This window comes from Dasypus novemcinctus, chromosome X, assembly GCF_030445035.2.
Source record: "Dasypus novemcinctus isolate mDasNov1 chromosome X, mDasNov1.1.hap2, whole genome shotgun sequence".
Lineage (NCBI taxonomy): Eukaryota > Metazoa > Chordata > Mammalia > Cingulata > Dasypodidae > Dasypus > Dasypus novemcinctus.
Window position 1 is genome coordinate 26964970 of NC_080704.1, and position 72089 is coordinate 27037058.

General features: G+C 40.8%; 2 protein-coding genes and 1 non-coding gene across 7 annotated transcripts in view; 2 read left to right on the forward strand and 1 right to left on the reverse strand.

Annotated features, from left to right (window-relative positions):
* The window catches only part of PRDX4 (peroxiredoxin 4), a 17930-nt gene extending 14467 nt beyond the window's left edge, over positions 1-3463 (forward strand). For 2 of the 3 annotated variants that reach the window (XM_058291995.2, XM_004449821.3), the window contains exon 7: positions 3347-3463. In XM_058291995.2, coding sequence (XP_058147978.1) covers positions 3347-3397 — 51 coding nt within the window. In that variant the 3' untranslated portion in view covers positions 3398-3463. Of the gene's footprint in view, positions 1-3094; positions 3142-3346 lie in introns of all 3 variants that reach the window. The other variant, XM_004449822.4, reaches the window with a different exon arrangement.
* A 7052-nt stretch (positions 3464-10515) lies between these two features.
* On the reverse strand, positions 10516-53682 carry ACOT9 (acyl-CoA thioesterase 9). 3 transcript variants are annotated; one of them, XM_058291996.2, is made up of 15 exons: positions 53498-53676; positions 42335-42420; positions 40601-40646; positions 38028-38198; positions 37834-37871; positions 30963-31046; positions 30471-30574; positions 25308-25381; positions 18534-18601; positions 17550-17661; positions 17297-17387; positions 17038-17123; positions 16324-16411; positions 16028-16178; positions 10516-15578 (listed from the first exon to the last, which is right to left on the reverse strand). In XM_058291996.2, the coding sequence occupies exons 1-15, from the start codon at positions 53515-53517 to the stop codon at positions 15487-15489; spliced, it is 1311 nt and encodes a 436-aa protein (XP_058147979.1). In that variant the 5' UTR covers positions 53518-53676; the 3' UTR covers positions 10516-15486. The 3 variants fall into 3 exon arrangements, with proteins under 3 accessions (XP_058147979.1, XP_058147980.1, XP_004449880.2); XM_058291997.2 differs by lacking the exon at positions 16028-16178 and having other exon boundaries at positions 53498-53682; XM_004449823.5 differs by lacking the exons at positions 42335-42420; positions 53498-53676 and having other exon boundaries at positions 15287-15578; positions 38028-38137.
* Positions 53683-58385: 4703 nt separating this feature from the next.
* On the forward strand, positions 58386-58494 carry LOC111761255 (U6 spliceosomal RNA). The gene has a single exon (XR_002794668.2). It is a non-coding gene; the product is annotated as a U6 spliceosomal RNA (small nuclear RNA).
* The last annotated feature ends 13595 nt before the right edge of the window (positions 58495-72089 follow it).

The following is a 72089-nucleotide window of genomic DNA, read 5'->3' on the forward strand; positions in this document are numbered from 1 at the left end:
CAGCCTTAGAATGATCTTACAATAACACTATCTTGATTTTGTAAATTAAGTAAATATCAGTAGGCAGAAATTGTAGAGTACAGGCATACTTTGGACTGTAGACTGTAGGGAGAGTAGCTAAAACTGTGAAAAGCAGAATAATGGGGCTAAATGCTGTGAATTTTAAAGCCAAGTATCCAGAGAAGTGTATCATTTTTTAAAATAATTAAGGGAACCATGGAAACTTGGTTGAATAAATTCTGAGGTCTTAGAAGTCATATGTGGAATCCCTTCCTATAGAATAGGCAAAAAAAGTCACAAGCAAAACCTTTCTTTGTGTGGTGAAAAACTTTTGAGAAAATCTGGCTTAATTAACACTGAAGCAAATGATTCTCTCCTTGTCATGTATCTCCTTTGAAGGAAGTAAATATTGAAACAGGTACATTCTTTCATTTAAGGAGGTTGTATAATTTGTAGATAATGCCTGAAATAGTCTCTGGCCAATTTGAAAATTCACTATGAACCTTTTTTTAAATACTGTTTATCTTCTAAAAATCAAGAGTTTTACACCAACTGTAATGAGGGAATTGACAAATACTAGAGTACTGGAGGAAGAAATCAGTATCTTAACAAAAAAATATAGAATTGTAAGACTTTCCCTCCTTATTTTTTAGTATGTCAACAAAAGAATCATGCCATAGACAAAAAGAGGTTGAAATTTACTCTGATTTTGGGTTAGGTAAAGTAACACTTCACTGATTTCGAACCAATTTCTGGTGAGTTTGCAAAGCAGCTTTGCCTCTGAGGGTCAAAGTATTGTAATACAAACATCTATACATAGATCTGATAAACCTCAAAGGGGATTTGAAAGGTACTTTGAACACTAGATACCATAAGTTATAAATTAGTCATTTGGTTGATTTACATTTACTAATTGTGAGGCTTACAGATAGAAGTATAAATCAGAAGATGCTAGCATCACCTGAGAAGTCTTAAAAAGCATTTTGGGTAGGGATTTGAGTTAGTGGGTACTTCCCCCAGGAGCTGTAGCAAAACCAACTGTTACTGATTAATCACAACATTATCAATCAAAAGCATGTGCTAATTAAATAGCCACACCCTGAGAGGTCAGCAAAAGCTCCCAAGAAGTACAGATTAACTGTGAAAGGTATTATTATAGGATGAGTATTTTACATTTCAGAAAATCTGCTGGCTATTCACTTGATTAACTTTTGGAGGCCCATAAACCCCTTTGAGAAACATTAAAACCATGGATTCCCCTTGCCAAAACAATGCACGTGTTGTCACATACTATGGTCATTTTTTTTCAACACTTACTGAGCACCTGCTGTATGGCAACTATTCACAATATTACTATAGCCAGATAGTATTTATTAGTGACCAGCACAGCCGAGGTCCCTGCCCTCAGTTACATTCTCATTCTAATTTTTGGTTGTGGTAATTGTTTTTAAAAACAGGTTGGGTGGAGCAGGTGGAGCTCAGTGATTGATCCCCTGCTTCACATGTACAAGGTCCCAGGTTCAATCCCCAGTACCTCCTTAAGAAACAATAAAATATAAACAGGTTGGTGGGAACTGATGGAATAGTGCAGTGCCCGGGGTGGGAATAAAGTAGTCAGGAAAGCCTTCTAAGATGATATTTGAACTGAAACCTGAGTGAAGAGATGGAGCCAGTCCTGCAAAGAGCAGTACAGAAAGAACAGCAAGGACAGAGGTCCTGAGGCAGGAATGAACTTAGGCATGTTCAAAGAACAGAAAGGGGCCAGTGTAGCAGAAATACAGGGATGGGAATAGGAAGAGTGTCATGTGGTATGGAGAGTTTGAGAACAATGAGAACTGATTCAGTGACATGGAGTTCATTGGTGACCATATTGAACTTAGTGTCCAGAGAATAGTGAGGGCAAAAGCCAATTTGGGGTGGAGGCAGGGTGAGGAAAATGAGACAAAGTATGTACAACTAGTTCAAGAAATGTAGCCATGAAGGGGAGAAGAAAATTAAGAAAATAGGTGGAAATGGGAATGTAGAATCAAAAAAGGCTTTATGGTGGCCTTTCCTTTTAGATAGATGAATTTTTTCATCTCCATCTCCCTCATTTCTCTCCTGGATGTTGCCTAGCCCTCCTGGTTGGCCTTCCCATTCCTTGTGTCCACCAGCCTCTCCCAGCCTCATCTCCCCTATGATTCCTGCACTCATGCATGCATGCATGCTATGCTTCCACCAAATCACGATTCATTATTCTCTAAAATAAGCCCTGCTTTTTCACACTTTCGTGCCTTTGCTCAGGTATTTCTACAGCCTAGAAAGCCTGTCTTCTTCTCTAAATTCTATTCTTCTTTCAAGACCAACTTAAATGCCTCCTGTCCTCTAAAGCCTTGCCTTTTTCACCATCTCAGCTTCCATCAAGTCATACAACCCATATTAGAACATGATTGCATTGTGCACTGTATCAAAAACAGTTGTGTACATGTACATCTTCCCTACGTGCTTATAAAAGCCTCAAAGGCAGGAACTTGGGTAGCTATTCTTGTATCCCCCTGCTGCTCAGGGCCCTGTTGGCACTTAGTAGTTATTCAGTAAGTACTTGTGAATTGAATGTGAATTTAATGAGATTATAAACTGGCAAAGGCAGGATACTCCTTGAAGTGATACTGAAAAATCAGGTAAAATTTATTTTATGCTGAAGAAAAATTCTGAAGAAAATGCATATAAGAACTATTATAAGCCAATTATGCAATAGTTTTTTTAAAATGTTAAGTAGTAAGTAACATAGTTAATGAGAGATCAAATTATATTTGAAGTTAAAAAATCTAGAAAGTTTCTGTGATGCTCTTGGAATAGGCACTTTTATTTAGAGTATTACTTCATTCAGTAAATAGTTATTTAACAATACTTGATGTTGTATTTGAGGTTTGTTTTACTTTGCAACTTCACATTACAAGGCTGCATTCTGAACCTCCAAAACCATTTGATAAATGCTTAGTGAACCCATTGATCCCCTTTCCCAGTATGGTATACCACCATTTAGTCAATAAATTCTTTTAAAAACACATTAACATCTGTAGCCATGCTCTCTCGATGTGTTTGATTTAATTAGATCAAACCTGAAGATGCCATGAAAGCCTGGTGGCCAAGAGAAGAGCTGTAAGTAAAATTTGGGGTGCTTGAGTACAGATGTTAATTTACTAACAAATAATAAATTTGCCTTTGGGGATATCTGAAGTTAATAGGTAGGACAGACTCAGTTTTTCCTAAATATCTGGCACACAATCATCTTTAGTTATGATCTAGCCAACTAATGTAAGACTACTAATGATGTACTTTAAATTTAAAAATGTTTTTTTTACAGATAATACCAGATCCAGCTGGAAAACTGAAGTATTTTGACAAACTAAATTGAAAAATACTTCCCTCAGGTTATGATGCTTGAAAGCTGTCAACAATAAAGTTCAGTGTTTTATTACCACATTGTGTTGCAGTAGTGGTTTCTTAGAGAATACAGAAATCCATGTCATGCTTCCAGGGATGAGCCTCCTGGCACTGAAGGATTATTACCAAGAACCAACTAGCAGTGCATCTGGAAAAAGACCTTAACCAAAAGGGGGAAATGGTAAATAGAAGTCAGTTTTTGAGTATGGGCCATGATGTGGACCATTGACCATGGGGTGCAGAGATTCCCAGAGGTGTACTTACCAGGTGCAATGGATGTGTCATGATGATGGGAGTGAGGGTTGCTGGGGGGGGGAGTGGTGGAGTGGGGGTGGTATGGTTGAATGGGACCTCATATTTTTTTAATGTAATATTTTTACAAAATCAATTAAAAAAAATAAAATTAAAATAAAAAAAGATTTCAAAGTGAGTGGGGAGGTCATTCCAGAGATTGCGTTTATGCACATCTCAGCAGGATCTCACTGACTGCCACAATAACAGTGCCTCAAATAGTGGGGCTCCTGATGGCTGTAGAGACATCCAGAAACTATAAGCAGGGCAGACAGCTCGGCAATTTGGCACCCTGTCAGTGGGCATTACTTTGGAATTTATGCTCTCCAGTGTAACAGACTCATTTACAGGTTCTCTATACATGGCTCTTCTGCCCCTTTTATTTGAACCTATAATTAACACTATACTTGAAAAATATATGTCCCAGAGACTTAAATCTTTGGTCCATCCATGTGCCAAGTGAGCCCTGAATCTCAGCAGAGTTGCAACACCTACTCTCCAGTTCATTGGACTCGCCCAGGACAACTAACAAGGAGATGATGGACAACACCCATCTCAAGGAACAGAGTGTCTGCAACTCCAAGCATGACAGTTCGATCTGCCCCATGGGATCTAAGCTCCCTCCCAATTCATGCACAACTGAGCAGAGTCAGAGAGACAGATAAAGCAGATACAACCCCCAGATATTGGTTCCTATGAAGGCTAAAGAGACCCATGAGAGTTATGGTCATGGCCGATGGGGTTTACTACCAGGGCAGATGGCCCCTCTCTGGAAATGGTGTTTATGTGTGATGAATCTGGACTCAGATGGGATCTCCCTTCATAAGACTTTCATACTAATCTGCTGGAGGTGCAGTTAACGTTGGGGTTTAAGATATAGTTAGGGGATTTGAATCTCTGGACTGATAATGTGATAGCCAGGTCCTGAGCCTCAACAGACTCCAGCACCTACAATCTGATTTATTGGACTTACCACACTCAGCTAAGATGGAGTTGAAGAAGGACAATCACCACACCATGGAGCCTAGAGTGATTACAACTGGAAATGGGAGGATGGCAGCCAGCATCCATGTGGAATCTGAGCCTCCTCTTGACATAGAGGTGCAATGGACACAACCAATCCAATGTCCACATAGAAGAGGTGGCATTGGATTGGGAAAAGTGGACATGGTGGACGATGGGTATGGGGAAGGGCAGGAAGAGATGAGAGGTGGGGGCGTATTTGGGACGTGGAGCTGCCCTGGATGGCGCCTCGGGGGTGATCACCGGACATCGTGGATCCTCACAGGGCCCACTGGATGGAATGGAGGAGAGTATGGGCCATGATGTGGACCATTGTCTATGAGGTGCAGAGGTGCCCAAAAATGTACTTACCAAATCCAATGGATGTGTCATGATGATGGGAACGAGTGTTGTTGGGGGGGGAGAGGGGGGGTGGGGGGGGGGAGAGGGGGGGTGGGGGGGTGGGGTTGAATGGGACCTCACATATATATTTTTAATGTAATATTATTACAAAGTCAATAAAAAATAAATAAATAAATAAAGGCAAAAAAAAAAAGGAAGCAGAGTAGGCATCACCATCCCTAAGACTGGGGAATGAACAATGGACTAAAGTAGACTTACTATTGTTCTACTATAGACTTAATTATTCTAGCAATGGAAGAACTTGGTATCATTGATATAAAGGCAGTGGCCACCAGAGATTGAGGGATGGGAGAGGGAAGAATAGGTGTAATATGGGGGCATTCTGAGGACACTGGATTTGTCCTACATGACATTGCAGTGATGGATACAGGCCATTGTATATTTTGTCATAACTTTAAAAATTGCATGGGAAAGAGTAAACTATAATGTAAACTAGTCCATGGTTAGTAGCAGTGCTTCAATATGGGTTCATCAACTGTAACAAATGTACCACACTAACGAAGAATGTTAATGTGGGAAAGTGCGGGCAGGGGGCGGGGTAGGAAGTGGGCCATATGGGAATCCCTTCTATTTTTTATGTAACATTTTTGTCATCTAAAGCGTCTTTAAAAATAAAAAGTCCATGTCATGGTCCAAAGATAGTGTTCAAATTTTAGACACTGCTAGTAAGAAATGTCAGATTGAATTAAACCAGTTATAACAACTAACATTTATGGAAAACATGTATATGTCAGGCATTATTAAGCAGGTTAGGTGAATTATTTTAATTATTTTAACTCAGAGCAACTCCGAGTTCTTTACAGATGAGGAAACTAAACCACAGATAAATTACTTATCCAAAGTTACATAGCTAGCTAGTAAAAGGCAGAACCAGAATTTGAACCCAGACAGACTTAATTCTAGTTTCTGGACTCTTGACACTCCATTGTGGCTCACCTCTACTTTTTAAGGGAAGCAGTAAAAAACAGGTAATGAGCAGTCGCCTTGCATGAGAACTTACAGGAATAGTGGATCCCTCATAGCAAACCTCTCTAAATAAACCCTTTTGGCCCCCCATTTTCTCTGTATTCATTTTCAACTTGTACCAAATTTATATGTAACATGTTAGATTTAGTCAATAAAAGTTGAATCCCTAACTATACATACATAGTACACTTTTAACAAATTACCATATATAAAACTCCAGTGCTGCTGGTTCACCCCATTTGCCACTCCAAGAGGTAGCTGCTTCATTGTAAGTAAAGTGCCACATAGTTAAAGGGACCTGATAGCCAGAAGAATTCATCTCATTCTCTTTTCCATGATAATCCTCTCCACACTCCCAAAAAGCCACAAAAAGTTCTGTTTTACTCATGGAACAATCCTCTATCTGCTTAAGTTTCTATTCTCTGGAGCTTTTCTAGGCCTACTTGTCCATTTAGGTATGGTCACAAGGACAACTATTTTTAGAACCATTTTGGGAAAAGCCAGCCATTACTATTTCATTCAGTAACTACTGATTACCTATGCTAAACACTTGGCACACATCAGTGACCACATGACAGATTTCTGCCTCAAGGAGTTTAGCAGTTGATTACTGAAGCAGGTGCTGATAGTGTAGTAATTTCTGGGTATGTACAAATAAGTGAAAATACACCCAGGCTCACTGCTCATACAGGGTGACAAATAGCCTATGAATAAAATAACATTAAATGTACCCCTTCTCAGTGCCTTTTACAAATTATCCCTTCAAACAGCTGACTTCTGGGAGTCTGTAGGTCCAAAATGATATCCTAAAAATTTTCTCTCAGCCATTAACAGAAGACTAGAGCGTGTTCAGAGAGGCTAGTCCCATGCCCTACTGGAGAGGATGGGCCCCAGGCCTGAACTGGATGCAGCTATCCCACCTAGAGCAGTGATATTCAACCAGGGACGGTTTTGGCCCCTAGGGGACATGGCGATACCTGGAGACATCTTTTGGTTGTCACAACTGTGGGAGTGCTACTAGCATCTAGGGGTTAGATGTCAGGGATGCTGCAAACACAACGCACAGGACAGTCCCCACAACAAAGAATTAGCTGACTCAAAATGCCAACAGTGTCAAGGCTGAGAAATGCTGCTCTAGAAATAGCTTCCCACAGATTAAGGAAGCAGGCAACCAGTATGGTTTAATATCTGCCTGTGCAGCAGGACAGAGACATGCCATGACAGTAGCTTATCTAAAATAAGAGGTCAAATGACATTATATTGGGCCTCAAATTTCGGGGAGTTCTGGATCACAGAGTGTTTCAACAATGGCAAAGGAGGAATACTGGTATGGGATACCAATGACAGGTGATATATGGCTGACAGGGAGCTATACAGAACATATGTCCAGGGTGCATGGTAATGATTGGATATACTCATGGTGGCAACAATTGGAAACCACAGCAGGGGGGGTACTGGGTTCCTGGCCAGTGGTGCTCTGTCGTGGTCCCTAGGGGAGCAGCGACAGTCTCCCAGGTACAGCGGCGGGGACCGGGAGGGAGTGAGGGTTCAACGATGAGCCCCTGATGCTAATGACTATGCTTGTGAGCTGATAAACCTAAAATAAGAACAAGACCTAGAGCAACATTGTGCCAGGGAATTTCCTCCTGTCAGCCTTCATGTTACTCAAATGTGGCCAGTCTCGAAGCCAAACTCAGCATGTAAATGCAATGCCTTCCCTCCAGCGTGGGACATGACACCCGGGGATGAGCCTCCCTGGCAACGAGGGACCACTATCAAATACCAACTGATAATGCAACTGGAAAAGGACCTTATACGGAAGGTTCAATGCGGATCAGCAGAATATCCATGTCTACATAAAATACCATGACTTTAAAATGCTGTTTGACCTAAAGTAAGGGGGAAATGGAAAGGAGAAATGAGTTTATATGGCTACGAGTTTCTAAAAAAGAGTCTGGAGGCTGGCAGAAGGATTGCCCTCATGCACAACTGAGCAGAGTCAGAGAGACAGATAAAGCAGATACAACCCCCAGATAATAGTTCCTTTGAAGGCTAAAGAGACCCATGAGAGTTATGGTCATGGCCGATGGGGTTAACTATCAGGGCAGATGGCCCCTCTTTGGAAATGGTGTGTATGTGTGATGAATCTGGACTCAGATGGGATCTCCCTTCATTAGTCTTTCATGCTAATGTGCCGGAGGTGCAGTTAACGTTGGGGTTTAAGATATATTTAGGGGATTTGAATCTCTGGACCGACAATGTGATAGCCAGGTCCTGAGCCTCAACAGACTCCAGCACCTACAATCTGATTTATTGGACTTACCACACTCAGCTAAGATGGAGTTGAAGAAGGACAATCACCACACCGTGGAGCCTAGAGTGATTACAACTGAAAATGGGAGGACTGCATCCAGCATCCATGTGGAATCTGAGCCTCCTCTTGACATAGAGGTGCAATGGACACAACCAATCCAATGTCCACATAGAAGAGGTGGCATGGAATTGGGAAAAGTGGACATGGTTGACGATGGGTATGGGGAAGGGCAGGAGGAGATGAGAGATGGAGGCGTCTTTGGGACATGGAGCTGCCCTGGATGGTGCCTCAGAGGTAATCACCGGACATTGTAAATCCTCACAGGGCCCACTGGATGGAATGGAGGAGAGTATGGGCCATGATGTGGACCATTGACTATGAGGTGCAGAGGTGCTCAAAGATGTACTTACCAAATCCAATGGATGTGTCATGATGATGGAAACGAGTGTTGTTGGGGGGGGAGAGGGGGGGGTGGGGGGGGGTGGGGATGAATGGGACCTCACATATATATTTTTAATGTAACATTATTACAAAGTCAATAAAAAAAATTAATTAAAAAATAAAATAAAATAAAATAAAATAAAATAAGAGGTCAAGAGGTGACCTGAAGTTTCCATGAAACACTAGACAATGTCTTTTCAATGCAGTAATAAATGACAACTATAATTCCCTGCTCTCCCTCAAATTTCTGCCCTTATGTTGACTATTTCTCAGTTAAGGCTTGCCAGTGTTCTGAGCTTTCTGGTGATTATGGCTGAATGCTCCTTCAGGGATTTCTTAGTTCCCAGAATCTCACACAAAGTGATCATTCCCTCCACCCTCCCCTAAGCCCCATCATCACTGTCCCTGGTCGCATCTAACCCTACATCCTAAGCTTTCCATCTGTCAGTAGACTTCTAGGTTGTATGTTTTGTTTTCAAACCCATTAACCACTATTTTATTATTTAATGACATTTTTGTACCCTAATCCCTCCCATCTGATATCATTGGTGCATCATTAATTCATTATTCAAGAACTTTCTGACAATGTAGTATAGAACTATGCCATGGAAATACAAAATACTATGTATTTTAGATTGCAACGCAACTTTGACCAATGCCTTTACTAACTAAACAAAATTTTGGCATAATAATTTTGTACACTTACATAAAATGCTAAAAATATGTAAAAAGATCCACCTTCCTGATGCTTAAACGTCAATTTTTTAAATTAACAGATTCAAAAGACAAGACACCCAAACTCACCAGTACATTTTCCTTAATCATGCATTTGTTCATAAGAAAATATTTATTACCCACACAGGTGCAAGGTACTTTGCTGGGTGATGGGGATGAAAAGCTCTATGGCACAGTCGCTTCTGCCTATGGTCTTATAAATGAAATCAGCATGACTTCTCCACTGAAGACCATATCACCTGAGAGTATACTGCCTTACATAAAAAGGCAATTACTTGTGACCAACTGCAAGAAATTAAACACTGATGACAAGTTTTCCTCACACTAAAATCTACTGCATAATTATATTTCAGCACTGACTAGCTAAGATTTGGGTCCAGTGTGTGGCCGAGGTTAGATGGAAGTTAAGAATTTAATCTGCAGCCTTGATTTCATTAACTTTAAACTCTGGCCATTCGTAGAGTTCAGTCAGGTCATCAGAAACAGGACTTGGAAGTTTTCTCACTATTCAAGTACATGCACCGGACTATAACCCAAAGTCCACGAGATGGCGCCTGGCACTTGGCAGTCTGTTTAAATAGACTTACTGTAGTACTGAGGCCTCCTTCAGTCTAAAAGAAGTTCCTCTCAGATGGATTTTTTTTTCCAATTTAGAAAAAACACTGGAAAAAACCTGAACCTGTTTAAAAATCAGAACAATAAATAACTACATAGGGGAGGTAATGTGGCTCAAGCAGTTGAGCACCCACTTCCCACACAAAAGGTTGAGGGTTTGGTCCTGATGCCTCCGAAAAAAACAAAAAAACAATTCAGAGGAGCCAATGTGGCTCAGTGGTTGAGCACCGGCTTCCCACACAGGAAGTCCTAGGTTCAATCCCCAGCCCTGATACCTAAGGGGGAAAGAAAACCCACAAAACTAAGTACAACCCACATGGGCATTTTAATTTGTATCGTGTGCGTTCCTTCCATCCAAGATGGAAAATCAAACTTTTTTTTTAACACAACCAAGAGAGAAGTGCATTTTACATCATGAGCTAGTGCACATGTGCGTGTGTGTATATATATATAACATACATAACAAGTTTCACACAATACTTATTACTGTGCATGATGTGATGAATTCCGATTATTTCCTTTTTTAAAATGTTGGTCATAGTCCATTAAATTTCATGACCCGCTAATGAGTGATGAATGAGTTATGACCCATAGTTTGATACACACACACAGGATATAATAAATGCCTGACATAGCAATACCTTGTAACTTGTGATTTTCAACTTACTTCCATTATGGTTTTAGTCATACTGCCCCCTCTATTAAAAGTGCAGTTTCTGACAAAACCCAAAGTATCTTTACCCTGTCTGTGGTCACTATAATCCCTTCTCTAGGTTATTAATTTCTCCATACCTCTTGGCCGACAGGTTTTCAGAAGGGCCTTGTTTTAGTCTAAGGCTCCATTGTTTTTTAGCATAGGCGTCTTAAGAAGGACTTGATTTTTAATATGATATGCATATAATATGCAATATACTCATAATATTATTGCACTAACCAACAGCTGAATCAGGTGAAGAAAGAATATATGCCTTATTAAAGGAGTCTGGAACCAGAAAGGTGCCCCTCCTCTTAAAAAGGAAGTAGAGGGCGGCAGACTTGGCCCAGTGGATAGGGCATCTGTCTACCACATGGGAGGTCCACGGTTCAAACCCCGGGCCTCCTTGACCCGTGTGGAGCTGGCCCATGCGCAGTGCTGATGCACGCAAGGAGTGCCCTGCAACGCAGGGGTGTCCTCCGCGTAGGGGAGCCCCACGTGCAAGGAGTGCGCCCCGTAAGGAGAGCCATCCAGCGCTAAAGAAAGTGCAGCCTGCCCAGGAATGGTGCTGCACACACGGAGAGCTGACACAGCAAGATGACACAACAAAAAGAAACACAGATTCCCGTGCGGCTGACAACAACAGAAGCGGACAAAGAAGATGCAGCAAATAGACACAGAGAACAGACAACCAGGGTGGGGGCGGGGACAGAAATAAATAAATCTTTAAAAAAAAAAAAGGAAGTAAAACCTGGAGAGATGAATTCTCCCACCCCTCAATCCAATTCCCAGAAAAAAAAAAAGGAAGTAAAACCTGGAGAGATGAATTCTCTCACCCCTCAATCCAATTCCCAGAACTAGCTGGTTGCATAGCTCAGGCTAGACCTCACAGGCCAGCACTGCTTCTACCACATCACACTGCCTGCCTAGAAACCCATACTGGCCCAAAGGACTCCCAAACTCACCTCAGATCCATTCCCTTAGACCAAAATAATCTCATGATACAACAGTTTCACCTAGTAGCAACATGATTAGTCTACAACCCTTATGCCCATTTTTGTACTTGCCAAATCCCTATTTTTAATTCCTCTTTCCTGTTACCTCTTTTAAAATAAATTCAGTATTTATTGCGAAAGATGGGGAAAGAAAATCATTCACAAGTTAATTTGGAGAGTCATTCACAACCATAGCAAAAGTTTTATTCTAAGGGGATATTAAAAACAAATGCCAAAAAATATTTCGGCCATCCTTCTCTTAATGTTAATTGAAATCTGACTGTATTCTGATATGTATATAGAATTAGTAACCCCCTTATCATAATAACTGAAAAAATATATATTAATCATGGCAAAAGACCAAGATTCTAGACCTAGTCTTGGCCCATCCCACACCTTTATATAATTAGAAAGAAGTTGCTTTTACCTTTCTGAGCCTCAGTTTCCTCATCTGCAAGATATGGGTAATAATAGTATTGACCCCAAAGGGTTATTATAAGGATTAAGAAAAAACATTTGAAAAGTCATTAGCACAGTGCCTGACCATAGTAAGACTCCAATATGTTTTAGCTATATATAAAAATTCTTATTTTATGATGATTATATCTTAAAACTGACTTCTTGCCAAGTTTGTGCCATACTTCACTAACATACAAGTTGCCATGAGGTTATATAACCAAATAAAGAATCCCTAATTGCTCCCAAAAGTTTTCATGTTAAAGCATAAAGCATTATTGAATTTTAACTTGAGACTCTTGTCCAGAAACAGAAATAAGTAACAAACTTGTATTATCTGTACCAAAATGGAGACAAATATTTTATAAACTAACTTTTACCATTGTCTTGATATAGTTCCTTTCACCTCCCTCATCTCATCTGCAGAGGGTCATAGTGTTAAAAGATTATTCAGAATTTGTTGTAAAATTAAAAAGATTTTTACAAGTTAACATTTTATAAAATATTGGCAGTGACAGCAAGCAATTATACTGCTGTTAAAAGCAAGACTGCCAACCCTTAAAAGGTAGAAAAGTCAGTCATCTCTAAAATGTCAAATATGGTCTCAAAAAGATTTAAAAAAAAAAAAAGTCAACTCTGCACAAACTCACTGCAGCAGTTTGATATTATTGAAGAATTCCAAAAAAGAAATACTGAATTATGTTTATAAATTGATCTTTTCCTCTGGGAATATTAGATTGTATTCGATTCACAGGTTTACTTAATTAACTAAACCTCTTGTGCCAGTAGGGCCTTGAGTCACCCTTTGGTGGATAGGGACTTACAGATAAAAGGCATGGCAAAGGACAGACTTATGGGTTTTTTTGGTGCTGGAGTTTTGAAGTTGGAGTTTGATGCTGAAGCCTTAAGCTGGAGCCCCAGGAAGAGAGGAGAAGCCTGAACCCTCACAGACATTGGCAGCCATCTTGCTCCAACACATGAAAATAGACTTTGATGAGGGAAGTAACTTATGCTTATGGCCTGGTATCTGTAACCTCCTACCCCAAATATCCTTTATAAAAACCAACCAGGGAAGCGGATGTGGCTCAACTGATAGAGCATCCACCTACCATACAGGAGTTCAAACCCAGGGCCTCCTGCCCCGTGTGGTGAGCTGACCCACATGCAGTGCTGCCGCATGCAAGGAGGGTCATGCCAGGCAGGGGTGTTCTCCGCGTAGGGGATTCCCACGTGTAAGGAGTGCGCCCTGCAAGGAGAGCCGCCCCACGCAAAAAGCGCAGCCCACTCAGGAGTGGCACCGCACACACAGAGAGCTGACACAGCAAGATGACCCAACAAAAAAAAGAGACACAGATTCCTGGAGCCACCGAGAATGCAAGCAAACACAGAAGAACACACGGTGAATGGACACAAGAGCACAGACAACGGGGCAGGGGGAGGGGGAAGGAGAGAGAAATAAATAAAATAAACCCTAAAAAAATAAAGTAAAAATAAAAACCAACCAATTTCTGGTATTTTGCATCAGCAGCCCTTTGGCTGACTAATATACTCACCAAAAAGAAAAGTAAAATGTTGAAATCCCTGGGGCAGGAGGGCAGGGGCAGAGAAGAACTTCAGTTCTTCAGGAATTGAGCTACTGGCTCTATTCAAAGAGGTGAGAGAAAGCAGATCATACCAGAGAGAATGCAGGTGCCAAAGGGAACGTGGAGACAGAGTATCTGGGTTATTGCACGAAACGGAGATCCACAGCATCCCACTGGCACAACCAACACAATGCAAAGCATCCTGGAGTGAAGCTCACTCCTCTAAAGAAGCCAATTGATAAAGACACCATCCTAAGACTTAATGCTGAAGAATACCTAAGCAAAAAAGTAAGAACTTGGCAATAAATTCCTGAAGTAAAATTGGAATCTCTCAGCATGGACTAGTCAATATAAAGCAATGTCCAACTGAGGAACCATGCTAGCTCCTGATACCTTTTTCTTGGCAGTACTGGTTCTGGTTTAGGAAAAGAAAGAGAACACTAAAAATCCAGAACCCTACTATATATCTTCCACAGTTTGCTGCATGTCCTCTTACAGTACTGTATTAAAAATTTTAAACTCTAGTTCTTATAAAATAAATACCTGTATTGGTAGATGGTAGCAGATTTTAGATTAACATTCTGATATCCAAAATTATTTGAATAAACTTAAAAAACTTAATAAGCATTATTTTCAAACTTCAATCTATCTAGAATTCAAAAAAAAGGCAATTGACAAACATGTCACTTTTTGCCTATCAAAATGGTAAAAATGTTTTATGCAGAAAAGGATAAAATTTGGCAAATTTCAGGAAGATTGCCGATAAGTGAATGCGTACCACTGTTCTGGAGGGTTATTTGAAATACATATTAAAAGTCTTCAAAAAATAAATAAATAAATAAAAGTCTTCAATATGTACTCTGTAAGCATAAATCACTATTATTATTGTTACTGTTTTGGGGTTTTACTCAGATATATACTACGCAGCCCCTAACAGAGTGTGCTCAACAGGTGTCTGGTGAATGAAAGAATGAACAAAGGGTCCTTTGTTTCCTCACCAAGAGCATTCCTAAAACACCTCCTAGTGGTACAGTACATCTAAAGCTTCTCACAGATCTTTACAAATGCCTACCTTTTGTTGAATCCCTTCACCCTGATTTTTCATTTACCCTCTGCTAATAACAAAAGCTAGGAAATAGAGAGAGGCAAAACAAAAAGGTATCAAGTAGGGTTGGTGGGATTTTAAACAGTGCAGGGGATTGCAACAAAAGGTTTAAAGAATACTGGTATATTGATAGTTGCAGCATAGGTGTAAAAGAAGAAAAGTTTCCAATTGTATAAAAAGACATTCTTCCCTATCTTCCTTAGCAGATGGGAGGCAACATGGTGGGTTCACAATGAAAACTGTTTTGAAAGTATTTATTGTTTAACAACTCTTTCTCCCCTCTGCCCCACCCAGCCACTCCCTTGTCCTGCTTTTCTTATTCTAAAGTGGAATACATTCTTCTTCTCTATGAAGGATGAGAATAACACTAAAACTGATACACTTGACCAGGCCTTCAGTGAGTACTAGATCACTGCAGAATGCTTCCAAGGGAGGTTTTCCTAGGGTTCCACAAGGTAGTCCTTTCTCACCAAGTTCACCGGTGCACTCATGGAGTTGAAATGTCGCTGTCCATCTAAATACAACATGGACTCTGAAACACAAGAAAGATAACCCTGGAAAATTTTGCAGTACCCTAGAAAACCCTCATGCAAACACAGACTACTTAGGAACACTGGGATAGCAATGAGAATGTAAAACTGGTGACAGGGAAGCACTGTGCAGCCAAGGCATGTGCAGCATCTCAAAAGGAGCAGACCATGATTCTCGCCCCTTTCCTTTGGCTGGACCAGTCTCTGACTACCAATGGCTGCTCACAATTGCACCAGCCCTTCAGACAACAGCCAGATAGGCAGAGCAGCACAGCCACCTGTGGGCCATGAGGCATCTTTGGCCTTCAGAGCTGTGGAACCTCAAAAGCAAAATCTGAAAATATACTTTCATGCTGTCAAGCACTGACATACTTTCTACAACAATTTTAAAGGAGAAAAAATTCTTAGAATGTTCTCCCCTTCACTAGGGACAAGAATAATTTCTGCTTACCTCCATATGTTCTAGGAAAAACCAATGGCACTTCTTTTTCTGACATAAATGTGAAATGAAAAACATTGGTGGTCATATGTTCTTTACTCTGAAGAGAGGCCACTTCACTGTGTACTCTGACTTGAATGTAATTTTCCTGAGTAAAGCAAACCTAAGATTATGGACACTATAGTCAGTCATCACTTTAGGAAGGGAAAAAAAGGCAGTCATAAGAAATAATAGTTTTAGAATACAGAAACTTCCCTTCTAGACCCAAATGACAGAAAATTGTATTTCATCTGTCATCACATACCTACCTGTGAAGAAAGAAACAGTAATGATCCAACTGCAACTGGTTTCTGAAACATGATATCATCCACTGCTACCACAAATGGTCGGGAACCACTATGGGGAAAGGCAGAAATGTGGGGTAAATTGCAAAATTCAGACAATTTCTCTTTTTCCCCTAACAGCTGGTATAAAATAACAATGAACAGGGAAGTGTATATGGCTCAAGTGATAAGGCCTCTGCCTACATATGGGAGGACCTGGGTTTGATCCCTGGGGCCTCCTGGTGAAAAAGAAGAAAAGCGTGCCCATGCAAGTGAGTCACACAGCAAGATGACAACACAACAAAAAGAGAGATGAAGGGGAGAGTAGTCAAGGTGAAATGCAGCAGAGACCAGGAACAGAGATGGCGCAACTGACAGGGAACCTCTCTCCACATCAGAAGTCCCCAGGATCGAATCCCAGGAAATCCTGGAGGAGAAAGACAAGAAGAGAAGACAAAAAAAGAGAAACAGACATAGAAGATCACACAGCAAGTGGACACAGACAGCAAAAACAGCAGGGTGGGGGGAGGGGAAAGAAAAAAATTAAAATGAAGATCAAACCCAGCTGGCATGGGTGTGGCATTTATTCTTTAAAAACACAACATATCTCACACTTTCAGACTGGTCCAAAATGTTTCATTTCAATGGATTGGTATAAACTGCTTCCCAGAAGTTAAGAGTGCCTCAAATATAACTCACCCAAAGCAACAAGCAGTAGCCCATCCAAGTTCATATGCTTTCCTCATAAGGAAACCACCAAAAATCCGATTGAAAATGTTCCGCTTCTATGGGATGTAAAATAAATATTAATAAATACAAACTCACGGCCAATTGCATATACAGAACAAAAGAATTAACAATGCCACAGAATGGAAGTCAGTTTAAAGGTGCATCAAATCTCAGATGAGTATCACAAATGTAAGCTATCCTACTCAGATTTCTCACTAAATTACAATACCTCAGGATGGCAAATTTCCAAGCTCTTTAGTTTTGAATTCTCCATCCACACAGCATTAGGGGGCAAAACTCGACTTCGAAAACTTATAGTCCTGCACAAATGGAGATTTATTAAACCCTGTTAATACCGTGGTTTTGCCAGTTAAAAGTTAAACATTTGAACACAACTTTTGATACATTCAAGCAAACATGGCTCTGGAGAAGGCCAATGTTTAACTGCTTTCCCAATTTGGAATATGACTATCCTAACTTACTTTGGATCCAGTGTGCTAAGAAACATCTCATGGATGGTAGTCCTCTCATTGGCACTGGGAGCCGTTTTCAGTAATGATGTGGAGCTGAAAGCAATCCTTCTCCCCTTGTTCACTGGAACATGGGAGGAGAAGAAGCAGCTGTGGTCAAGAGGGTCACACTGTAGTATTAATAAATGAGTTCCTGACCTAGGGCCCCTTGGACCCTACAAAGGCAGTCCTTCGGGATTTCAAAAAGTCCACTGGAAACTGTGCATATATCCAAGAGAAGGCTACAGAGGTTACATAAAATTTCCAGTTATTCTTTGCTTTTAAACGGAAACTATAGGGAAGCAAATGTGGCTCAAGCGAATGGGCTTCCACCTACCACATGGGAGGTCCCGGGTTGGGTTCCCAGTGCCTCCTGGAGAAGGTGAGCTGGTATGGCAGGCAGACACAGAGAGCTGACACAACAAGAGACACAAAGAGGAAAGACAATGAGACACAACAAACCAGGGAGCTGGGGTGGCTCAGGTGATTGAGCGCCTCTCTTTCACATGCAAGGTCCCAGGTTTGGCTCCCCATGCCTCCTAAAGAGAAGACGAGCAGACAGAGAGAGCAAGCAGCAAAATGGACACAGAGGACAGCGACTGCAAACAATGGGGGGGGGAGGGATAAATAAATAAAATAAATAAATCTTAAAAAAAAAAAAGGAAGAAACTATAGCAACTCAGTGTGGGACTATTTGTTATCACCCTGATCTAGAGCCCTGACTGGCAGTTATTTCATTAAAGATTTCCCATTTCATTAAAAATTATTATACTGCTTGAGCAATAAAATTGCTCAAATACATACGCTATAGAGCAAAAAAATAAGATGTTTTTCATTTCAGTAAATTCTTAGCATGAATAAGACATCTGACTGGTATGGGGAGTTCATAAATCATCTCCTTCGCAGTACTATTAATGTGCTTTTTAAGTGTATTTCATTATAAGCAAATTAACATACATTCTCCTTGTGAAAAGAGTTCTTCTTCCTCTAGGCTTTCAAGGATGAGTGGATTTATAAATGCCGGCCTAAAGAGAAGAAAAGATCAGTTTAAAATGTGCTATTATTACTTAAAATTATTTAACAAAAATTGAAGATCAAAAATTATCCACTAGATTTAAAGTCTTCTGCTATTTGTTTTGGGTAAAGGTTACTGACTGCTCCATACATGAACACTGGAACAATAAGGGGATCCTCCTGGCTATGGGCTTATCTGTACACCAGAAAGTTCACATAGTAAAAAGGATACCACTTCTTGTCAAAATGTTTAACCTAATTATGAGGAACAATCAAATAAAGATTATGGGATAATCTACAAGACAACTGGTCTGGACTCTTTGAAAATGTCAATGTCTTGAAAGACAGAAAATGAAGAGGGACTATTTTAGATTAAAAACTAAAAAGAATGTAATTATCAAAGGCAATACTTGATTCTTAACTGGATCCTGAATCAGGGGGAAAAAAGCTATAATGGATATTTTAAGGCCAACTGCAAAAATATGAATATGGATTATATATTAGATTATATTTATCACTGTTCAGCTCCTTGGATATAATAAAGGCAGTAAGGTGTAGGAGAATTACCTTAATTGTAGGAGATACATGCTGTACTATTTACAGGTGAAGGATCTGAAACTCAACAAATGATTCAGGAAAAAAAGCATGTATATGCATGTATTTATAGAGAGAGCAAGAGAAAAAATGCAAATGTGGTACAACATTAATTGGTGAATTTAGGTGGAAGGTATATGGATATTTATTGTATTATTCTTTCTATTTTTCTGTAAGCATCAAATTTTACAAAATAAAAAACTGGGTGGAAGAAAGTTTACTAGATATAAAGAGGCAATCTTTACTGTCAATAAGAATTAAAAGTATTAAAAGAAAAGTGGTTTCAAGGAAAGCAACTACCACCCTTAAAAGAGGTTTGATAGAAACAACAATGAAAACAAAAGAACTGAAATGACAGACTGGAAAATCCATAAACTTTACATAATGTCCCCCAGTGCTGGACAAGGAACCCAGGCCAGCCACCAGGAGCAGCAGTTCAGGTAGGGTTAGTGGGAGGAGCAGTGGACAGGTATTGTTCTTCAGTCAGATCACAGATTCGCCAAGGTATTTGTCATTCTTAACTTGGTCTCCCACGTCAGCTTTCCATGAAGCAGAAAAGATTTCCCATTGCAGACTCCTAAATCAAGTTTGTGGTACAAATTAAGACTTACCAAAGGCCTCTAGATTCTGTCCTGTACAAATAGCAATCCTGTAACGCTCCCCCCACCACTCCATCCCACACAGAACTACGTGGGCTTTCTCAGTTTGAGTGTCTCACTACCTTTTAAAGTCTTAAGGGCATTAATGTGTTGGCAAGAGAAGAGGAGAGGGAAGAAAGGGTGGTAAGGGAGCAGGTCAAAGACATACCAATCAAAAAGAACGCTAAAGCCCCTCTGAAAGAAGTAGGTAAATCAATGGGAAAATGGCAAGATTTATAAGGATGTGATAGAGACAAATATTTTTATTTAAGGAACATTCCTATTAAAAAATAACATTTTCAATGATTTGTGAAAAAATCCCTTAAGCTTTAAAATGAGTTAACAGATGATCTAAGACAACAAAAGATGCAGAACAATATGCAACCTCAACACTTGCCAAATTGGTGAAGGCAATCCTAATTCTAGAGCTTTACCCAAAAAATTAAATACTGTCACATTACTCATTGGACCATTATTTGGATTAGCAAATAATTGGAAATAATCCAGAAGTTCATCAACAGGAGACTGGTTGAATAAACTATGGTATATTCCTACAAGACAGTACTATGCAGCCTTAAAGAAAAAGACCCCCCATGTAGGTATGGATATGGAATGATTCTGGGTATACCGATAAAAAAAATTTTAAAGGCAGCAAAGTAGAGAACAATGTATATGACACGCTACCTTTTGAGTAGAATGGTGGTTTGATACAAATAAGCACTCATATTTGCTTGAATTTGCCTACGGAAACACTGGAAGTGTAAACCAAAAATGAAAAGTGTTACCTATCAGTGGACATAAGGAATGGGGTAGAGGAGAAACAAATGGAAGCAAGGCTTCCCTAAATATTCTGTTATACTGTTTTTGTGGGTTTTTATTGAGGTATTAGTGATTGAACCCAGGACCTCACACATGGGAAGTAGGTGCTCCATCACTGAGCTACATCCGCTCCCCAATGCGAGTTGGTTTTTGTTTGTTTGTTTTTGTTTTTAGGAGATACCAGAAATTGAACCCAGGACCTTATACATGGGAAGCAGGTGCTCAACCACTTGAGCTACATCTGCTCCCCTCTGTTATAGAGTTTTGACTTTTGAATAATGTAAATGTTTTACATTTTAAAAAGAGAGATTTAAACTTAAAAAGAAAAAAAATCTCTAAAAACTGAAAACAGAAAAAATTCAGAACCATACATAAAGTCAGTAACATAACCAAGCAGAGAAATACTGAAAATGTCTTTGGAATATTATTTTGACTGTACATCTTCAGTGTGATACATTCTAAGGACAAAGATAACTGAATAGAAATCTTAAACTTCATTCAGTAGATTTATTGTTAATAGTAATACTGGTAATTTATTATTATTGTGAAACTATTTTATGCATATTGCAAGATAAAGCAAAAAGCAATTATGTCATTAGGAAGCAAGAATTCAAAGTAAGAGAAAATATAAAGTCAAATAAGCTGGTCTGCATGGTAAATTCAACTTAGCAATGACAGCAGAAGCTCATAACGTTTGTGTTTGCTTTTTAGCATACATCCTAGCTCTCCTCACTGAAAAAGCCTAGAAACAATGACAAGCCAATGTAAAGTCATAGTGCCCATATTTTGGTCTCTAAATACCAGTTCCCACTGAAAGGAATCAGGAATCCTTGAAAAATGGCAGGTTCTAGGTCTAGGGCAGGAAATGTGTAAGATGAGCCTGAGATACTTTTTAGAGAGCAAGGAAGCTACCAAAGTCTGTGGAGGTGTTAAAAGGACACAGGAGCAAAGGCACTCTCACTGCCCAAAGATGGTACACTCTGAACATTAAGAAGGACAATGAGGGAAGTGGATGTGGCTCAAGGAGTTGGGCTCCATCTACCATATAGGAGGTCCAGGGTTCAATATCCAGGGCCTCCTGGTGAAGGCAAGTTGGCCTATGCAGAGTGCTGGCCTGTGCAGAGTGCTGCCCTGTGCAGAGTGCTGCCCTGTGCAGGAATGCTGACCCACCCAGGAGTGCTGCCCACGTGGAGAGCTGGCATAGCAAGATGATGCAACAAAAAGAGACACAGAGGAGAGACAATAAGAGACTCAGCAGATCAGGGAGCTGAGGTGGTGCAAGAGAATGATCGCCTCTCCCCCATTCTGGAAGGCCCCAGGATTGGTTCCTGGAGCCGCCTAATGAGAATATAAGCAGACACAGAAGAACACACAGTGAATGAATACAGAAAGCAGACAATGGAAGGGGGGTAGAAATAAATAAAATAAAGTAAAAAGGACGATGACTACAATTTATTGATGTACATTTAACATATAAAAATCCATGAATTCAGAATGATGCTTTTTTTGGCTTGCTTAAAAAGCCAAAAACAAGAGTGGAAAAACCACATTATTACTAACTAGTTACACCAGCCCCTTCTTCTGAAAATGTATAAATAAAGGGCAAGAATGAAGCGATGATCCTGACCTTCCTTTACAAACAAAATTGCCCTAGTTCATCAGGGAAAGATCTTCACAGGCTCCAGCTAATAAATGTAGAAGGAATGACAGAATTTGAAAATCATTTTATACCCACTAATAAAAATAATTAAAGCAATGGTCAGCAATGGATGTTAAAAGCATTGGAGAAATACTGATGAAGAACTAGCTATTTGCAGGATGACAAAGCATACCCTTTCAGTTATCACTGATGGTAAGAGGAAAAACAAATTCACAATGGAAAGATCAGGCTGTCGCCACTTGAGCCCATAGATCAATCTTAGCATCACTATAAATGGGACAACCTGTGCCTCCTGATATGATGCCTTATGAGATACAACATGAAATACATAGCATCACTACAAAGTACTTTAGTCAAGTATGTTGAACCTGAATCACATCAAGGCTTTAGATTTAACTTTAGTTTACAGAAAATCCTAGGAATAGAGAAAAAAATCAAAAAACACCACAAGGAAGCAATGAGACAAATCCAGAAAGTGGGGCACTGTATAAGACAATCAATAAAACCTTTCAATGAATTAATGCCATGAAACAATAAAGGGGACCGGGAGACACACAATAATTTTAGATTAAAACAAACTTGAGAAGTTATACAACTCTGTTAATATACTAAAGGCCATTGAATATTACACTTTAAATGGGTGGATTGTATGCTTTATGAATTATAGCTCAATAAAGCTGTTACCAAAAAAAGAAACAAGTCAAAAAGTTGATATTATTTTCTCATTAATTTTATTTTTTTTTTGGCTTTGTTTTTGGAGAGGTTTTGTATTACAGAAGGGTCACAACTGTGGCGAGGAAAGATCACTGGTGCGGGGTGTCAGTGATGGAGGGACTTGTGGGTAGGGGTGGACCTGGGGCATGCCTCTAAGGCATATATATGAATATGTGTTTATGGGTGAAGACCCACATAATAACCGAAAGAATATTGAATTCCTATCCTGGGCAGTACTGCTATATTCTGTAATAGAACAGCAAGAATCCCCCAAATACATGGGCAGTGCCTAGCAAAAGAAAACAGACCTTTACACCAGGCCCTTGATACTGATAACTATACTTATGAATCTTTTCTTGTGAAATTGAAACTTAGCGTAGTATTATATATTGCCTAAGAGTTATCTCCTCTTTGTTGCTCAAATGCGGCCTCTCTCTAAGCCAAACTCAGCATATAAATGCACTACCTTCCCCCCAACATGGGACATGGCTCCCAGGGATAGGCCTCCCTGGCACTGAGAGATTATTACCAAGCACCAATTAGTAACACACTTAGAAAAAGACTTCGGCCAAAAGGGGGAAATATTAAATACAAATGAGCTTTTATGGACAAGAGATTTCAAAGTGAGTGAGGAGGTCATTCCAGAGGTTATTCTTATGCATGTCTTAGCAGGATCTCATTGACTGTCACAGTAAACAGTGCCTCAAACAGTGGGGCTTCTGAGGGCTCTAAAGATGTCTAGACACTAAGCAGGGCAGAGAGGCTCAGCAATTTGACACCTTGTCAGCTGGCCTTACTCTGAAATTTATGCTCCCCAGTAACAAAGTTAGACTCATTTATAGTATCCCTACACACAGCTCTTCTGCCCCCTTTTATTTAACCGATAATTAGCACAATACTTTTTAAAATTGTTAAATATATGTCCCAGAGACTTAAATCTTTGGTCTGTGCACATGCTGGTTGAGCCTCGACATAGCAGAATTGCAACATCTACTCTCCAATTCACTGGACTCACCCAGGACAACTAACAAGGAGATGATGATGGCCAATGCCCATCCCAAGGAACAGAGAGTGTCTACAACTGCAAGCAAGACAGTTTCATCCATCTGCCCCATGGGATCTAAGGCCCCTCTCAATTAAAAGCAGAGTGGGCATCACCATTCCAAAATCCTCAAGATTGGGGAATGAACAATGGACTAACGTAGACATTATTATTCTCTTAAAGACTTATTATTATTCTAGCAATGGAAGAACTTGTAACATTGATATAAAGGCAGTGGCCACCAGAGGTTCTGAAGGGAGGGAAAGGGAAGAACAGGTGTAACATGGGTGCATTTTTGGGACGTTGGAATTGTCCTGCAAGACACTGCAATGACAGATACAGGCCATTATACATTTCGTCAAAACCTATAAAATCTTGCAGGGCAGAGTGTAAACTATAATGTAAACTATACTTCATGGTTAGTAGCAATGCTTCAACATGTATTCATCAATTTAAAAATGTACCACACTAATGAAAGATGTTAATGTGGGAAAGTGGGGGAGGGGGAAGGGTAGGGCATATGGGAATCTCCTATATTTGTGATGTAACATGTATGTAATCTAAAGCTTAATTTAAAATAAAAAATAAATATTAAAAAATAAAAATAAAAATAATTAATCATAATAAAATGCAGTATGCATACCCTGTTTGAAATTTGCTTTGAACAAATCATTAAAAAGACAGCTGGGGGGAAAAATTATAGGACTGTACAACACAGTGAACCCTAATGTAAATGATGGAATACAGTGAGTAGTACAATTACAAAAATGTTCTTCTATGAATTGTAACAATTTACCAAACTAACACAGAGTGTTAATAATAAGGTAGTATATGGGAACTCTGTATTTTGTGCATGATTTTTCTGTAAAACTACAACTTCTTCAAATAAATAAATACATAAATAGTGACAGCAAGGAATTGAAAATTATCAAGTCAATCTTCTGGAAATAAAAATGCTGACAATAAAAACTCAAATAAAAAGATATTTGAAGAAACCTGAATATAAACTGACTATTAGAATATATTAAGAACTTACTCATGTTTTCATTAGGGGTAATAATGCTAATGTAGTTATTTAGGAAAATGTCCTTGGCTCTTAATAGATGCCTATACTAAAGTTTTTAGAGGTGAACTGTCATAATGTCTAGGATTTTATTTACGATTTATAAAGAAAATAAAATACTGCTCTCCAGTTCCATGTATCTTTGAAATTTTTAAAAATAAACAATTAGGCAGGAAAAAGCAATTACCCTTTATTTTCAGAATCACGAGCCACCATTACAAACGTTGCGTCCAAAACAGGATGATAGTCATCTCCCTGTAACTAAAGATAAAGCAAAGAAAATGCAGACGTAAGAAATGCATTTACTGGAAAGACCTACAACTCTAACATATGCATGCGTCAAAAGAGTCTGAAATTAGAAGAGACAGAAGTGCATGCATTAACCACCATCTGCTGAGTTGCCTACCCTAAGCCAGGCATAGCACTAGACTCTGAGAATGGCAGGATGACCAAGGAACTTGTGGGCTAGCAGAGAAGAGACCTAAAAGCCCAAACATAGCACCCTGCTGGGTGCTTCTGCATCATAAGCATTTAGCTTCCCTACATTACACAGAATTCTGGCTTTCTTCAAGCATACTTGTCCTCACACTAGCACACATATCCAGGTGAACCTCCTATTGCTTTTTTCACAAACATTGATATTTTTTTTTTTTCTTTTTGCTTTGTGTTTTTTTTTTTTTTTTAATTTTTTAATTTTTTATTGACTTTGTAATAATATTACATTAAAAATATATATGTGAGGTCCCATTCAACCCCCCCACCCCCCCTCTCCCCCCCCCCAACAACACTCGTTCCCATCATCATGACACATCCATTGGATTTGGTAAGTACATCTTTGGGCACCTCTGCACCTCATATACATTGGTTCACATCATGGCCCATACTCTCCTCTATTCCATCATGTAGGCCCTGTGAGGATTTACAATGTCCGGTGATTACCTCTGAAGCACCATCCAGGGCAGCTCCATGTCCCGAAGACGCCTCCACCTCTCATCTCTTCCTGCCTTTCCCCATACCCTTTGTCCATTATGTCCACTTTTCCCAATCCAATGCCACCTCTTCTATGTGGACACTGGATTGGTTGTGTCCATTGCACCTTTATGTCAAGAGGAGGCTCAGATTCATTGATATTTTTAGGGAACTTTCCAGTGGGCTGACTCCCAGAATATGTTTACGCTTCCTCAGCTGAGCACAGGGGCTTCTAAGAAGGGATAAAACTGGTGATAATCCTACAGATTAAACTAAATATTTATAATGCACAAGCCTTTGAGGTTTGAAGGTGTTTCTTTACACCCTAGAAGTCTCTACTTCCAGGAGTCATATCAAAACGCAGTAAAAGAAACTATTATAAACTATTTACAAACTAAGGATATATTCGGTTCCCTCATCAACAGATGATACAAACCCATCCTCATCGTTTGTTTAGGCCCTTATCACCTTATCTTTCCCCTCAACTATGGGGACAATCTCAGCCTCCAATAATCCACCAAGGTCTGACAAATCTTATCATGCCTCTACTCTGCTCAGAACAGAGCAGCTCCTCCTTTCTTCTAGCATTTGGTCTAATCCTCTTAGCACTATATATAAAGCTCTCCACAATAGAGCCCAGGATTCCTCTCCATTCGTTCATCAAACACTCCTCTCATACTTCCATCTTTTGTGCTAGTCACAGCCAATAACTTAGAGGTCCCAGACCTCCTCATGCTGTTGAACACCTCCCCTCCATGCCTTTGACTTTAAATTCCTTCCATCCCTATTCCCTAGGCCAAGTTAACCATTCCCGCCTTTGTTCTGGGAGACAAGGTCCTCTCTTGACAGCATTCTCATGTAAGGGAGGTAGATGCCTCCAGAGCTCTGGAAATGTGTTAAGATGGTTCTGACTGTCACATCTCTTGGGGGGCACAATTGGCAAGGGGTGGTATCTGGGAGCTAAACACCTTACAATGCAGGGGGCAGTCCTGCAAAACAAAGAATTTCCCACATAAAATGCCAACAGTATCCCTGTTTGGAAATACTGCATACTATTTAATATGCTGTAACTTTTCATTTATGTGGCTATTTCCCTACTGTACCATGAGCTCCTTGACAGAAACCATTTTTGTTCACATTGTATCCCTTGCACTTAGCATAAAGACTGGCAGAGAACAGATACCTAGTCAGATGTTTGCTGATGAATGAATGAGGCAATAGGTAATTATTAAGCACTGCTAGAATGCAAACTCCAAGAGAATGGAGTTTGTCTGTTTTATTCACTGTTGTATGCCTAACACAAATTAGGCACTCAATAAATAATTACTAAATGAATATTAAATGAATGGATGCCTGAAAGTGGACTAGGTGACCCAAACCCAAATCCAGCTGGTGAGAGGCACACTGTCTAGTAATGGGGAAAGACCTGTTTACTAGCAGTTCCGCAGGGCAGAGTAGCAGGTGCCAGGAGAGAGGGTCAGAGAAAGGGTACTCTAGGAGTCCTGAGGAAGGAACAGTACTACGAGCTGGGAGGAGCAGAGAAGACTTCCAGCATATCGTGGCCCTGAAGCACAGGTGGACCGTGGATACAGAGACAGAGCACAAGGAATTTCAGGGAAAGGAAAAGGCATAAACAATGATACGCATTCCTTCACTTACTGTTTATAGTTTTATTACAGTGAACACTTACTAAGTGCCATGCTTTGGGAATGCAAAATGAATAACTCCCTACTCTTAGGATCCTCAAAGAGTCCCACACAGAGCAATAAAAAGGATGCTCAAAGTGTCCTGCAGTGAGCAATAAGAAGGTATATGATGATGGGTAGCAGTTGTAGCTCAAGTGGTTGGGCGCCTGCTTCCCATGTATGAAGTCCCAGGTTTGATCTCTGGTACCTCCTAAAAACAAACAAATGTGAAAAACAACTCTCATTGGGAAGTGGATGTAGCTCAGTGGTTGAGCACCTGCTTCTCGTGTACAAGGTCCTGGGTTCAATCTCCAGTACCTCCTAAAAAAAAAGTTATATGATGGTAAGTTGGCAAGATGGAAGGAATATAATTGGAGCTAGGTCATGGAGAACCTTGGATCCCAACTAGTCAAAGGAGTTTAGATTTTAATTCACAGATAATGATCACTGAAGGTTTTTGAGAAGGGGGTAACAACACTCAAGATTGGCTCTGGAAGATTTATATGGTAAAAATGTGTAAAACTAACAGACAGAGAATAGACTAGAGGGAGGCCAACTAATTAAAAGGTAGTTAAAAGTCCCTCACACTAGAGCCAACGGCAGACAGAAAACACAGAGGCCAAGGGTGTGGGAAAGAAAAGATTCTAGTGAGTTGCTGTGGGTGATGAATTTGTAAGACCTGGCAAAAGGCTACACAGGAAAGGGAAAAATTAAAGCTATCACAAAGGTTTGGGGCTAAGAGGAATAGGAGGATGGCAAAGGGGAAACTAGAGGAGGATCAGGATTGGAAAGGAAACTAACACATTCAGTCTGATGACACTGAATTTGAGGCAGCTATTGCACATGTAGGTAGAGAACTATGACAGGCACTCAGGAAGGTAGGTCTAATGGTCAAGCAAACGAAATTTGGGGCCACGTCAATAGTAGTGCTAACAAGTTAACATTACTGCCAACATTTGATTAGTGGTTACTGTATGTCAGGCATTGTACCAAGTGCTTCTTTTCCTTTTTCATTTCACCCTTACCACAACCATATAGTGTGGTACTACTACTACTAGTGTCATGTCAGACTTGAGAAAATAGAGGTTCAAAGAAGGTGAGCAATTTACCCACAGTCATGTGGCTAATACGCAGCAGAGCTGGCACTCAAACCTGGTCTACCTGAGATGAATGGCAGAGTGCTTATCTCCAAGCTGCCTCTCTGCAACAGCAAAGGTCAAAAGCAAATTTAAAACAAATCTTTCAACTTGTCTATCTGACATGGATTTGCATCAGCTCTCTACTCCCAATAATTTCTGCATCTCTATTTTAACCTATTTGTCCAAGATCCAAATTATCAAAATTCCCTAAAAAGCAGGTCCTATGCCAGGAAACTGCCATGCATGGCACTCAGCAGAGGCTAGGAATCAGCCATAAAGATTAAAAAATAATGCAGTCATTTTAATATTCTTTTATCAATTACAACAAAAGTATCACACTAAAACAAAGTGTCTATAAAAGGGGGTATATGGGAATGTTGTGGTTTTTACATGACGTTTCTGTAAACCTACAACTTCTCTAATTAAAATAACAACTTTTTTAAAAAAACATTAGGTTAAGTGAAAGAAAACAAACACAAAGTTGTATGATTCCATTTATATAAAATGTAAATATAAATAAATCTATAGAGACAGAAATAGATTAGCATTATATAGGGCTGGGGAAGGATAGAGTGATTGATAAGTGAGTGCTAAGGGGTATGGAGTTTTTCTTTTTGAAGTAATGAAAATGTTCTAAAATGGATTGTGGTGATGAATGCACAACTCTGATTATACTAAAAGCCAATGATTGTACAATTTGGATGGGCTGTATGGTATGTGAGTTTATCTCAATAAAACTTTTTTTTAATGTAAGCATGAAAAAAATTTATTAAAATATACTTAAATGAGGACAAAAAATAATGTGGATAAATCAAAGCAGCATTCCAGCAACTTTATTATTTTTTTGTTTTAAAAACAGTATTACTATCAGTTATAAAGACAGGAATTGACAATTCAACTGCTTTTATATAGTACTGAATAAAAAACTATTTAACCATTTTAACAAATAATTTTAATTATTACAGAGTAAACTTCAGACTTTTTCCAAAAGGTGAAATGACTCACAATTCCATTACAGAAAAAAAAAATATCTGAATAACAGGCCTACTGAATAACCTGGCATAAAGGAGTAAGGTATTCTTAAATAAGTTTTTCACAATGAAATCTTGGACGTACCCACAATGAATTTGATTTCTGTCCTATTATCATCTTTGGAATCCTTTTTCCTGACAAATATCTTCATTTCTTTATAATAGCTATTCTGAGTCTTGCTCATTCAAGGGGCTGTTGCTAACAGCTGTAATAGTCCATTCCCAATCATGCCTAACGTAACTCTAACTTTTGTGAAATTTTCTTGGGCAAAATCAGAAACAAGCATCTTAAATTTGGGGCTATATATGATTTGAAACTAACAAACACCAATCAAGCAATCTGTTGGTCTTTATGCAGGGGAGTAATATTAATAACCCACCATCTATAGGACATGAACTTCAACTATTTTTCTAGAAGTAATGAGCTATATACCTGCCTAAGCAGAGATAAGGAAATAAGCTTCTCCTTCACTGAGGCAAACTGGTTGTATTGGAACAAGTGGGCAATCCTCAGGGGCATACAGACCTGGAATATTTGCATCTTCACTTCCATGGATGTCTTCCCAACCCAGCTAACATGGCCACTAAGCTTAATGTCCTGTTCTGGACTTATGTTCTTCTTACACATATCTAAAAAACAGAAAATCATTCTGTGTCCAATCCATACCAAAAATTTTCTATACTGATAATTGATAGTTTCTACTGAAACTTTGGCAAATTCACCACATTTTTTTCTTGTCTTCAAAATAAAAATACCTTTTTAACATACAAAGGAAATACTCTTTTATAAAAAAGGTAAACAATGCAATCCAAAAAATATGTAAGCTATAAAATTGGAATCATACAAAACCCTTCCACCCAAAGATAATTATAATAAAGATTGTGGTATATAGCATTCCATGCATTTTCATATACATATATATATAAATCCCCCACAAAGGAAGAATATTTCTTCTAATTTCAGTAACACCTTCTAATTACTAAGAATTCTATAGACACAGGAAATGATATTGCTTACCAATCTTGTCCACCAGGGCTGTAACTATTGATAAAGGAGACATCTTAGATGATGGAATTTTGGTGTGTGTGTAGCAAATAAGAACTGTAGGAAAACAGGACAAGTACCAAATAGAGGGAAAGCAAAATTATTTCTCGACATTTACAACTTACTCCTTGAAATCCATAAAAATTCTCAGATTGTTTTGAAGACCCAACTCCCTACATTCTACCAGTGATCTTATCCTTGGACCAAAGACTTTTATAAATTAAATAGATATAGAGATCCTCTAATCTCACTGCTCCCTTAATTTTTTTTTTTTTTTAGGAAGTACCAATGATTGAACCCAGGACCTCATACATGGGAAGCAGGCACTCAACCACTGAACTACAGACACTCCCTTTTTTTCTCCCCCGCCCCCTTAATTTTAGATGTGAGGAAACCTAAGTCAAACCCTAGGACCATCAAGTAGCTTGTCACCACTCCAGAGACACAGTGTCTAAATCAGAGTAAAAACTCAGCACAAGCCTGATATTTGTCAGCCATACAGGTTCAGAAATGAGAAACAAATCAACAATTCAGCTATTTTCCTATTCTTTCCTAATCATGAAGCAGATATTTTGCTCAGTTATTCCTCCTTGCCTGTAACAGCCTCAGCTCCTACACTACCCTGTGGTTATCTGTATACTTTCCATATTTTAACAAGCATTTATATGTGCCAAGCAAGTTCTATTCACCTTACAAATATCAACATATTTAAAGCTGTGTTATAATTATATGTTTAGCTGTCTCCTTGCTTCCCCCATAATTCATTCAAATGTGTATAAACAACCCTCAGGGCAAGGTCTGTGCTTAATATATATTTGTTAAGTGACAATAAATCCTTCTGTCCATGCATCTGCTAGAGGATACAGTGAGGAAAATGAGGCTAAACACAATAAGTTCAGTTTAAAAGCCTTTGTGGTACCCAGAAATCATGTGGGTCTGATTTATGGCAATAGTAACAGAAATGAAGAGAAAGTATTCAAAATATGAGGAGGAGGTAGAATTGACAAAACTTGAATAAACCCAGGTTTCTAGCATGGATGAATGAGAATAATGGTACCATTCACTGAAAAAAGAGAATACAGGAAGAGAAGAATGGGCAGTTTTCAACATATTATATACAAGAAGCCCATGACACATCCAAACGAAGATGTCCAGTAAGCAAGGGAACAAAGAGGTGTAGAACTCAGAAGAGCAGGGCAGGAAATATAGCTTCACAAGTGTGTAGCATACTGATCACGACTGAAGCACTGGGAGTAGGTGAGTTTACAGAAAATATACAGAGTGAAAAAAGAACAGAAGGATGCTTAATGTACGTAGAATTTTTTTTAGAAGGTACCGGAGATTGAACCCAGGACCTCGTACATGCGAAGCTGGCGTTCAACCACTGAGCTACACTCGTTCCCGTGTACAGAACTTCTAATAAGGTTTATTGTAAAAGTGTGGAAATGAATACAGTTCATGGTAACACATTATAGTGAGTAGAACTAACACTGCTGATTTATAAATATGATTGTGGCTGAAAGGGGTAGTCTGTGGACATAAGTATCAATTAAAAGGAAGCTGTCAAATAATCTAGGGAATGTATAACATATTGATTTTGGTGGTGGATGAAGATTGTGGGTAACAGTATAAATGTAAGAATGTTCTTTTACAAAGTGTTAAAAATAGGGGAAAATTACAACTGATGAAACTTAGAAACGATAATTAGCAGTAATAGTGTAATATTTTTGCAGCAATGGCAAAGAAGGTATTATATCAATTCTAAAGGACAAGAATAGGCAGGTATAATGGAGTATGGGATTTTTCCTTTTGGAGTAACGAAAATGTTCTAAAATTGACTGAGGCGATGACAGTGTGACAGCGTGATAAAAATGAGAGCTATTGAGTGTACACTTTGAATGGCTTGTACAAAGCATGGGACTGTATAACACAGGGAATCCAGTGGTGGAAGATAGATTGTGGTTAACAGAATATGAGAACATCTCTAAGGAACTATATAACAAATATGTAATACTAACACAGTATGTTAATAATCAGGTGGGTTGGGAGAAAATGCACCAAATAGGTGTAACTATAGGGGCTATAGATAGTAGTCATATTTTTTTTAAAGATTTATTTATTTGTTCCCCCCCTCCTCGTTGTTTGCACTTGTCTGCTCTCTGTGTCCATTCCCTGTGTGTTCTTCTGTGTTTGCTCATCTTCTCTTTAGGAGGCTCCGGAACCAAACCTGGACCTCCCATATGGGAGAGAGGCACTGAATTACTTCAGCCACCTCAGCTCCCTGCTTTCTTGTCTCTCCCGTGTTTTCTCTTTGTATCGCTTGTTGTGTCATCTGTTGCATCAGCCCACCACGCCCACTTGCTGTCTTGCACATCTTCTCCAGGAGGCACTGGGAACTGAATCTGGGACCTCCCGTGTGGTAGGCGGGAGCTCAATCACTTGAGCCACATTTACTTCCCTCAGTAGTCATATTTTTTTTGTTTGTTTTTTTGTCAGCCAATGTGGGGTTTTTTTTACATTTTTTAAATTAAAGTTTCTTGATCACAAAGAATGTTACATTAAAAACCATAAAAAACATAAGTAGTTCCGATATACCCCACTCCCCACACCCCGCCCCATTATTTTTGTAAATTATATATTTTTGAAGATACATACATCACAAAAAAAATGTTACATTAAAAAATATAAGAGGTTCCCATATACCCCCACCACCCCACCCCACTCCTCCCAAACTAACAACCTCTTTTATCATTGTGGCACACTCATCGCACTCGGTGAACACATTTTGGAGCACTGCTGCACCACATAGATAATAGGTTACCCTGTAGTTCACACTCTCCCCCAGTGCATTTAGTAGGTTAAGCAGGATATATAAAGGTCCAGCATCCATAGTCATATTTTGATGATGCTCTTTCATAGTTTGTAACAAATGCTTCACAACAACGCAGGGTGCTGATGATAGGGAGATGTAGGGGAGACTTGTATGAGGATATGCATGCATGTTTTGTAAATTTAAAAATTTTACTATATGCTTATTCTTTATGTATGTTCATGTATGAATGATATGCTTAAATTTTATTTTTAAAAAATAGGGAGCAGATGTAGCTCAAGTGGTTGAGTTTCTGCTTCCTATATACGAGATCCCAGTGTCGATCCTTGGTACCTCCTAAAAACAAACACACACAAAAAAACAACTCTCACTGGGGAGATGTAGCTCAGCAGTTAAGCACCTTCTTCCCATATATGAGGTCCTGGATTCAATCCCCGGTACCTCCTTAAAAAAAAAAAGAGAGAGAGAGAGAAAACAAAACCCTTGGGACAACCAACATTTAAAGGATCACTAGAGAAAGAGGAATCTACAATGGACACTAGGAAGGAAGGAGCAACCAGCCAGAGAGGCAAGAGGAAATGTTGCCAAAGTCGAAGGATACATTGAATAATATCAAAAGCTGCAAAGGGGACAGGAAAGCCTTGAAAAGCATCCATTAGGTTGCAATAAGAGGGTCAACAGTGAGCTTGGTAAGAGTTTCAGTGGCATGGAGAGGCAACAATCAGATCACAGTAGATCAAGAAATAGGGTGGCGGACTTGGCTCAGTGGTTAGGGCGTCCGCCTACCACATGGGAGGTCCGCGGTTCAAACCCCGGGCCTCCTTGACCCGTGTGGAGCTGGCCCATGCGCAGTGCTGATGCTCGCAAGGAGTGCCCTGCCACGCACGGGTGTCCCCCGCGTAGGGGAGCCCCATGCCCAAGGAGTGCGCCCCGTAAGGAAAGTCGCCCAGCACGAAAGAAAGTACAGCCTGCCCAGGAATGGTGCTGCACACACGGAGAGCTGACACAACAAGATGACGCAGCAAAAAGAAAACACAGATTCCCATGCCGCTGACAACAGAAGTGGACAAAGAAGACACAGCAGATAGACACAGAGAACAGACAACCGGGGTGGGGGTGGGGGGAAGGGGAGATAAATAAATAAATAAATAAATCTTAAAAAAAAAGAAAAGAAATAGCAGGCAGTCAGGAAGTAGAGGCATTGAGAGCAAATAATTTTTCCAATTCTTTCCAAAAAGTTAGCTATGAAAGGAGAGAGAAAGATACTTTGGGAATGTTATAAGGGAGGAGGTTTTATCTAGTTTTCATTTCAAGACAGAAGAGACTTGCATATGTTCACGAGCTGAGGAAAAAGTAATAAGGCAAGTTCCTTAAACAAATGAACTATAATTGAGTGAGCGGGTGAAAAAGATGGGCCATCAGTAGGAGCTAATGAGGAAAAAAGCAGGACTAGTGGCAGGGGCATTTGTGAATACAGAACACCAAAAGAAACCAAAGTCACTGTATATATAATTTTTAAAATGTTAATAAGAATTTTTAACTAGGTTCTCTCAATCCGGAGGGGAAAAAAGTAGATAAACATGAGCCTAACAATGGACTTTTGTCTACATTTAAAAAGTACTAGATGTAACAGAAGAACAACACTAACATAAACTGTTCATAAGAGGGAAAACTGTGTATGGGGGGTAATATGGGAACTCTATTTTCTGCATGATTTTTCTGTAAACCCACAACTTCTCTAATGTAAAAAGAAAGCTATTAGAGATTTTCATCAAACTCTTAAGCAAGCAAGGTAGCCTCGAGCAGGGTATTGGAACCCAAGAGGAGTGAAGAAGGTGTCTGCATGGGAGAGTAGCCAGGCACAGGGTGTCAGAGTCTGAGAAAGATGAGGCAGATGCCCATGCAGAGGGGCAACAAGAGCAGTGACCCAACATGTCACAGCCTTAGCTCAAGAGAGTGACCCTGCAGTGGGGTACTTGGTGTAGCATGTTAGAGCCCAAGTGAGGTAAGGGGAGCATCCAAGAGGGATTATGGGTGGCAGCAAACCAGTTACACACAGGGGAACTGGTCAAATAAGTAAATATATCAAGGGTAACAGAGCTAGTTGGACAAGGGAATTACAAATATGGAAAGGGGAGAAATGAGAATGAAGCCTATAGTTGAACTGGAATTGCAAATACAAGTGTGAATAGGTATCAGTTTTCATATTTTACACATAGATTTAGAAATAAACATAGATGTACAAGTATTTTTATATACATATATTCTCCACGTCTGTTCACTTGAGAGGGCATGGGAACAGTGACATCCAAGTAGCAATGACTACTCCTAGCACCCAGATCTTGGTTTCTAAATACCATTCCCCATTTAAAAGAACCAGGGGTTCTCAGAAATTTGATTGACTCCAGGACTGGGGCAGAGAGAGTAAAAGATAAGGCCAGAACAGCCTGTTGTGCCAGGAATAAGGAAGTACTCAAAGAATAATGGGGATACCTAAAAAAAAAAAAAAAAAAAAAAAACCACAGAAGCCACCTTCAAGAGACTGGGACAGTCCTGGGACTAATTAAACATCAATATAGATAACCAAATCAATAAAGCAATCAAACCAATCAATAAAATAGGAATCTGAGTCCATACTAATTTTTAAAATAATAAATTGAAAGTTTGGTGAGTATTGGGATATTCACATGGTTTCAAAGTACCTCCCCATAAGATACTTATTACAAAGAGGAAAAGAGAAAAATTACAGTGAAGAAACCTGGCAGGTATCACCCTAATCAAGTAATCAAAGTTAACATCACCAGTAACGGACAAATTGAAATCACGCACCACCTGTCAGGATGCAATAAGAAAACAGCATCTGTAAAATTTCTTGCCAAAGATGCATAACCTAAATCTAATCGTGAGGAAATATCAGAAAAACCCAAATCGAGGGACATTCTACAAAAGAACTTGCCTAATCTTCAAAAGTGTCAAGGTCATGAAAGTCAAAGAAAGATTGAGGAACCATTCCTGACATGACAACTAAATGCAGTATGTGATTCAGAACTGTATCCTTCTGCTATAATAAAAGGCATTATTGGAACCAATGGCAAAAGTTTAATGCAATCTGAGGATTAGACAATGTTAAGGTTCCAATGTTAATTTCCTGATTTTGATGGCTATATTACAGTTATACAAGGGAATGTCCTTGTTTGTAGGAAATACACATTAAAATATTTGTGGGTTCATTCCCCATATGCGTCACCAAAAAGAATACTTCGGGGTGACATGGCATCATGCTAGCAACTTACTCCCACATGATTCCGGGGGGTAGGGGGAATCCTTTCTACTCTATTTGCTACTTTTCCATAAGTTTGAGATTGATTGTAAAAAGTTGTTAGAGGGAAGCGGACTTGGCCCAGTGGTTAGGGTGTCCGTCTACCACATGGGAGGTCCACAGTTCAAACCCCGGGCCTCCTTGACCCATGTGGAGCTGGCCCATGCGCAGTGCTGATGCGCGCAAGGAGTGCTGTGCCACGCAGGGGTGTCCCCGGCATCGGGAAGACCCACGTGCAGGGAGTGCGCCCCATAAGGAGAGCCGCCCAGCGCGAAAGAAAGTGCAGCCTGCCCAGGAATGGCGCCACACACACAGAGAGCTGACACAACAAGATGACGCAACAAAAAAAAAAAGAAACACAGATTCCTAGTGCTGCTGACAACAACAGCAGCGGACAAAGAAGAACATGCAGCAAATAGACACAGAGAACAGACAATGGGGGGGGGGAATAAAATAAAATAAAATAAATAAATCTTTTTTAAAAAGTTGTTAGAAAGGAGGATTAATTAGATGTGTAATGCCATTAAATAGGAATCTAGGTTTGTGGGGAAAAAATGACAATTCAGCGGTAAGATGATCTCCTTTTTCTGCTCTTTTAGAACATGAGAGATTCTTATCCATGCAGGCTAAAGAATAAAAGCCATAGGATTCAAGGTATAACCTAAGTATGAGAAATACTAAAATAATACCAGTACCTCCTAAGCTGTCAAGATCCTCAAGAAGCCTGCCAAATCTGCGAAATAAAGCAGAGTGTGAATTAAATGAAAATCATGATGATTAAAAATACACAACACACTTTTTAGCATGGTGAAAATGTTCCAAAATTAATTGTGGTGATGGCTGCACAACCCTGTGAATATACTAAAAACATAACAAAAAATGCTGTTACCTTACAGTGTTTTGAACAGTCAAATATTTCTCTCGTAATTCAGGCTGACTGCCCAAAGGCAAGAGAACTTCGATATAACTGTCCTTCATTCTCCTCGGTGGCAGTTCTTTCTGTGAATTAGCCAAAAAACTGTGAAGTAGTTTTCGTTCCTCCATTGCTTTCACATGGTCTCTGAGAAGAAAGGATGCAAGCTTCATAAAATAACAGTGCATTCACACAATTCCAGTGACATACAGGCCATCAAAAGAGGAAAAAGAAGGTCTGGACCAACATCATCACTTCCTTCCCTCCCATCCCTCCTGCCACTTGGTGAAACTGAAAATTTCTGGTAAAATTTCTTAGGCTTGCAGATAAGGAAAAATATACTTAAAAGTGATATAAACCCAAATGGGCCATATATTTACCCTCAGCAAAAAGTTTATTCAAAGAATAAAATATTTGAAATCAAATTACAAATACACAGACATGTACACAATATGTAGATATATGGGCTAAAGAATGACATGGCTACTGAATGCCATATTCCCATCTCTCACCTCAACAATTCTTGTATTGTCTGTGTCCCAGCTCCCTCTTTCCTCTCAGTCTCCCTCTCTGCACCCCCACCCCCTCCCCCATCCCCACCACCTTCAATTTCAGGAGAGAAAGAGGAGGAAAAATGAAGTACACCCAAAAGAAGTGTAGAAGGCAAATCAAAATGTAAAAAGGATGGGAAAATAAAAAGGATACAGAAAGGAAAGAAAAAGAAAATTAAGATGGAAGAGGAAAAAAAAGAGACAAGGGATAGGGAACTAAAATGTTGACAATATTATTATATCTTCCTAAGCTTCACTGATTATTATTGCTAGAAAAATTTAGCATGAATTTAATTAAGTCTTTACCTTTAATTTACAGCCTACAAAAAATACAAAGCATATGTTCCCCAGTGTGACAGAGCTGGACTCAACTGTAGTGTAAACTACAATGTAAACTATAATCCACCCTTAGTGGCAATGCTCCAATACATGTCCATTAACTGTAACAAATGTACCACACTAATGAAGAATGTTGTTAATATAGAAAAATGTGGGAAGGGTAGGGAGCAGAGCATATGGGAATCCCCTATATTTTTTATGTAACATTTATGTAATCTAAGGATCTTTAAAAGAATAAAAATTTTAAAAAATACAGGGCATAGAACAAGAATTTAAATGTCATCATATAAATCCAGAATGTGGAACATTCTACAAGACAAATGACCTGACCTCTTTAAAGTCAAGCTCATGGACAAAAATGGGGGCGAACAACTATCAACTATTCTAGATTACGGAACATTAAAGAGTCATAGCCAACAAATGCAGCACACAATCCTTCAGTGAATCTTGATTTAAATTTTTAAAAAGCTGTAAAAGACACTTTGGGAACAGCTGAAATCTGAATATGGACTGGGTAATATACTATTAAGGAACTACTGTCAATTTTTTATGAAAATAGTATCTTATTTGTTAGATATGCACAACCATTGATTTTATTATGTAGGAGAATATCTTTATTCACTGGAGATGCATGTTCAAGTGTCATGATGTCTATAATTTACTTAGAAATGGTTCAGCCTAGAGAGAGAAAGAGATGCAAATATGGAAAAGTGTTCATTATCAAATCCAGGTGGTAGGTACATAGATGTTCATTCTTTCGACTTTTCAGTATACTTGAGATTTTTCATACAAAGAGATCAAAATTAAATATTAGGTCTTTTTTTATAAAGATTAGTCATGGAATCTGAGTTGCAGGTTGAGCGTATGTAAAAGAAAAGAATATATGCCATAAGCACTTCACACGTTTTCCTTCTAAGAATCAGTGAGGTGACCTGAATTCCCTTTGAAAAACAAAGTACAATGTAAATCACATAATTTTAAGGCAATGATGCATCGACTAATGAGTATGTTAGAAAGTTGATCTTTATTCTCTTTGCCTTAGAAAAGCCATTATTACGATATTAGAAGAGAAAGAAATTCAGGTACAGAAAATGCGTTTTAATAGCCTAAATGATGGTGCTTAGTGAATCTTGGTTCTAAAGGTACCAAATGAGGAAGCTCTCAAACTGCTGCATACTTTGACAAGGAAAATCTATTTTTATCTTCCCATCTACATTTATGACCTAAGTCAGGTAAATACACCTGATTTACTTTAACATTTGTTATGCAGACAGTCTGTTTAAGCACTGGTTTCAGATGTGCAATAATTTGTACAATGGTTTATTCCCGAGTATCCCGAGCAGAACAAATTTTTTTTTCTATATAGTTCCTTGCCTTAATAAATATGTAATCTAAATTTAAGCATACATGTATTTTGTAAATTTGTAAACTACAAAGTAAAAAAAATGAACATTTTGTGGAGTTTGTATTTTGCATACTCAAGGTGAGAATTAAGTTTTAAATAAACCTATAATATTTTATCTGAAAAAAAAAAAGAAAGATTGATCTCCTCAAGCCAAAAAACTCAATCCATCTCTGAGTTCAGGGCCACAAGGGCGTAAATAAAGCTTAGCACAACACTTCGGGGATGAAAGGATGAATGCACCCAAGAGTACGTACCTCCAGTTTGTTGATGCTCCTACTATCTCCCGCAACTTATCTCGAACTGAAACCAAAATAAAGAGGTCACTCCATGAAACAAAGGAAAATGAGAACTGGAATATGGCAATGAGCTCAAGAACTATGAAAAACAATTCATGCATTCAGAAGCTTTAAAGATCCATGGATTTCCATTTAATGACACAACAAATAGCTCAGGGAAGGGAGCAGGTCTCTGCTCCCTGAAAACTTAAAACTACTACTATCCCTTTAGTGCAAAAAAGAATACCGTTTTGCCAATCACTGTGATTCATATAAACAAATGAAAAGAGCAGAACTCCAATGATTCATCCAGTGGGACTGCAGCAGTGTCAGCAGATTAGTCCCTTCATGATGGAGATGTATGAACAGCAGCCACACCTAGCTTCTCATAGACAATACATATTACTTAGTGCAGAGACTGATACTTGGACATGAAAATATCCAAACCTGACTCTCATTATAATTGATTTCTCCTATGTTCATGCTGTACTAATCGTTAGAAAAGATTACCCCAGAAAAATGAAACAAATAATTAAATTAAGGTAAGGCAAAGAAAGGAACTTCATTTTAGTTAATGTACATTGCCCAAAAGTGCAAGAATGAATTAGTGCTTTAAAAAAAGAGCACTTAAAAAAAAGTTGTTACTAATTACCACACACCATTATTCACATGAATAGGTAAACATGCTATATGGATGAAGGGAAAAACAAATGAGAAAACCAGTATTAATTCAAAACAAAAAAAATTTAATCTAAAATATTTCAAATAACATAGTGTTTTTTTCTAGCATTTCAAAGTATCTATTCCAATAATAGGAAATTAACTATAGCAATCCTTGTTCCTTCAGTAGCTTTTAACTGACCAAAGCCAAATATGGTTAGATTAACTTGTACTTCAAATTTCATGAAAAATTAGCTAATTTTTCTATCAAACAATTGTATCTATACCATAAATTTGGTGCAAACTCTGATTACAATTAAATCATAAAGAACTGCAAAAAATAACCGCTAGTAAATCAGTTTACTTCTGATTTTTAATTCCTGAGTTCCTCTAATAAAAAAATGGTCAGAAAGTACCACAAACAGTATTCAGACTACTGATGCTCACTGGCATAAAAATGATTATTACCAGTTTAGTCAGTGTAAAGAAAAAGGCAGGTACCAAGGGTCAAGAAGGAAAGTAGAATTTTAAAGTATATGTATACACATACATATATTTATCGGAACCCTTTAAAAAAACCACTATTTGAATTATAATAAATAATCCTAAATTGATAAGGACAATCCATAGCTTGCATATAAGATTAGTAATTGAAATTAACTTTAATTAAGCATGGGATTAACAAGGTACCTCTAACAAAACTATGGACTAGGAGCATTTAGTTGGTACAACTGAAGGGCCCACCTCTTACTTATACATTAGGTCTCTTTTTCCCATGCCTTCCCCCATTCAGTACCTATGCACAGGAAATAGAAATCATTTAACTAAAAGAGCTTGGTCCCCAAGGATTCCAGAGACAGCTCAAATTCTGAATGTGATTTCTATCCAAAGATATTATGCAGCTATCCTAGTCATTTTATAAGAGAAAAGTTTACACCAGATCTACCTTAATATGCCTCATATACCCTCAACTATTGTTCTATAAACCTCCCAAACAAAAGTACATGAGGGGTTTTTGCCACATTAGCATTAAAGTTAAACACTCATCCTTACCTTCATTAATGTGAATCTTGGAATTCTGGGATCCTTGAGCCAGTCCTCTGGCAGGAACAAGCAGGCCCTTGCTCAAGGTACAAAGTCTATAAAACAAGAAAAAACACACTTAGAGTAGGTTCCATGGGTTCTTCCCCGACAACCCAAAGACCTGTGCCTCTTGCCAGAGCACTGGGCCATGCCATACCCTTAGTATAATATACCGTCTTGTAGGGGTCTGCACCGGTTTCACAAATATACGTATGTTTGCATATGAGGTTACTCAACAAATCATCTCTCCAACTAGAGTAAACATTTCTTAAGAGCAGAGCCCAATAAGGTAATTATCTACAAAACAAATAAAAAGTACTGACCTGGTTTAATGGATTTATTCGTTCTCTGTTTTAGTAGCTTCAGAAGTCCAGATTCAACTTAATAAACAGCTGAGCAAATTAGTTATAAACATTTATTTTACTCTTTATTATCACATTACAGTTCCTCAATAAATAAGCTAAGTGCAATTAAAAGCTAATCAATGGGAAGCGGATGTGGCTCAGATGACTGAGTTCCTGCCTGCCACATAGGAGATCTGGGTTCGGTTCCCGGTGCCTCCTGGAGTAGACACACAAGGCAGTGAGCTGACACACTGTAGCTGATGCAACAAGATGACGCGGTGAGATGACACAACCAAGAGACAGTGATGAAATACAATGGGAGATGCAACTAAGCAGGGAACTGAGGTGGCTCAGGCGATTAGCACCTCCCTCTCACATGGGAGATCCTTGGGTTCGGTTCCCGGTGCCTCTAGTAACAGAAGACCAGCACACAACAAACAGACACAGCAAAAGCAAACAACGAGGGGATGGGTAGAAATATTTTTTTAAAAAGGTAATCAACTTTTAAAAACTGCATTAACCCTTTCTGCTCTAAGAGAGTAATCACTGGACTTACGCAGAAATTCCTAAATCCCCAGCAAAATCAAATAAAACCAAATCCATCCTACCAAAATAAGTGTGTTTTTTTGTTTTGTTTTTTATTTTGTTTTATTTTAGGTACCGGGGCTGGGGACTGAACCCAGATATGCAGGAAGCCAGCACTCAAGCACTGAGCCACATGGGTTTTTTCCCTTTGTTTACTTGTTTTTAGGAGGCACCAAAGACCCAACCCAGGACCTCCCATGTAGGAAACAGACTCTCAATGCTTGAGCCACATCTGCTCCCCATTTAAGTTGATTTTGACTCACTGTTGCTTAAGTGTTGGCTCCTAACCATAGCAACATAAAATATATTGAACTTCACTTTACAAATTTAATATACAAAGATGCAATCTACAAACAGCTTTATTTCCAGCACCGGTAGCTATCTGACCGAATAAAAGCAGCTTATCCTAGTGACCAAAGGCTGCTAGTTCAGCACTATCAGGGGTTTGGACTGGAAACAAGGGAAGCAAACAGGTCCATGAGAGAGTGCAAGTGCTTCACCTCATTAATATTATACTCAATAATATATACTGGCCACACACTATTTTAAGGGTTAACACAGACGGAGAAGACAAGGCATTGAAGAGGTCAAGAACTCCAGATCCTTATTCTAGCTCAAGTTACTAGTAACTTCTCGCTACCCAATGCCTGGACAAGTGATGATCAACAACAACAAAAAAGATAAAATATATTTTTAAATTTTCTTTGGAGCTCAAGTTATTACAGATTCCTTTTCTAGATTATAGCATTCAGGGATTGTCTATCAGTAGAAAATATTTTGTAAAATCTACATATAGTTTTGGTTTTAACACTTGTACTGCTAGAACAATCCTTGTCCCAGTCAACTAATTAACTGCGAAGAACACATAAATATGAGCACATGCTCCTTGGCTAATTGAATTCCTTATCCATCCAGTCACTCAGTGGCTGTGATACAATCATTGACGGTCCACTAAGACCAAAATGCTTGCTGGAGTGTTTTGGGTTTTGATTTTGTGCTTATTCTTCTCACATAGCTAACACAGGCTATCTTATATATTTTGGCTTTTTTCCCCACAATAAATTTTCCCTTTCTGTACTTCTGTATACAGGTTAGTAATACAGTTTTCTTGTTCTTGTCCTTCTAATTTACATTTTCTCAGAACTTATTTGAATTTTCTATTTATTTTTCACTATTTCATTGTATGTATTTTCTGTAGGTTCGCATCGCTTTTGGGAGCAAACAGGGTACGTATTCCTTCATTCTACCATCTCAGAAAATATTCTATAACTGAATATATCTGGATTTAAAAATCATACTGAGGAATAGAAATGGGGTAGTAATATCCAATTTGATTCCAAGGTTTAAGATGTACAGTGCCCACCAGGTACATATATCTCATTAATAAATACTTGTGGCTACTTAAGAATGAAATAAGGTACTGTTCTTTAAAAAAAAAAAGTCAATCAGAAAGGTAGAGCTCTTAAAAATCTGACACTCAAGACTTGTTCAAGATTACTTTTTCAGAGGTAGTAGCATAAGGTAGCATATCTAATATATTGCCTTTATACTATTGGGAAAATAAAGGCCATTTTGACTTGGTTTTTAAACTGTAAAGAAGTTAAAAATGATTGATTGCAAACACATCTTGCTTTATATCTGGTACTTTTTTGAGGCTTTTTTAATAAATAAAACTTTTAATAGGAAATGTAATAGAGAGCATAATATAACAGCATTTGATTTTTTATACAAATATTTCAATACTCTAAATTTTAGACATGCTATTCACTCACTTTCTAAATAACGTACATGTAACTAGAGATGCTAAATTCTGTGACTTGGACTAAATCATCTAATGAATAAAATGTTAGTGAAAACAATTTTTTAAAAAGTTAATATTTTCCATTGCTACCATTAGCAAAATATTTTTTTAAAACCATGCCCTCAATACACTAACAATTATAATAGATGCAGTAGATGTACCCTATGGAATAAATGGGATCTGACTATGAATGCCTGAAAATTTTATAATATTCATCACAAACTAACAGGAGCTATATAACTGATCTCATATATCTGGGTAAATATACATATATACAGGCATTTTTGTTTTGTTAACCTAAGAAGCAGAATTTTCTGAAGAAGGATGAAAACCATCCCATCCTGCCATGTGTGAAGCAGTGTAGAATAAAAGTTAAGAGCCCAGGACAACCGGCAAGATGGCACCAGAGAAAGGAGTTCCTAGAGTCAGCTCCTGCTACAGAGCAGTTAGCAAACATCCAGTGTTCTCTGGAGCTAGCTGAAGCATCTGTTTGGGGGCTCCAGGAGGCCAGAAGAGCATCCTGCCACATCCTTGAAGGAGTGGAAGGAAGAGACTGCCCATCTGCAGAGAAGACTCATAAGCAGAGCACTCCACACCCAGGAGGGTGGTGTCCATCCTCCACGGGAGGCACAAACCACCTCCGGAGCTGTTTCACAGCTGGAATTGAAAGCTCCACTTCCCAAAACCCGGGGAGGAAGAGACAGGATGGAAGAATAAAATATGGATTAGAGTGGACTTACTTTTATTCTACTATACAAATATTGTGACTAGTAATGGAAGAAACTATAGCATTGATCTAGAGAAAGTGGCCATGGTAGTTGCTGAGGGCAGGGAGAGGGAAGAAGAGATGTGATGTGGGGGCATTTTCGGGACTTGGAGTTGTCCTGGGTGGTGCTGCAGGGACACATGCTGGACATTATATATCCTGCCATAACCTACTGAATGCACTGGGGGAGAGGGTAAACTACAATGTAAACCATTATCCATGTGGTGCAACAGTGCTCCAAAATGTATTCACCAAATGCAATGAATGTGCCACAATAATAAAAGAGGTTGTTGATATGGGAGAGAGGGTATGTGGAAACTTTTTATATTTTCTAATGTAACATTTTTTGTGATCTATGTATCTTTAAATAATACCATAAAAAATAAATAAATGCTAAAAAAAAAAAGAGAGACAGACAGTTGGGCACCAACTCTGGCTACTGATGAGTAAATTCGGTAGGCTAAAGTATAATCCTGAGAACAGCTTAACTTGGAGCCTGCCCAAGTCAGAAAGAGGCCAGTAGCCGCCATCTTGACTCCAAGCCTGGCATGAGGGGAAGCGGGGCAGACTGAAAATCACAGTGCTGGTGGGGACCAGCTTTTTCCCATCCAGATCAGATTGCAGCTCTAGCCTAGGCCCCAGTGCCACCTCCAGGAGGAAGGAAACTGAGGGGACCTGCACCAGCCTCTCCAGGAAATTAAGGCCAAGCCACGGAGGATGGTGATCATCCTACTTTGGCAGCCCAAGCCACCCCAAGAACTGTTCTGTGGCTGGAATTGGAAGTTTCATTTCCCAAAAAACAGGGGAGGAGGAGATGGTTGGCCACCAATTCAGCTACTGATTCATGAATTCTACTTGATGGACTATAGCCTTGGGAACAGCTAAAGTATGAACCTGTCCAGGTGGGAGAAGGTCCAGTGGTCACCGTTTTGACTCCGCCCCCAGCATGAGGGGAAGCTGGGCTGACCGAAAATCACAGTGACAGTAGGCGCCAGTTTCTTTCACCCAGATTGGCCTGCAGCCCTAGCCTAGGCTTCACCCCCACCTCTGGCAGGGAGGAGGCTGGCAGGCCCTGCACCAGCCTATCCAGGTAACTGCAGGTACCTCTGGCTGGCACAGACTGAATAATCAGAAGTCTACCAGGGCAACTGTAGTCATCTTGGACCCACACTGCAGAGATTGCTGCACTCATCTTGGACTAGCACTGCATAGACTGCTGCACACACCTGCAGCTCCGCCCCTACCCCACGCAGGGGAGAAAGGGGCATGAACCTTCATCAGTCTCTCTGGGCAAATAGTCTAGGCATGCACAACCTGGATTTTTCACACAGGTATAACTCTGTCCCTACCCCTGGCAAAGGAGAAAGTTGGGAGAAGCTTCATTGGTCCCTGGGGCAATGAGGGCAGCTTCAGCCTCCACAGGTTACAGTACCAACTACCTCCTTGGATCCTACTGCACAACCAGTGAGGGAGAAAGGGCAGAAAGCCCTAAACTAAAGAAAAAATTGCACCCAGAATAAATACTCTAGTAAGCCAGATGCCAAGACACAGGCACACCAAGAAACAGGAAGCTATGGCCCAGTTAAGGGAACAAGATAAGCCTCCAGATGACATAAAGGGGTTGAGACAACTAATCACAGATGTTCAAACAAATCTTCTTAATAAATTCAATGAGATGGCTACAGAGATAAAGGGTATTAAGAAGACACTGGATGAGCACAAATAAGAATTTGAAAGCATACACAGAAAAATAGCAGATTTTATAGGAATGAAAAGTGCAATAAATGAAATTTTAAAAAAATATTGGAATCATGTAAAGCAGATTTGAGGAGGCAGAAGAAAGGATTGGTGAGCTTGAAATGGCCTCTGAAAGTGAACATACAAAAGAAGATATGAAAAAAAGAATGGAAAAAATTGAACAAGGTCTCAGGGAACTAAATGACAGCAAAAGACATGCAAATATATGTGTCATGGGTGTCCCAGAAGGAGAAGAGAAGGGAAAAGGGGCACAAGGAATATTTGAAGAAATAATGGTAGAAAATTTCCCAGCCATTTTGAAGGACATAGATATCCATGTTCAAGAAGCACAACGTACTCCACCAAAAAAAATCCAAATAGACCACCTGAGACACATACTCATCAGAATGTCAAATGCCAAAGACAAAGAGAAACTTCTAAGAGCCGCAAGAGAAAAGCAATGCATAAAATATAAGGCATATCCAATAAGATTAAATGCTGATTTCTCACCAAAAGCCATGGAGGAAAGAAGACAGTGGTATGATATATTTAAGATACTACAAGAGAAGAACTTCCAGGGAAATGGATGAGACTCAAGCAATTGGGCTCCTGTCTAGCATAAAGGGGGTCCAGGGTTCGATGCCCAGGGCCTGTGGTGAGGGCAACCTGGCCCACACAGCCAGCTGGCCCACATGGCATGCGAGCCCATGTGGGAATGCCACCCCATACAGGAGTGCCGCCCTGCATGGGAATGCCACCCAGTGCAGGAAAGCCACCCCACGCAGGAGTGCCGGCCAACATGGAGACCTGGCACAGCAAGATGACGCAACAAGAGACACAGAGGACAGAAAATAAGAAGATGTAGCAGAACAGGGAGTTGAGATAGCACAAGAGAGTAATCACCTCTCTCCTACTCTGGACGGTCCTAGGATCTGTTCCCTGAGCCAGCTAATGAGAATATAAGCAGACAAAAAAGAACACACAGCAAATGGACACAGAGAGCAGACAATGGGGGGAATGGGGTGGGGGGGGGAATAAAATAAATCTTAAAAAAAAAAAAAGAAAAACTTCCAGCCAAGAATCTTATATCCAGCAAGATTGTCTTTCGAAAATAAGCATGAGTTTAGAATATTCACAGATAAACCGAAACTGAGAGAATTTCTACCCGAGAGACAAGGTTTTCAGGAAATACTAACGGATGTCCTAGAGCCTGAAAAGATAGGAGAAAGAGGCCTGGAAGAGAATCTAGAAATGAAGACTATATCAATAAAAGTAACTAAGAGTGTCAAAAGAGTAGTGAAAATAAAATATGACAGATAAAACTCAAATAGTCAAGAATAAACTTAACTAACAATATAAAGCACTTGTATTCAGAAAACTGCAATTCAATGTTAAAAGAAATCAAAAAAGGCCTACATAGGGATGTGGATGTGACTCAAGCAAGTGGGCTCCCATCTACCATATAAGAGGTCTAGGGTTCGATACCCAGGGCCTCCTGGTGAAGGCAAGCTGGCACACTCAGCGAGCTGGACCACATGGCAAGCTGACAGAGCAAGATGATGCAACAAAAAGAGACAAAGAGGAGAGACAATTAGAGACTTAACAAAAACCAGGGAGCTGAGGTGGCACAAGAGAATGATCGCCTCTCTCCCACTCTGGAAGGTCCCAGGATTGATTCCTGGAGCCACCTAATGAGAATACAAGCAGATACAGAACAACATACAGCAAATGGACAGAGAGAGTAGACAATGGAGGGAGGGGAAAGAAATGAATAAATAAATGCCTAAATAACTGGAAGAACATTCCATGCTCACAGATTGGAAGACTAAATATCATTAAGATATCAATTCCTCTCAAACTGATATATTCAATGCAATCCCAATAAAAAAAGTCCACCAGCATTTTTTTAATTGAAATCACAATTATCAAATTTATTTGCAAAGGTAAGGGGTCCTGAACAGCCAGAAACATCTTAAAAAGAAAACACAGACTCTCATCTCCAGACTTTAAATAATATCACCTAGCTATAGTGGTAAAAATAAGCATGGTACTGGCATAAAGACAGACACATAGACCAATGGAACTAAACTGATGGTTCAGAAACAGAGCCTCACATATATGGTCAAGTGATTTTTGACTAGCCTGTTAAACTCACACAGCTTGGGCAGAACAGTCCACTCAATAAATGGTACTGAAAGAACTGGATAAAAGAAGGAATCTTTTTCACACCTATATCACACCTTATCCAAAAATTAAATCAAAATGGATCAAAAAACCTAAAAATAAAAGCAAGAACCATAAAGCTCCTAGAAGAAATTGTAGTAAAATACCTTCAAGACCTAGTGGTAGGTGGTAGGTTCTTAAAGGAGATAAGAAGAGGACTGAGATGGACTACTGATGTTTAATGTATGTAGAAGTTTTAATTAGCTTTACTGTAAAAGTGTGGAAATATAGAGAGTGGATGGTAACACATAGTAACAGGTAGTTTATAAATGGGGATGTGGCTGAAAATGGTAGTCTAGGGATGTAAATGCCAATTGACAGGATGTTAGAGAATAATCTAGGAACTGAATAGCACAGTAAACCAAGATGAGAATTGTGGTTGATGGTACAGATGCAAGAGTGTCCTTTGTTAGCTAGAGCAAATGTACATTACTATTGCAGGGTGGTAGGAATGTGGAGAAGTATGGGAAAAATACAACTGGAGTGACCTATGGACTGTGGTTACCAGTAATAACATAATATTCTTGCATCTATGCCAAAGATGTACTGTTATTAATAGGGCAGTATGGAAAACGTGTTCCAAATGTACACAATGGACACAGTAACAATCAGATGAGATTATGTTATCTGTAACAAATGTTCCACCACAGTGTGGTGTGTTGATAGAGCAGTGTGGTTTGGGAATTCTGCATATGTACATGATTGTTTTATAAAAGTCTACAACTTCTGTAATAAAAAAAGTATATTTAAAAAATAATAATAGGGTGAGTTGGGGGAAATACATCAAATATAAGGACAATAATTAGTAGTAACATTTTGACAATATTCTTTCATAATTTGTAACAAACGTCTCACGACAATGCAAGGTGTTGGTGGAGGGTTGATGTATGGGACCCCTGTATGATGTTATGCATGTTTGCTTTGTAAGTTAACAACTTTTACTATACACTTATTGTTTATGTATGTTCATATATAAATGATATAAAGATAATAATAGTAGGGTGGGTTGGGGGAAAAATACTTTGGTCAGTAGTAATATTTTGACAAAGCTCTTCAATCATTAGTTAAAAATGTTTAACAACAATGCAAGGTATTGGTGGTAGGGTGAGGTATGAGAGTCTTGTATGATGTTATATATGTTTGTTTTGTAAGTTCACAACTATTACTATACACTTATTGTTTATGTATGAGTGATATACTTCAATAATTTTTTTTAAGTCAAGAGCCCATTTCCACTGCTAGTTAACTGAGTGACCTCAGGATGTTACCTAACCTCCCTGAGCTTCAGTGTCCTCATCTGTAAAATGGGAATAATATTACTTATCCCATAAGATTGTCATAAGGATAAAGAACTTAACACATATCAAACCCTTAGGAAAAATGCCTAGTACATCGACAAGTCCTCAAAAAACAATAGCTATTATTATGCAAGAAAGTCATGCTTCTCCCAAATCTCCTCTATAGGTCAAAAAGAACCTGAAATTTCGAAAGCATAAGCAGGCACTATGATGGACCATCCTGAATATAGAATCTGATGGAGATGGTAAAGACATTGATGAGTACAGAGAAACAACTGGGCCACTTTATTGGGAAATTGTCCTACAGTCCTGTTCTTTCAAGCTGTCTTAAGAAATCTGAAAGTATATCCATGTGGTACAACAAAGGGATAATTTGAACACTTTTAAAAAGCTGATTATACCAATCATATACTGGGTATAATAAATCTCTACAGAGCATAGAAAATTTTTACTACAAATGGTAAAATTTCACTCCTGATAATCTGATGAAAACTGTGGACTATCGTGCTGGTGGTGAGGGGAAACATATCTACTGACACACGAAATGGTACTATTTCAGATGGTTCAGAGAGTATCCCCTTTTGACACCCCAATGGTCCCCTATTTAAAAAAACTTTTATTCAAACCAAACTCCTGAAGAAACTGAAGTCCACAGAAACTAGATAACTTTTCCCAGAGCCAGTCAACTGGCACACTGGCAAAGTCCAGATAGAGCCCAGTTCTTCTGACCACTGCCCCCCAACACACACACACACACACACACAGAGGCTAGCTGCTCTTTCCACAATCTCAGGCTGCTTCCCTTTATATGGGTAGCCCTGCGGTAGAGGGGATGGGAGAATGTTTTAATCACTATTACCACACCTCAGCGTTTTTGGCTTATCAGGGCAGCCCTCAGGAGTCTGTCTTACAGTAAAACTCTTATTAGGCCTTTAGAAGAAACTGTCAAGAAGCCTTTGGGACACTCAGGCCCTAGGTCCCCATGATTGAACTTTTTCAGTGAAAGGAGACCAAGGAGCCCAACTTCTTCCATGGCTTGCCTAGGGGGGTACAGAAGTCATCCAGAGGTGACCATGGACGTCCAGGCTCCATTCTGGGTCCCATGATGGATGGCAAGAGTTCCCAGTGCAATAATAGGCAATGCCACTCATATGTCCTCCACTCTGTGGAAATGCCGCAATTCAGATACGAAACAGTCAGGCAGCTCTTTTGTGAGACTTAAGAACAAAAGCTATAAAGACTGCCCACGAGACAAACAATAATCATCTCAGAATGGTCTGTATTCATTTATGTACTCTTTCTCTTACTAGACACTGACTGAATACCCACTTAAGGTTCAATAGGAATCATAAGAAAGCACAGGGTTAGGAAAGTTCAGTGCAAAGAGGACTTCCAAACTGGGTCAGGGAGAACCGATAAAGGTTTCAGAGGGGAAAGCATATGGACAAGACCTTGATGCTTGTAAAAGACCCTTCACATCCTGTCCAATGCAAGTTAAGGCCCACTGCGGCCCTTCTTTTAAGGACTTTCAACTCGTCTTAGTGTCATGAAGCTTTTTTAAGTGCTCTGAACAAGAGAGTGCGAGGACCCTTTACAGCCGGTTAAGAGCGAATAGCAAAGAGCAGCAAAATCCACAGGGATTGTGAGAAAACCCCAAAAGAACTGCGATCGGCCAGAAGTACCCTAGACCACACCAGGGAGGCAGGTACACCTGGAGCGGGATGACGTCAGAAGCCAGAGCAGGTGCGGGCCCTGCCGGGCCGAGCTGGAGCGCTCTGGTGAAGCCAGGGTGAGGGAATTGGGAGGCTCGTGTCTACAGAAAGGCAGCCTCCTGGTCCAGGGGGCCCAAGCAACCCCTCTCCCCCGCCCATACTGGGACCCTGCTGAGCCTTAACGGTAAAATTCAAATCAGCACCAGGGGCCCTAGTCACACGGTTCTGAGGTCTCGGAGCCCAAAAGCTACCTGGCCATCTCTGCCCACGTTACGACACACCGAAGGGCCCAAGGGGGCCAAGCACTTATCTTAACGGTGTTTTCTGAAGGAAGGCAAAGGGCTGGAGGGGTAAAGCAGAGCTCCAAATACTAGCTTTCTGATAAGTGGCTACCCCAAAACAAAGTGCAACCACACCCATAAAGCCCAAAGAGAAAGGAATTTCGGGGGAACACCCAACCTCCTCCCTTAAAGGTGCCGCTTTTCATATAAACTCCTTGCCGGAAGACGCTGAAGTGCGGGGCGGGCTCCCCCTTCCGCCGGCCCCCACCCAAGGCCCGTCCGCGGCGGGGTGGCGGCGGACGGCGCCCTTTCCGCCCATATGCCCACGGCGTTAGTCATCGCCCGCCCGCTCCCTCCAGCCCGGCCCGCCAGGTCCGGGTACTCACCGCAGCAACGCCCGCTTCATTGCGCTCGCACGCTGTGCCCGCAGCGGGAGAAATGGGAGCCGCGCGACGCCCGCGGGAAGGTGGCTGAGGTGACCCACCAGGACCGCTTAGCGAGGGGGACCCGACTCGCCACGGCCGCGCCCACGCAGAGCGGCCGCCGGGGGCGGAGCCACTCTGCGCCCGGCGGCCCTGGCCGGCTCATTGGTCGGAAGCTGGAGGCCCTCTGCGCCGCTTCCCAATCAACTTGCAGCCTGGGGCGAGCTGGGACCCGCCTATCCCCAGACTCAGTGCACTAAGCGTCCCACGTGGAGGCGGGGCGCCGCCGGGTCCTTCGCAGCGCGTCTCCGTTATCCGGCTTCGCTTGAGGCCGCGCGACCTAGAGCCGCGCTACCTCGCCTTCCAGTCTGTGGTTCTTACCTTTGGCCGCACTTTGGAATCTCCTGGGCAGCTTTGTAAAATACTAGTGCCTTGGCCCCACCTTCGGAAGATTCGCGTTTATTAGTCTGGGGTGCGGCCTGGGCAAAGATTAAGAACCACTGATCTGGGAAAGGGACTTGGCTCAGTGGTTAGGACGTCGGTCTACCACATGGGAGGTCCCCGGTTCAAACCCCGGGCCTCCTTGACCCCTGTGGAGCTGGCCCATGCGCAGTGCTGATGCGCGCGAGGAGTGCCCTGCCACACAGGGGTGTCCCCCACATAGGGGAGCCCCACGCGCAAGGAGAGCGCCCCGTAAGGAGAGCCGCCCAGCGCGAAAGAAAGTGCAGCCTGCCCAGGAATGGTGCCGCCCACACTTCCTGTGCCGCTGACGACAACAGAAGCAGACAAAGAAACAAGACGCAGCAAATAGACACCAAGAACAGAAAACGGGGCGGGTGTGCGATTAAATAAATAAATAAATCTTTAAAAAAAAAAAAAGAACCACTGATCTAAAGGGAGAAACCATGTTCCTCTTCTCATCGCGGCCTGGCCTCTGGTGTTTGACAGTTGGAGATCTTGGGCCCAGAGTGTGGAGAAAATCTCACCCTGTGACCTCATTCTCCATTTCCGATCCACGAATTCTCATTGAGCTGCTTGCAGTGTGCCAGACACTGTTACAGACACTGGGGATGTGACAAAACAGACAAAAATCCATGCCTTTACGGGTTTACTATATAGGGAAGGAAAAGAAATCCACAAATTAGCAAATAGCATGTCAAACGTGGTAAAGCCGTCTAAAGACTAAATAAAATAGGGCAATAGGATGAGGTCTTTCTAGAATATATGCAGTCTTGCTTTGCTGCCAAACATACTAAACTCCTGGGAGACAGGAAACATGCTGTTTTTTCTGAATACCCCATACTTAGTAAAGATTGGTTGATTTGAATTAGGCCTGTTTTTAAAAAAATAAACAATCACTTCATGAGTTACAATTGGAGCATTATCTTTGGCTTTCTTTTTCCTTTCTACCTAACCTTCCCTGCTTTTATCAGTTTCACATCCAGAAGATTCGCCTTTTGATCTGCAGAGATGGCTCCTTCATTTTTGTCCATATTGTCTGAACCTTTTCATGCTTGTGTTTTGCTCTATGTCAGTTATGTCAGTCTATGTCAGTCTACCAAACCTAGCACACAGTGCAATAATTATTAGGTTGAATTATACTATTTTGTTCATGTTTTTGCTTGAATGTTTGCTTAAGGCAATGGGAGGCTCAGGGAGGAAAATTAAGAGAAATTTCAAGTGACATATATAGTATAATAACCGGTAGGACACAGCTTGTAATTTCTGTGCAATTAAGTCATCTGCCATCAACTTCCAATATATAGCTAGACACATTCTCAGCAGTATATTAACAGCATCAATTTGGACTAGAACAGCTGGAGCTAGGGACTCAACACCATCAAGATTCCTTCTCTCCACTGCACATCTTTGCTTTCCTTTTCTATCTGTAAAATGGCTTTCTACACATGGCAACAAAAGCTCCTGAACTTTACATGGAGTCAGGTACACACTCCTGGACTAGTCACCTGTGGCAGCACGGTAAGATCATATGATTCATATGATTGACCTAGGTGACTTGCTAGGTACCCCCTTACCCAGACCTTGGCCATATGCTGGAGTCACAATCTACTAAAATGGCTACATCCATAAGTATCCACATGGATGAGGATATGGAGCACTTCTTAGGAAAGGAGTACCAAGCAACCGACCCCATAGATGTCCACTTCAGATGTTATTTAAAGACGAAAAATTGCTGTGGAAGGGAAATGGTTTTATGTTAGATATGTGGGAGTATTGTATATGGTATATATGAATTACTGTGATCTAAAACTCTTGTGAAGATAAGCTTAATAATTAGAAAAAAGAAAAGAAAAATATAGGACGTAGAATTTTTCCAAATTAATATGTATTCTATATCTAACCTTTAAACTCATCGCTATATTCCATTTTACTATTAAGGGAACCTGGCAATATATTGGGCTTCACTTTTCAGGAAGTTTTGGATCACAGAGAGGTTCAACAATGGCAGCAGAGGAATACTGGTGTGGGATATTAATGACAGGGGACACATGGTTGGCAGGGAGTTCTACAGGGCATATATCCAGGGTACATAAAAATGTTTGGAGGGAAACGGACTTTGGCCCAGTGGTTAGGGCGTCCGTCTACCACATGGGAGGTCCGTGGTTCAAACCCCGGACCTCCTTGACCCGTGTGGAGCTGGCCATGCCCAGTGCTGATGCGCGCAAGGAGTGCCGTGCCACGCAAGGGTGTCCCCCGCGTGGGGGAGCCCCACGCGCAAGGAATGCGCCCGTGAGGAAAGCCGCCCAGCGTGAAAAGAAAGAGCAGCCTGCCCAGGAATGGCGCCGCGCACACTTCCCGTGCCGCTGACGACAACAGAAGCAGACAAAGAAACAAGACGCAACAAATAGACAACAAGAACAGACAACCAGGGGAGGGGGGGAAATTAAATAAATAAATAAATCTTAAAAAAAAATGTTTGGATATTTTCATAGTGGAAACAATTAAAAACAACAACTGAGGGAGTGCTGAGTTCCAAGCCAGGGGAGCTCTATCACAGTCCCTAAAGGAACAGCAACAATCCCTCAAGTGCAACGGCAAAGACCAAAAAAGAAAGAAGGTCCAACAATGAGCCCTTGATACTGATGACTATGCTTGTGAGCCTGTGCACCTGAAATAAGAACAAAGCCTAGAGCTGCAGTGTGCCTAAGAGTTACCTCCTGAGGGCCTCCGTGTTGCTCAAATGTGGCCAGTCTTGAAGCCAAACTCACCATGTAAATGCATTGCCTTCCCCCCCGTGTGGGACATGACTCCCAGGGATAAACCTCCCTGGTGCCGAGGGATTACTACCAAGTACCAGCTGATGATGTAACTAGAAAATGACCTTGAATAAAAGAGTCAACTCGGACCAGCAGGATATCTCATTCTACATATAACAGGGAGTTAAAAATGCTTTTTGACCTGAATCAAGGGGGAAATGGAAAGGACAAATGAGTGTATATGGCTATGAGTCTCCAAAAAGAGCCAGGATGTTATCAGAGGGGTTGCCCTTATGCACACCTCAGCAGAGTCCCAGAGACAGATAAAGTAGATACAACCCCGGGTATTGGTTCTTTTGAGGGCTATAGAGACCCACAGGTTCTATGGTCATGGCAGATGAAGTTCAGTGCCATCTCAGTTGGCCCTTCTTTGGAGTTTGTGTTTCTGTGTGATGGAGCTAGGCTCAGATGTGATCTTTTTTCACAAGCCTTTCCCGTTACTTTACCAGAATTGTAGTTGGTGCTGGGGTTTAATATATACCCAGGGGATCTGAATCTCTGGACTGACCATATGATAATCAGGCCCTGAGCCTCAACAGACTTCAGCTCCTACACTCTGGTTTATTGGACTTACCCCACTCAGCTAACATGAAGTTGAAGGTCAACCACCACACCGTGGAGCCAAGAGTACCTACAACTGAACGCAGGAGGATTACATCCAGCATCCATGTGGAATCTAAGCCCCCTCTTGATATAGATGTGGAGTGGACACAACCAATCCAAGGTCTACAGGATGGAGGAATAGAATATGGATTAGAGTGGACTTACTGATATTCTATTCATGTACTATTATTGTGATTATTAATCGAAGAAAATGTGGCATTGGTGTGGAGAAAGTGGCCATGGTGGCTGCTGGGTGTGGGGAATGAGAGGAAGAGATGAGAAGTGGAGGCGTTTTCGGGACTTGGAGTCATTCTGGGTGGTGCTGCAGGGACAATTACCGGACATTGTATATCCTCCCATGACCCACTGGATGGAACATGGGAGTGTGTGGGCTATGATGTGGACCATTGACCATAAGGTGCAATGATGCTCAGAGATGTATTCACCAAATGCAATGAATGTCTCATGCTGATGGAGGAGAATGTTGCAATGGGAGAAGGAATGGGGTGAGGGGAGTGGAGGGTATATGGGGACCTCATATTTTTTTGAATGTAATATTTAAAAAATGAATAAAGATGAAAAATAACCACTCCTATCACTTAGCCCACCTACTTTAGCTCTAACCTTGGGGAGCCCCTGCTAAACCCAACCACCAAAAAAATCCCAAGCATCTAGTGTTATCACAATTGGCGGCATGCATAAAATTCTTAAAGAGTTTAGTCACCTTGATTCTGTGTGTGTTATTGCTGTTATTAAGCTGTACCAGATTTTGGATAACAGGATGGAAGATGAAGTGGTCACTAAATCAGACCAGGAGACATGCAACAAGTGTATAGTGGTGAGAATCACTGTCCTTAAGTAACAGATTCTCCTACTTGTTTCCTGCTCTGTTCCTTTAGTTCTATTGTGATATAGTCCATGGTAACTATATCAAAAGGTATATCAGATGGTAGCAAACGTAGAAAATAAAAGGGTACTCGCTTTGGCAGCCCATATACTAAAATTGAAATGATACAGAGAAGATTTGCGTGACCCCTGCACAAGGATGACATGGAATTTCATGAAGCGTTACATAATTTTTAAATTGAGGACATGGTAAGAAAACTTGGTATGAAGCTATATCGACTTTTAATTTCCAGTCAAAACACGTAGTCTTTAGTTTCTTCTGACCCCACTGAAGTTGGATGATTTACAGGTGGGTAATGTTTTTTACTTAATATCTATGGCAGTGCCAAATCTGTTGTCCCTTTTTTTACTAATTTGACTTTCATCCAATGGTTTAGCAAACTATTTTTTTCCAACAAATCAAATTAATCGATATATATTAATAAAGCATACAGTTCATCCAAAATTTTTAAAAATAAAGGTACCTGGGGAGCAGGTGTAGCTCAAGTGGTCGAGTGTCTGCTTCCCATGTACGTGGTCCTGGGTTTGATCCCCAGTATTTTTTTTTTCCTCTCCCCTTCCACCCCACCCCGGTTGTCTGTTCTCTGTGTCTATTTGCTACATCTTCTTTTGTCCGCTTTTGTTGTCATCAGCAGCACAGGAATCTGTGTTTCTTTTTGCTGCATCATCTTGTTGTGTCATTTCTCCGTGTGGGCGGCGCCATTCCTGGGTAGGCTGCACTTTCTTTCACGCTGGGCGGCTCTCCTTACGGGGTGCACTCCTTGCGCGTGGGGCTCTCCTACGTGGGGGACACCCCTGCGTGGCACAGCACTCCTTGCGCGCATCAGCACTGCACACGGGACAGCTCCACACGGGTCAAGGAGGCCAGGGGTTTGAACCGCGGACCTCCCATGTGGTAGACGGACGCCCTAACCACTGGGCCAAGTCCGCCACCCCCAGTACTTCTTAAAAACAAAACGAACAAGTGAAAAAACCAACTTGGGGGGACCAGTGTAGCTCAGTGGTTGAGCACCAGCTTCCTATATACAAGGTACCAAGTTCAAACCCTGGTCTCAGTACCTAAAAATAAATAAATAATTAATTAAAAGTACCTAATCATGCATTAACAGATACATAAGAGATTATCAATGTCATTCTTCCAACGACAAAAATAAAATCAAATAACAAAACCTAACAATATATTGTCAGTTAGTCTAGTATTACTGAATGAAAACTATCTAGTAATCATCTTTCCTTGGGCTGCTGGACCATACATGCTTTGGATATCCTGATTTAGGTAGAAAATGTTCTTGGAAAACAATGTCATCAACTTTCAAACAAACTGATTCATGCTATGATTTCATTAGGATAAAGAAACCACCTTCTTAAAATGATCTTATTTCCTGGACTAGAGAGATTATGCAAAAAGATCTAGAATAAAACTGGGAAGGGAAAGAGGTAAAAAACAAAAATTGTGCTTCCCCCCAAATCTTAGAGAAAAAAACGGAATAACTAGAGAGCTGTGTTACATGAAAGTGCTTAGTATTATGACCACTTGCTCCAACATGAAGTAAAACTCAGGCTAGACAACTTAGGAACAGCCGTGGTTTTTTTTATTAGAAAAGTTGTGGGTTTACAGAACAATCACGCATAATATACAGGATTCCCGTATACCGCCCTATTACTAACACCTTGCATTGGTGTGGAACGTTTGTTACAATTGATGATAGCACGTTTTTATAATTGTACTATTAACTATAGTCCTTGGTTTAACTTAGGGTTCGCTGTTTGTGTAGTATAGTTCCATGGATTTTTTCAAAAATTTTATTCTGTTACCATATATACAATCTAACATTACCCCTTTTAATAACATCCAGATATATATTTCAGTGCTGTTAATTATGTTCAATGTCGTCCTATCATCACCATCCATTATCAAAACATTTCACTCATTCCAAATAAGAATCTTTTTTTTAAAGATTTATTTCTTTATTTCTCCCCCTTCCCTCCACCCCCGCCCCACCCCAGTTGCCTGTTCTCTGTGTCTATTCGCTGTGTGTTCTTCTTTGTCCGCTTCTGTTGTTGTCAGCGGCACGGGAATCTGTGTTTCTTTTTGTTGCATCATCTTGTTGTGTCAGCCCTCCGTGTGGGCGGGGCCATTCCTGGGCAGGCTGCACTTTCTTTCGTGCTGGGCAGCTCTCCTTACGGGGCGCACTCCTTGCGCGTGGGGCTTCCCTACACGGGGACACCCCTCCGTGGCAGGGCACTCCTTGTGCGCATCAGCGCCGCACATGGGCCAACTGCACATGGGTCAAGGAGGCCCAGGGTTTGAACCACAGACCTCCCATGTGGTAGACGGTCGCCCTAACCACTGGGCCCAGTCCACTTCCCCCAAACAGGAATCTTGTACATTTTAAGCCTTAACTTCTCCCCATCCCTTATCCCCATCCCACTCCCTGGTAAACTATATTCCAGATTCTGGCTCTATGAATGTGCTTATTCAGATTATTTCAAATCAGCGAACTCATACGATAGTTGTCCTTTTGTGTCTGGCTTATTACACTCAGCATGATGTCTTCAAAGTTCATTTGTGTTGTCGCATGTATTGGGACTTCATTCCTTTTTACAGTTGAATAATATTCCATTGTATTTATAGAGCACATTTCATTTTTCCTTTCATTGCTTAATTGACACTTGGGTTGCTACCATCTTTTGGCAATCATGAGAAATGCTGCTATGAACATCAGTGTGCAAATATCTGTTCAAGTCCCTGCTTTCAGTTCTTTGGGGTATATACCTAGTACTGTAGTGGGATTGCTGGGTGATATAGTAGTTCTACAGTTAGCTTTCTGAGGAACTGCCAAACTGTCTTCCATAGTAGTCATACCATTTTACATTGCCACCAGCAGTAATTGAGTGTTCCTATTTCTCTACATCCTGTCCAACACTTATTTTCTGTTTTTAATAGCAGCCATTCTAATAGGTGTGAAATGGTATCTCGTTGTGGTTTTGATTTGCATTTCCCTGATGGCAAATGATGTTGAGCATCTTTTCATGCTTTCTGGCCATTTGTATATCTTCATTGGAAAGATGTCTATTTAAGTCTTTTGCCCATTTTTAATTGGCTTGTTTATCTTTTTCCTGTTAAGTTGAAGGACTTCTTTATATATACTGGATACTAAACCTGTATCAGATAGAAACAGCAATGATTATGTATTTTTCGACCTTTCCTCAGCTCCACTTTTATGACTGCTCATCAAATCCAAATGTGGAAAGATTCATGTCTTTATCAATGCTCTCCTTTTCTTCAAACAATTTCTTCTTGCTTAAAAATGCAAAACATTTTAAAAATGTAATACTATTAGTGACATGGGATCAAAGAGCCTCTTTAAGATGGGACATCTTAATTTCAGGGTACCCCCTTCAAGAAAGATGCCACCTTCAATAAAATAGGGCTTTAAGCAGCAAAACTTCAATGGGTAGCTGCCCTGCCCACGCCTCATCTCCCAGTTATTCTTCACCTGAGACATGCCTGCCTTCTCTCTCTGATTTAATCCACCTTTTCCAGCAAATTCAGATTCTCTCCCATTCACTCCTTTCTCTGCATCCTATTTATCTCCATTCTCTCTCACCCAGTTTCCATTTTCTCTTGCCAGTCCCAACTGCTACTATCACAGCTGGGAGATAAAGCCTCCAGGGCAGCTGGGCCAGTGTAGAATCCAACCCTGACATTCCTTAGCCCAAGGGAAAACACCAAGTGCCCACCCTTCAATTACAGCTGTGTGGGATTCATAACCACGAGAGGAACAAAGATGCAAATATACTTTACTCTCTGTGCACAAGATCATGCTTCTGAATGCACTCAAGCTTTTGAAACTTACTTTACAGTGAGGATTGGTATATTTTGCAGATGCTGAAATCATTCTGGCTGTTTGAATTTATATAACATGCCTTTGGGTTTGAATTTCTATTTTGTGCTGTTTGGAGATGGAGCTAAATAAAACAGGGTGGTACTATTGGTTATTTACTTTATCTTCTGAAACATTGACATTCTATTTGGTTTATCCTTATGTGTGTCATTCATGGTATTCCTAGACAGCTTTGTTCTGTTCATATATAGGTAATTTATTAGCATATTGCACAGGATACCGTGTATGGCTTCTGTTTGGCCTGATCTGTGGAGTTTGCTCTTGAAAAGTCTCTTCATTTGTGTCTCAACTCCAGTTCCTAGGATTACCCACAGTTCCCAACTCCCTGTGCATTTCTCAGCTCCTCCATCTCCCTTACCCTGACCCTGGCAGTTCTTGTAAAACTTCTCCAGAGAGAGCAATCTGCTCTAAAGTACTGGAATAAATGTCTCGGGCCATGTCTGCCAGAGTTTGGGTTTGTTATAACAGAGCACATTCGGGGCCCCTCAAAGTACTGAGGTCTGGTGTTGGGGGAGCTAGAGAAACAATGTCACTAGCCAGAAGCCCAAATTAAATACTTTAGTGGTTGGATTTGCTCCATTTCTAACTGAAGTCTGTAGGTTCCAGGCTGGGACTATAAGGCTTGACAATACCCTGGGTGGCAGGCGAAGGAGTAGGAGGGAGGGAGTTAGAGTGGGGTTCATTGTTGATGGGGCACATCCAGGAGGCTCAAAATTCTCTCGGGTCATTCCTGAGCCAAGAACCCCACCAAGTCCAAGGTATCTGTTGTGCTGCCTGTCCATCTCCACAGCCCACCCTTCAGGTTCTCTGCCTTCCGAACCCAGCCAGTCCACGCCAAGGAGAAATAACAGCATCCACAGTTCAGTCCCCGCCAGTGCTTGGCCTTTGTCTCCCAAAGGCTGACACCACACCATTGCATCTCTTGCCCACACGCCTCCCCACTTCCTCTACCACCACCGCAGACACGCAGAGAGATTGAGTGACATTTGAGGAACTAAGAATACAGAGAGATGAATAAGGCACACCCCTGGACCATGAGGGAAGGAAGGAACACATAGATAACTCAATATAATTTAATGACATTAATTCTAATAGAGGAATATGCAAAGTACTTCTTTTTTTTTAAAGATTTTTTTTATTTCTCTCCCCTACTCCCCGCCCCTCCCAGTTGTCTGCTCTCTGTGTCCATTCACTGTGTGTTCTTCTGTGACCGCTTCTACCCTTTTCAGCAGCACCGGGAATCTGTGTTTCTTTGGTCGCATCATCCCGCTGTGTCAGCTCTCCGTGTGTGTGGCGCCATTCCTGGGCAGGCTGCACTTTCTTTCGCACTGGGTGGCTCTCCTTACGGGGTGCACTCCTTGCGCGTGGGGCTCCCCTACGTGGGGGACACCCCTGCGTGGCAGGGCACTCCTTGCGCGCATCAGCACTACGCATGGGCCAGCTCCACATGGGTCAAGGGGGCCCGGGGTTTGAACCATGGACCTCCCATGTGGTAGGTGGATGCCCTATCCATTGGGCCAAATCCGTTTCCCCAAAGTACTTCTGATACAATAAATGTAGACTGTTCCTGGGTGATGTCATTTGAAAAGTTTTTTTCTCACCCACTGTATTAGTTTTCTATTGCTGCTGTATCAAATTGCCATGAATTTAGGGGCTTGAAACAGCACAAATTTATTACCTTAGAGTTCTGTGGAAGTCTGAAAAGGTCTTACGAGGCTAAATTCAAGGCTTCAGCAGGATTACATTCCTTTCTGGAAGCTCTAAGGAATACTCCACTTCCTTGCTCTTTCCGGCTTCTAGAGGATGCCCACATTCCTTGACTCGAGCCTCTCCTTCCACCAATTTCAAAGCCAGCAATGCTGCATCTCTCTGTACCTTTCTTCCATAGTCACATCTTCCCCTGACTCTGTGACTCTCTCTCTCTTGCACTTACAAGGACCCTTGTGATTACATTGGACCCATCCAGATAATCCAGTATAATCTCGCTATCTTAAGGTCATCTTATTAGCAACCTTACCTCCAACTGCAATTTTAATTCCCCTTTGCCATGTAACCTAACATATTCACAGGTTCTGGGGATTAGGGCAAGGACATCTTTGAGGGACCATTGTTCTGCATACCACATCCACCAAAATTAAAACAAAAACCCACATGCAATTCTATAAATATAAATATGTAAACACACACACACACACCAACTGGCATTTCAAAAATAAATCTAAAAATATTTTGACCATGCTCTTCCATAGTTTGTAACAAATGCTTCACAACAATGCAAAGTGTTGGTGGAAGGGTGATGTATGAGACCCCTGTGTGATGTTACGTATGTCTATTTTGTAAGTTCGCAATCTTTACTATACACTTACTGTTTATGCGTGTTCATGTATGAATGATACACTTTAATAAAAAAGTTTTAAAAAATTATTACATAGACAGGAAAGTCTAAAGGATTATTTTAATTTTGCTTAGAAAGTTATTCTCAAAATATTTGAAATAAATTATAATGTTAAAATTAAGAATAAATTAACTACTATTAGCAGAATTTTCTGTAACAAAGATATAAGATGAGGGACTGTGTACCCTTCTGTGAAATGACAAAAGAATTGTTTTGTTCTCCTGTTCCACATTAAATCAATAGAGATATAAGAATAAAATAAAGCTAAAACAGCTGCAGCCTTCCCAACCTCAGGTACTTTTGATTGACCCCTCCTCCATGACTCCAGCTCCCCGTAGCCTCTGGTAACACTTGCAGAATTTCTTTCTCTTGCCCCTTCAGCCTTAGGACTGGCAATGGATTCCTGCCATTAAAGTCTCTGGGTACCTTATCATCTCTTGTTTGTTCCCTTAATCCTGACCGCACCTCTCTAATTAGTTGTATTTTATCTGGGGTGAATTCTGTTATTTCCCAAGACCCTGGCCAGCTTTTTCTCAATGCACAATTTTCTGTACTTATTCCTGAATTTCAAGGCTGGTGTATTAGCCCAGGAAGACAGTGAGAAGCACAATAGATATATTGGGGGTAACACCTGTGAAACATAAAGGAAAGAAGGAGCAGGAATAGGCAGGAAAATTCTTCAGATCATGATGCAGGTCTAACACCTGAGAAATGAGAAAGATGTTTGGGTAGGAAGAGCCTCATACTGCAGGGCATCTCTGAGAAAGTCTAGGTCAGTCAAACAAGGAGCTCTAGTACAAAGATTGTCCTGTTGAAGAGTCCTGCACTGGCTAAAAATGATGAGCCCTGGTACCACTGCTCTGCTCAGTCTTTGGCCAGGGGCTGACAAGGAAATATGGCCTCAACACATTAATAAAAGCTGAGGCCAATGTTGAAGCTGTGAGCTAACTCCACACCTTGCATCAGGCTCTCTCCCGAAGAGAGATAGGGAGGACACCGCCATGAAATGCCGAAGTTCACCCCTTGCACAGATCCATATCTCCATAAACATTCAAAGAGCAGCACCGCCAGGGTTCCCATGGGTCTCTATTCTTGAAGGGAAATTTAGAAGGGGTGGTTTGAACTACAATCCCCATCACTGCAGTTGGTCTTGGGACCAGACTTGGTACTTATCATCTCCTTCCTCTACTATCCATTCTGGATACCCCTCACCCTTAACTCTCATCTCTGGCTTGCCTGATGGTATGACCCAAACCCTCATTCCTCTGGTAACCATATCCATATCAGGCTGGGGTTGCTGCATTTGTTCACTCACAGTCACAATTAGGTAAAGGAATACCAAGAAGTGCCCAAGTAGATCACCTGAATTCCACACACATTCCTCTGCTCATTGTGTAACACCAGCCTTACCTCCTCCTGCTGACTGAGGTTCAGTTACTCCTGCCAAGATGGTGACTCCTTGGACACAAGGAATCCAAAGTTCTGGCAGCAACTACAACTTGTAGTTCAATGGGACCCTTGCTGTGTCCACTGGCAAGAGTGTGATCCTTTAGGGAACAGAACCTCAAACCCTGCAGAGCCCAAAGTACTCCACTGTGTCATTAGGATTGCTTCCACCCCTTGGTTCCTTGACTCATGTAGTCTTCCTATTGGAGACAGTGCCATTTAGATGTCTCTGATTCAGTGCTTGTGGTAGGGAGAATTCTAAGATGGCGCCCGTAATTCACACCCCCTGATATCCATGTCCTATATAATCTGCTCTTCTTCAATGTGAGTAGGACCTATGAATATAATGGATGTCACTCCTGTGATGAGGTTACATTATATGGGAAAGTTGAAGGCATTTTGAAGACGTAATTAAGGTCCCTAATCAGTCTGACTTTCAGAAAATTATCCTGGTAGGTCTGACCTAATCAGGTGACCTGGGGGGGAAGCAGACTTGGCCCAATAGATAGGGAGTTCGCCTACCACATGGGAGGCCTGCAGTTCAAACCCCGGGCCTCCTTTACCCATATGGAGCTGGCCCATGCACAGTGCTGATGCATACAAGGAGTGCCGTGCCACACAGGGGTGTCCCCCGCGTAGGGATATACCCCACGAGCAAGGAGTATGTCCTGTAAGGAAAGCCACCCAGCACAAAAGAAGGTGCCGCCTGCCCAGGAATGGCGCCACACACAGAGAGAACTGACACAAGATGATGCAACAAAAAGAAACACAGATTCCCGGTGCCTCTGATAAGGATAGAAGTGGTCACAGAAGAACACACAGTGAATGAACACAGAGAGCAGACAGCTGGGGGTGGGGGAAAGGGGAGAGAAATTTAAAAAAACAAAAAATAAAAAAGAGGGACTAGAAATAGATTCTCCTGCTGGCCCTGAGGAAGCCAGCCACCATTAGTTCTACAGATGCAAGGAATGAATTCTTCCAACAACCACCTAAGCTTAGGAGAGGATCTTGAGCCTCAGATGAGACCCCAACCGACACTATGACTACAGTCTTGGGAGACTCTGAGTTAAGGACCCTAGTTAAGCCATGCCTGAACTCCTGACCCAAGGAAACTGTGAGATAATAATGTGTCATGAAACTGCTAAGTTTGTGGTAATTTGTTACCCTATAATAGAAAATGAATACAGTACTTACAGTGCGTCCCGGAGGATAAGAATCCATTCTTGTAAAGCCTTGTCTCTGAACTAGTACTTCAACTCTACCTTCAGCAGGCCATTCAACTGCTGATTCTGGATGGTGTGGCTAATGATACAACCAGTGGATCCCATTGGTCAGGGTCCGATCCCAACCTCCTTCGTTATGAAGTGGGTCCCTTGATCAGATGCTATGTTGTGTAGAATTCCACACCTACAGATCAGGCTTTCCATAAGCCCCCCTGGAAAATGGTGGTGAGTGAGACTCTGCAGGCAGGAAAGGCAAAGTCATATCCAAAGAAAGTATCTATACCTGTGAGAACAAATCTCTGGTCCTTCTAAGAGAAAAGGGGCCCAATGTCACCAACTTTCCAACAAATAGCTTGTGGGTCTCCTTGAGGAATAGTGCCCTATCACGTGGCTCAGTGTTGGTCTCCATGGCTGGCAAGTTGGACATTCAGAAGCAGCGGTAGCCAGATTGGCCTTGGGAAGTGGGAGTCCTTGCTGTTGGCACGCATAGCCTCCACCTCTGCCACTGGGACCACACTGATCATGTCCCCTCCATGCCAATTCTGAGGTGGAAAAGGCTGGCTATCATCAACTGGCCAAATCATTTTGTCTACTTGGTTGTAGAATGCCTCTTCCATGGTGGATACTTTCTGGTGGGAATTAACATGTGACACCAATCAATAATCTTCACACTCCATGCCCCTATGCTCAAACATATGCTTCCACCCCAGACTTCCTTATCTCTGATTTTCTAGTCCTTTTCCTTTCAGGCCTCTGACTAGTAGGTCAGGCTATTTACCACTGCCCATAAATCCATATAGATGCTCACTTTGGTCCACTTAAGCACCATCACCTGGCTTCTATTACTTTGGAGCCCCATCATCCCCATGGCTCTACTCTATGATCAATTCTCCTGGCCTGCAGAGGAAAGCCTCTGCTGAACTTCTTAGTGATGCTGATATCCCTCTCACCAGCACATTCCTGATGGCTTTCATGTGTCTTCTGGGCTTTCCTGTGGAACATAATCCTCTGGTAGTTCTTTTGGTGTCGCAAAATATATCCATTCCAGCATGTTCACTTCCCCTAGCCTTTTAATCCCTTCTTCCACAATCGGTCACAGCAATTCAGGCATTTCTACTTCACTCAGGGTGGGCCATCACTTTTTTCAGTCTTCTAAGAGCCACCCTAGCAGTGAGTTTGCCCATCCCATGGAGTCCTTAACAGTATGTTGAATTCTGTATCCCAAGAGAGTGCCCCCAAGTCAGTGAACTCTTGCTTATGTATTCTTATATTGCAGTCCCCTTGACCAAGCACCCTCAAAATCCAATCCCACAGGTACTCTTCTGGCTTCTGCCAGTACATGCTAGCCTAATTTTTACATTGTGTGAAATCTCTTTTCTCTGTTATCAGGCATAGCACAATCTCAGATAGATTTTGCTGGAATTTAACTCTAGTTGTTGATCTGGCATCCAGAAGAGGAGGTAGGAGCAGCTCCTGGGGAAGGAGGATGGCAGGGAACATGTTGCCTTGCAGAAAAGAGGCCTCTGCAGTGAGTTCCCATGTGGAACTCTTAATAAGGTGGAGTGGGCTATCTTTGCAGGATTTGAGGGCTTTGAGGGTTCAGAGGTTTTCAAAGTCAAAATCTTTAGGGGCACCCACCCAGATGTCCTCATCTCTTGTTTCAGGGTCTTAAGATTTTCCCAACCAGGGTCCTGACCTTAGCATTACAGACTGCCTCTGCTTAGTGGTCAATCATCTTTGAAGCCTGATGACCCAACTACCAAATCCTGAGTTTCCTCCCCCAGGGATCCCGTATTTGCTGCTGAGCTCAGTTTGCTCTCCCACTGCAGGAGATAAGAGCCTTTTTGTAAGCCACCAAAGAGGCCTTCTGACTCTCACACGTAGTTTTTTTTTTTTTTTTTTAATTTTTTTATTTTTTATTGACTTTGTAATAATATTACATTAAAAATATATATGTGAGGTCCCATTCAACCCCACCCCCCCACCTCCCCTCTCCCCCCCCCCAACAACACTCGTTCCCATCATCATGACACATCCATTGGATTTGGTAAGTACATCTTTGGGCACCTCTGCACCTCATATACATTGGTTCACATCATGGCCCATACTCTCCTCTATTCCATCAAGTGGGCCCTGTCACACGTAGTTTTTAGTTGTTCGTTAACTGCCTTCAGTTCCTCATTGTGATGGCTTTTAAATATGTCCACATATTCTTTGATACTTCTCCTTTTGAGAAGCAGAGCTTAATTCCCTTCTCCTTGGTGTGTGAGCTGGACTTAGTGACTCCCTTCTAATGAATAGAATAAGGGGGAAGTGACAACATGTACCTTCCAAGACTATAGGACCTATAAAGCATTGCAGCTTCCTCTTTGTTCTTTCTCTTGGATCGGTCACTCTGGGGGAAGCCAGCTGCCATGTCATTTGGACACTCAGTCAGTTTTAAGGGGAGATCCATGTAATGAGGAATCCAGGCCTCCTGCCAACAGCCACATGAGGGAGCTATCTTGAAAGTGGGTCTGAAAGTTCTTCTGAAATGTATTTATCACCTTTCCTATTTTATTAAAAGCAGCTAAAGTAACATGATTTTCTTTTTTTCCATTCAGTATCATCATTCATGATTTTTTTTAAACTGTAGATGAAGAAGAAACATGATGTGGTTGGGTTTACTGACTAACTAAATCTGAATAATTCTTTAGGGTGTGATTTCTAGTTCTTCATTGTTTTCTAGTGTAAGCCAGTTGCTAGGGAGAATTTCCAAGTAATTGAACACTCTGGTTTATAACCTAGCAAGCCTTCTTAGAATGGACAATATAGGATTTTTCAGCTCTGGAACATTTGATATTTTCATTCCTTTCTGATGGACTGTTCCCAGACCACTACACAGCTCCACCTCCAGGATCACAGAGGCCACTCACCAGTATGTCCCCTTTCCCTGTCCATCTTCAGTCCCCACCTCACTATTTCTGGTCCTTCTTTCAGACCCACCTGCTGGCCACTTCAGCAGAGGTTATGTGACTCTGGCAGAGGAACCGTTTAGCCACAAGTTACCCATAAAATGCCCTACCCACTAACTTGGGCAAAAGAGAAACCATGTGGCCAATTAAATTTGACCCACATTCAAACCAGAGTTCTCACACATGTGGCAACAGTATGCAAAATTCATTGCCAATACCTGCAGCTATGGGTGTCCCTAAAGTCTAATTGCAATCAATATATGTGTAACTGCACCACCAGATACACTGAAGCCCTGTGCTTCGAGGCCAATCTCCATCACAACCTGCAGACTGCTAGTTCAGAAAAAGGACAGGAAATGAGCAAGTAATTAAAACACCTTCTGGATAAGTAACTCTAAAATAAATATTGCTGCAGAAACAGTTTTGTTCAGTGAGTCAGGAAACTATCACCAAGTACATTTACAGGTGCTTTGCTGAAGCTTCATGTTGCACTACCTGATTATCTGACCCACACTGTGTATTAAATACTGACTGGGTTAAGTCCAAAGAACCAGAGGGTAGAAGTTGCAACTTTGCTGTGGCTCAGGGCCCAGCTGGCACATGGACAGTCCAAAGATTCAAGTCTCCTGAGTATACACCAACTCTAGCGCCAACCACAGTTTCAGTAAGTGACAGAAGAGGCGTGTGTAGAAAGCTCGCTTCTGAGTCCAACTCCATCACATTCTGGAACACAAATTCCAAAGTAGGACCCACTGAAACAGCACTGAACTCCAGAGCCATCTGCCATGACCATAGAACCTGTGGGTCTCCATAGCCCTCAGGAGAACCAGTACCTGGGGTTCTATCTACTTTGGCTGTCTCTGGGGTCCTGTTGAGGCGTGTGTAAGTGCGACCCATCTGATGACCTCCTGACTGTTTTTTGAAGACTCTTAGCCATATAAACTCATTAGTCCTTGCCACTTCCCCCTTTTATTCAAGGTCAAAAAGCAGTCTTTGACACATGATCCTACATGTAGACTGAGATATTCTGCTGGTCTGAATTGATCCTTTTATTCAAGGTCTCTTTCTAGTTGTATCACCAGTTAGTGATTGGTAGTAATCCCTCAGCCCCAGGGAGGCACATCCCAGGAGTCATGTCCCACACTGGGGGGAAGGTAATGCATTTACATGCTGAGTGGCCGCATTTGAGCAACATGGAGGCTCTCAGGAGGTAACTCTTAGGTACCCTGCAGCTCTAGGCCTAGTTGAAATTTCAGGCACACAGGCTCATAAGCATAGTCATCAGTGTCAAGGGCTCATCATTGGACCAACCTTCTTCATTGGTCTTTGTTGTTGCACTTGGGGGACTGTTGCTGTTCCATTGGGGAATGTGATAGAGCTCCCCTGGGTAGGAACTCAGCACTCCCTCAGTTGTCATTTGTAACTGTAACTACTATGAAAATACCCAACATAAATCCAAACATTTTTATGTACCCTATATACATGCCCTGGAGAACTCCTTCCCAACCATGTGCTGCCCCATCAATAACACCCCACACCAGTGTTCCTCCTCTGCTATAGTTGAATTGCTCTGTGATCCAAGAAGTTTTTAAAAATGAAGCCTAATATATTGCCAAATTCAATTAATAGGAAAATGAAACACAGTGATGGGCTTAAAGATTAGAAATATATATTAATTTAGAAAAACTAAAATAAAGCAAAAATAAATTGGGGTATTAAAAAATGAAAAATATTATAAAGCTTTGTTTTTGACATTTTGTCTTTTTTTTTTTTTTAAGATTTATTTATTTAATTTCCCCCCTCCCCTGGTTGTCTGTTCTTGGTGTCTATTTGCTGCGTCTTG

Excerpts from the sequence above, each read along its gene's own strand:
- ACOT9 (XM_058291996.2), bottom strand. The coding sequence starts at position 53,517 with ATGAAGCGGGCGTTGCTGCG. Across the intron at positions 17,662-18,533 it reads ACTCTTTTCACAAGGAGAAT|TGAACAAGGGGAGAAGGATT; the intron begins GTATGTTAATTT and ends CCCATGTTCCAG. Across the intron at positions 17,124-17,296 it reads TGGAAATTTGCCATCCTGAG|AAGCGGAACATTTTCAATCG; the intron begins GTATTGTAATTT and ends TACATCCCATAG.